The sequence below is a fragment of the Aplidium turbinatum genome, chromosome 15 (genome assembly GCF_918807975.1).
Source record: "Aplidium turbinatum chromosome 15, kaAplTurb1.1, whole genome shotgun sequence".
Lineage (NCBI taxonomy): Eukaryota > Metazoa > Chordata > Ascidiacea > Aplousobranchia > Polyclinidae > Aplidium > Aplidium turbinatum.
Genome location: NC_137486.1, coordinates 13,120,419 through 13,185,460, shown reverse-complemented (window position 1 = coordinate 13,185,460; position 65,042 = coordinate 13,120,419). Strand labels below are relative to the sequence as shown.

Genomic DNA, 65,042 nt, shown 5'->3' with positions numbered 1-65,042 from the left:
CAAAAATATTAAGGGGGGAAATGCCTCCCTTCCCTCTATTTATACACCCTTGTTTCCAACCGTTGCATCAAGATCGGACTCAAGTATTTAGAGAAGGTTATTTTTAGAGCACCTTTTCTAGCACTGTTTTCAAACCAATGATGTAACTAAAGAGAAAAATTTTGGAGGGCAAATGCAACTGTTGAATGCAAACACTTTAACATTTAAAACAAGAAGTTTGTTTAAAAATACAGCTATAGGCTATGCAGTGACGTACGCAAGAGGCCATTGGACCATGGCGCCTCCACTTCAAAAATTTTGATTTTTCAGCGTTGTTGTGATTGTGTATTGAAAACATATTATTTTTGAACAGTGGTCTTGGGTGGCAGGGCTGCATTAACCGCCCCTTGTACTCCCGGGAGGGTTACAGCTGTTTTATAACTCACTCATTTCAGCTTGTTAGCCTAATTTTTTGTGGCTATTTGAAATGAAAAAATTTCATAAATATTGCTATAGAAGCTCGATATTCACTAGTTTATTACACGCAAGACCTTATTTACTGGTTCCAAAACCTTAGTGGGCTCTGAATGGGCCCACATTTCTGTTTAGGGGTCCACCCATGTTCACCCTTAGTTGGTGCAGCGTTTTTTGTCGATTTTAAATAAAAAATGTGACAATAGGCCTACTGCCACAAAAATTCGAATTTCATAGCTTACTGCATCCATCGGGTTTGTAGTAAATTTAATGTTATTTTGTTGGAATTTACAGAACAAAATATAGCCTACTGCGCTCTTGCTTTCTTGAAAAATGTCTTTCAACGGTTGATATCATAAAACTTGTTCAAAGTTAAATGCTCGTGAAACGACGAAGATGTTTAATAATTGCATCCAGAAGCGTTGATAAGGATTGTCTAGTGCATACTTTTGCACTTAAAATTTTTTTGTTAATTGAAAAACAGGAGTTTTAGAAGGGGGAGGGAGCTTGCATACAGAAAGAAACTCCACGTCCGCCAATTTTTTTGGAACTACCTTGTTGAAATAGCCTGTTTTGCATTCAACTGAAGGTCTTTTTTTCAAGACAAACACTGCTTTATTCTTCCCTCGTTTTTGGCTTTTGTATTTCAAGAGTGATACAATTAAGTTACATGTAGGATAAGAGGCGTCCTTTTTCATTGCCAAATTATTCTCTAAAAATGGCTCTGTAAAATCATTTAGTTGTTTTAGCTAAACTCCGTAGCCTTTTGCATTGATATGTAGTCAAAGATAGAGTCCCAGCAGATTGTGGAGTCACTCTGATGTTTTTGATCCGAATTCACAACCATTAGCTTGAAATACATATTAGCAGGGCTGGATTTCAGCCGGAGCGCCGCTCCGGAAGCTCGATCAAAAAATTGACTTCTCCGGAACGGCGTTCCGGAAGCTCAAATATTTTATACTCTTATTATGCTTTGCCCTGTTCAGTAAAAGTATCTCCATAATTCTTGATGAGTCGAACACGTTAAATCGGGTATTCACTCTGATAATATATCTTCGTACCAGTCTTGACGTAAGCGAACCTGTGAATGTATTTGTCTTGTTGAGCTCGCTATTCTTACGGCGAATGGCATCTTACGGCGAATGGCAGCATCGGCAAATAAAACGTTTTAACGTTTTATTTTTTCTCTTGTAAGCTTATTTTAAATGGCAAAATCGTAATTTCCGTAGGGTGGCAATTGACAAGTAGACCGTATGGTCGTCTCGTTGTCTCCCTGTCGGTATGGGAACTTGTGTAAATTTTGTATTGTGTATATTGCATATTTCAAACATGTACCTATGTTCCTGTTACTGACAAATAAACCATTGATTGATTGATTGATTGATTGATTGATCTTTGATTCCCTGAGCTAGAGCTGCCTAAAATCACATGGCATGTCTACAACATTTTTATCTTCTTGTTTGATTGGTGTTGTATGTGATGGCGCGGCTGTGATGTTAGGTCGCAAAAATGGTGTACCAAAATGGCTTCGTGATTAATTTCCAGACATTGTGGTGTGGTATTGTGCAACCATAGATTGGAACTATCGGTTCGTCATGCTGTAAAATCAGTCAGTAATTTGAATCGATTTCGATCTTTTATGGACACACGCTATAGCCTTTACCACGCTTCTCCTAACAATAGCAGGGAATTGGGTGAATGTGCAGCGGCTGTTGAAGTGCAGTTGTTGAAAATCGGAAGGGTAGGCCTACTGGACACACGTTGGGTGGCCTCGAGTTTCCGCACAGTAGTGCCGTCTGGAATGATTTCCCTGCACTTTTCGAATTTTTCAAAAGGGGGGCTATTAGCGACACAAGAGATTCTCTGGAACGTGAGAAATATCAAGGACTCTTGTCGAAGATAACATTCACGGATTTCTTGTTGGACTTGGCTTTAATGTACGAATACTCGCAAGAATTATCCGAAATAGCCTAAGCCTTGAACTGTAAAACAGATCATGTAGGCTACTATTTGAGATACAGATAACAAAATAATTATTAATTATTAATAATCTTGCAAAATTATTTGAAACACGAAGAAACAAACCCGGACGACATTATGGCATTGCTAAGGATGCTGAATAAAACTTAGAGTTCAAAGGCGTAGAATTACATGTAAATAATTGCAGAAATAGCCCGCTAATCAATCCCCGCATCTTCTACACTGTAAATCAAAAATTGTAGTTTTAACCACTTCTAGGGGTGGTTTAAAAATTCCACTTCTACTTTTTCATTCCCACCACATAGCCTATTGGGAAAGATGGTCATTTCCACCCTACCAAAGGGTGGTATTTTCCACCCAACAGAGAAGGGTGTATAATCACTTAGGAAATTCCATCCAAGATCGCTTGTTGAATTCAATAGACTTGTCATTTATTAACAGCTGACAAATACTTGGTTCAACTATTTGGCCAGAGGACACAGTAATGACACACGGAGAAAACGAAATCATTGAAGTGGCAAAGAGATTGCGCTTAGATGAACGCGAAGCTGCTGTGAGAGGACTTCGTGAATATACAACTGCGAAAAGAAGATCCCAGAGTTTTCAAAATTTGATAACGTCACTATAATCCCTTCCAATTTCATCGAGCGAGTGAGCGAGCGCTTATAAGCTTAATCCCTTCCAATTTCATCGAGCGAGCGCGGATTTTCACAAATGAACCTCATACTGACATCTGACCGTGCTTCTCTACACACTGTAACTGTTTCAAGTTTACTCTTTATACGAATGATCCCTCTTCCACTGAGAAAGTTTTAACCAGCGAAGTATGTTGGATTCTGATTACGCCATGGACGTAACCCAGCAATTGAGACCCGAAGACGCCAGAGGCAGTGGCGTAGCCAGGAAAAAAATTTGGGGGGGGCCAAATATTTGATGATCTGAAGAGAACAACAAAGTGTTTGATTTAAGCCATCGCCACTTGATGTGCAGTGGCGTATCCTGGTGGGTTGAGCAAGGGAAGCAATGAAAGTGGTGGGGGTTAGAGCGTGCCGAAGGCACGCGTAATCTAGGGGGGTCCGGGGGCATGCTCCCCCGGAAAATTTTTGAAAAATTACACTCAAATAATGGATTATAGCGCTTTCTAGAAACACTTTTAGGGTAATATTTGTATGAAATTTATTAGCAGATAAACAGCTATTAACTTATTAAAGGTAGCTCTTACACACCAACGGGCAAACACTGCGGCTAAAATTAGAGAACACCAAAAACTCAGCTACACAAAAACTCAATAACTACACAAAAACCCAACAGAGTAAGCCTTTCTGAAATTGCTTTCACAAATTAGTACAAAGAAACGTAAATCGCGTAAATTTTGCGCGATTTACGATTTGCAAAATTTATTGGTGTCTTTCTGTGTGTCTAAAACAAGTCCTTGGAGGTGTTAATAGCCAGATGTCTTGGAAAACGTTACAAATTTCTACAAATTTTATTACATTTTCAACAAAGGGCTCAAGTTCAGAATCCAAACTTGGAAAATTTGGGGGGGCCATGGCCCCTTTCGCCCCCCCCTGGCTACGCCTATGGCCAGAGGTTTTATGATTTTGAATACGATAAGTGTCTTAAAAATTGTAGGCTATAACTTCAAAAATCAAAAGTGAAAAAAACTAAAAACAAATTTTTTTCTTTTTTTTTTCTAGGCTATAACTTGTATTTTTTTGTATTATTGTTTCACTAAAATATGAATATTTGCATTGAACAACGCTATACCATCTATAAACCATGATACTTACTTTAGCAACGTTTTAGGTACATCAAGTGTGTTGTTTCAAAGTCTTAGGCTATAAAGACATATTTCTGAACTTCTTCTACGGCACCTAGCGCATTTGGAAAGTAAAAAACTAGCGCTCCGGAAGCTAATCTTCTGGAAATCCACCACTGCATATTAGGCACCTTTACTAAAAAGTAGAGGCCCACTAATAAATTTCGCCGGGAAGAAAGGGCGAAATTTATTCTTTGATTTGTGGATAAACGAGGTCCTTAAAAAATTTTGACTTTATTGACTTTTGCGGGCCCTGCTTATTAGTTATTTCCTTGCAGAAAAACAAGCATTTCAAAACGTTTGTCTGACAATCTGCTGTGTTTGGGACGCATATTGTCCTTTCCAAGTGAAAACATGCGTTCCACAGCAGCGCTGGTTGGTATTGGTGTGTTGTATTTCAAAAACAAGTTGAAAACGTTTAGCCTACTCGGAAAGGTATCATTGTTCCAAGCGTGCTGTGATAGTTTAGCATGTATAAATCTTTTAACGAGGTCCACTGCACCAATATCGCTCTTGTCAGGGGCATAGAGCTCTTGAAATAAAGTATCTTCAACGTCCGCGATACCATTCATGGATTTTTCGCTTTCTGTCTCTGATCCCTCGTTCTCAATACATGGGTGATCACCATTTGGCGAACTTCTTCCGCGTGTATTCCAGGTAGCCATTCCAACCAACGCAAAAGCCGGTAATTCGGATGAGTCGCGTTGGCCAGAATACATTGTGAAACTCTTATTGTGTAACGAGATTTTCCATGAAAAAAAAATGACGCATAGCGCTTGACGCTTAAAATCAGCAAAATAGTTGACGGCGCTATCACTTCCGTCAACTGAAAAATAAATTGACGGCGCTAGCCTCAGCGTCAACAAAAAGTTGACGCCGTCAAATGACGCCGTCAACGTACAACACTGATAATAATGTTATGATTTTATTTATTGTCGCTCTACAACAGCTAAGGTCTTTTAGCGACAGGCTCATGTTTTAATTTTTGATATCAGGTTTACGATGTTATCACATTATTACTCGATTTATTCTCACTGCTTTATGCAAGAAAGAACACAATCGGTACCAGTGGCGCGGGAACTATTTTTCTCTAGAGGGTCTGAAGCTGCCGTAGTGTTATAAGCTTCTTCCTTTTATGCGAGAACATTAAAAACTGGTAGTAAGCATTCGGTCCTCTCCTGTGTAAAAAACGACGCCAAAACACACACTTTGCAAATTGTAACAAATGAAAAACGGTAACAACAACGCAGCTTCAGGAAATTAAAATGAAAACGTACAAATTAGAAAGTGATATGAAAACCACAGTTTGTGAAAATGAATTCTCACACGCTTCTGAAGATTTCTTTTCCCTCAGGTGTCTGTGTCTCGGCGAAGACACTTGACAAACCAAACTAAGGGGAGCAGCTAACTCGAAGACTATAATATGTCACTTCGCTGCTTCCTGTAGTCTGTTATAGCGCATCTGTGATCGCAGTGTAGGCTACTGCATGTTATCGCAATTGGCGCAAATAAAAACACGATTATTATTATTTTATCTATGAACTGTGTCATGAGTTCTTTGACATCGACAGTGTTTTGGTGGACATGCACCAACGCAACATGAGTAGGCTACTGTGAGTCTTTTTATGTCATGGAGCTATTCAACCACGTTTTCAGGCGTCTTAGAGCAGAAAAAGAACGTTCTGATGAAGCAGCTGAAACCGGGAGACAAAGGCAGAGCTCCACGAATTTTCGCGTTTCTTTGAAAAGATCTATTGTTTGAGGGTTTAGTTGCGATAGTATCTCAGCAACCTTTCGAAAGGAGTTTGCGGTTTTTCCACTTACAACATCGCTGAGCAAGGTAAGTTTCGTTTTTAGGCGATCTTTCTGATGGCATCGGGTAAGCTGATCTCAGTATCAGATCTTTCCTCACCGTTTGCGCAGCTCAGAAGGGCCATCTCTCTGTCGGCTGCTGTGAGAAGATCGGCCGGTTCGAATCTTCGATCAAGCTCAGCTTGAACCAAATCAAGGGCTTCAATGTAGCCGTTTTCACGTTCCTTCTCCGCAGACGATAAAGCATCCGATTCCTCTGTGTTTCGAAGTCTTGCAGGAGTTTTGCCCACTCGGGAATCCTTTGGCGTCTTTAGGTATTGGCAGACGTAAAGACGTTTGCTGCTTTCATAAGCTTGGAAACGGATTCATTTGTTCTGAGATTTTTGATCAGTTTGTGGAGAATGGTGATGGATTTCAAAGCTGTAGAAGCAAAGATCTTCTTGTTTTGGAGCTATCTTGCGACGGCTTCTACAGGCTGCAGGCTGTAGAAGCTAGTCGCAAGTCGCTGTAAAAAATAAACCCGCATCGTGCGTGCTTGTAGCCGAATATCTTTGCACGTGCGTCTCCTCTCATTATAAGGGAGATCCTCCAACAGTGCCCAGTGTCCTAGAGTGCCCAACCTCCGTTTTTGGCGGCAATGCATTCTGATTTAACGCTGTAACGAGTTTGAGGTATTGCCACGTGACCAACGATACCCCAGTCACAACTTGAAGGCTTAGCTAAAGACATTCAGTTAGCTGCAAAGGATGTCAAATTTGAAGGAAATTATTATTATTTTACGTAAAAAGGAAAACCGTGCTCATCAACTCTTCATTAACTATATCAGATATTTAGCAATGCCATTATAAATAGGTAGCCTATAGTCTTATATGTTGCGTTTTGGCTAGGCATAACTGCAGCAATTAGGAAGTTAGCCTACAACTTGTTTTGTTCAAAATGGTGTCGGTGGCAACAGTGCCAGGGGCGCCGGAACGATTTTTGACTGGGGGGGCAAGATTACGAAAAAAGGGCACTTTTGTTTACTAAAAGGCCAATTTTTTTTCAAGTTTTAAGATAAGATATAGCGACAATCCTAATCTATCAGCTCACTATGTAGTGAGTAATGATAGCCTACAAGTGTCCGGTATACAAAGAAGGGCATCATGCTATGTTGTAATGATGTAACCTACTGTCAAGCCTTAAAGCAGCCGGCGGCCATGGCCGCTAAGTAGTGCTTGAATGACCGCCGGTGCTACCTCCTCAATCGGCCAAGTTTGGCCGCCGGTCTCTTCTAGCCAATTATTTAATTTCGCAACAGAATGATCGTGGATTAACTGTCGAAAATATGTAGTATCAAAGAGTGACTCAAAATTAGGTCAGCGCGTCATAATCGCCACTGTTGCATTGTGCGGGAATTGTTATTGATGGAATATAGCCTATCCATCTGCGATCACCAGCGCTGTAAGTCTTGTTTGTAATTCCCGACGTTTATTTTAACAAAGTCTTAATCCGAACTGCTAATTACATCAGCTGACAATTTGTCGTTTTTATGTCGATTCGATGTTGTCGGACATTAAAAAGGAGAACTAGGTTAGTTGACATCCGAGGGGAAAACATTTTTTGATCATATTTTGTAAAAATTATGCTTCTTTTAGTAATGTCCTTCACATCATTGAAATACTTATTTTATTACCTTGCCGTCATCGTCAACACATGTCGAACGTTATTTTTCGTTGCTAAACAGAATTCTAGGGGAGTGGCTGGTCACAGCGGTAAACCATAATCTCTTCGTGGGAAAATTGTAACGTAAGATTCCCAAATCCGTTCGTCTGCATGCAATGACCCAAAAATAAACACACTTTCGAAACGTCTATTCAAAAGTGTATTCCAGTAAAATTAGCCCGAGGCTATCGAAAATAGGTGCAACGCCTACACCTCTAAAAAACTGTCACTACAATACAGATTAATTGGATAAAAGACGGAACTTTTGTCCAGCTAGCAAGCACTAAGCCAACAGTTAAATGTGCGGCCAACTTTCAAACAATCATTTTACGAATGAATCAGAAAAGATATCAATATCTCAAATTCACGTAGAAAGTAACTGTGACGCAATAGTGAAATCAATTGTCACGCAATTCAAAACAGGTGTCCAAAGCTAGTGAACCAATGCATTCATGTTTAAACAGGCCCAAACAGGTTTGAAACAAGTCTATGAACAATGGTGCAATTTTGGCACACTTTCCAGCAACTTCCATGACGTAATATTCAGTAGACTTGAACGGTTTTATATGACGTTTGATTTGTACAGAGATTGGCCGTAACAGTGGCGTACTTCTTTAAAATCACCCACATTGGAGACACTCGTGCGAGTGTCGTTAGATGGTCCCACAGTACTGGATTACAATCCCGATAAAGCAGTTATTGCGTGGTGCAACGATTCTATTGTAAGACGTCGCCCAGGCCCAGACTTCAACAACGCTAAGTGATCATTTTTGCATTGTTTCAAGTTTAATTTTATTTACTTGTGCTATCGTTATTTTGTATTTTGGCCTCCAAGCACGCAGATTTGGCCGCCGAGAAGCAGCTCCTGGTAGGCCACGATGGTTGCGGAAAAAAAACGAGTTTTAAGGCCTGTACTGTGTTGCAAAAATTTGTGCCGTAGGCCTAGCCGCCTATATACTGTATTATTTTGAGGCAAAAATGAAAGATTATAATTAGGCTAAAAGCGAATAGCAGAAATTGTTATATTGCAAAATGTGCAGTAGCTTACATAAATTTGGAAGGGCACCATTGCCCCCCCTGCCCCTCCATCTGCAGAAAAATTGAGGGCAGGGGGGGCGGCCGCCCCCCCCTGCCCCCCCGCTTCCGGCGCCCCTGAACAGTGCCCACCAACGATAGTTCCAACAGTGCTCAGGGTGGGCACCGTTGGATCTTGCAAAATAAATTTGTCAACTGACAACTCGTTATGATAGATGGTCCGTATTAGCTTGATCAAAACTACATCAGCAAACGTTTTTACGGTTCTCCATTTTCAGTTTTCTCCCTTGACTACATAAGTGCATGGCCTACGTGTCACTTATTAATTGCCTATTGTTGCAGAGTGATCTTAATTACAGAAATGGCTAAGAAAATGGTCAAACGTTCTCCGGAAATCATGAAAAGAGCTTGCAAAGAAGTCCGTAGCAATAGAAAGTCTATATCAATTGTGTTTCCAAAGAATTCGGCATTCCTCGTAAACACTGATGTGTTATTTAGAAAAGTACTCAAACAATGATTTAGAAACTTTAGCACCGAAAAACTTTCAACCTAATTAGGCCTATAGCCTACTATTAACAGAATATTCTCCAACGAAGAAGAGAGGGAGCTTTGTGAATATCTTCAAGATGCAGCAAAGCATCACTTTGGCTACGCGACCAAGACAGTTAGAATACTGACATTCGAACTTGCTGTAAAAAACAATAAAAAAGCCGAAATGTTGGAACGAAAATAAGACTTCTGGAAAGAAATGGTTCCGGCTTTTCTTGCTAGTTAGTAGGCTAGTTAGTAGACTACTCAGAAAAAGAAAGATCGGTTTCGACAATATTGGAATTCCTACAGTGTTCTTCAATGTGTTTACAGAAAGTGGGCACTGTGGGAACCCTACATGGGCAGTGTTAGGCATTCGTGTCCTACAGTGCCCACTTTTTTTAAGCATTTTTATATTGCCATTATGCTAATACTGCTTATTGTAGAATTTACACTAATTAAAACTATCAATAAATAGCAAAAAGATAGTAGCCTACTAAGACATAGCGTAGAAAAATCAATATTATTGACAAGCTTTTGAGGAAAAATTTCAAATATTCAGAAAAACTGGGCACTGTTGGGCTATCTCCCCTACTATCTTTTGTCACGTCGGTCAGATATTGCAACAGGGTAGGGTAGCACTAACAACACGAGCGAAGGCAGAAGCACAAGCGCACCGACTATAGTAGGACACAAACCAGCAATTTGCAGGCAACTTCATCGGAACCAAAAAGCGACATGAATAAAGATTTAGGTTTAGACGATTCACGAATTACAACTGCAACACTTTGAACGAAGTTTAAGGCGTCGGCAATAAGCCTCACCTCCTTTACGACGTTATGTAGGCTAGGCTACCTTAAATTGTCAGAATTTTCTAAGGGGGGGGGGAATGAAGCAATTATTAAAAATTCCAGGAGGAGCTGAATTAACTCTAGGGGGGCTGCAGCCCCTTGAGCAACCCTACTTCCCACGCCTCTGATCGGTACCGTTTTTAAAGTCTTCGGTTTGACCCGACCTGGAATCGATCTCAGATCTACCAGCACCAGAGGCGAAGGAAAAAGGAAAGAAACACTCGGCCACTGAGCTGGTGCTTGTGGAGCTAACGGGTTAAACTGCCGCGCTGGGTTTTATAAGAAACGACCGTAGCCTACGGCTCGATCCACACAACAGCAACTGGTTCACTGCGTTGAATTTCATTAGGCTACACTCAGTGTATCACTCACTGTAGTTATCACTCACTGTAGCCGCTACAGCCAAAACATTTTAATGCTGATTTTCTAGAAAGCATAAATGCAGCGGTTCTGGCAAGATTCCTCCATTGTTGGTCATCGGTTCGCCTAATCGAATATGAGAAGAATCACGCTACGGAGAAGCTCGGAAAGAAAGCATCAAAATTTATTGGATGGATGTTCATTTATTTTTGTTTAGATGCGAAACAAAACATACATAAAAACCAACAAAAATGTACAGTGTGCATCCAATGAGAGAGTGCGAAAGACCGTAGCCTTAAAATGGTGTAGGAGATCGCCGAGTCTGCTCTCTCTTATTCCAACAGTCATACGAAAGCAAGTATTGCGTTTTTAAATAACAAATTGCAGTTAGGAAAATGTACACGCTGAGCGGGTGAACGTCAGAGTAACTCTTGTTTTAGTTAATTCTCCAAGTCTAACTAACTCACAAGCATGATAGCTGTTGGTTAAGAACAAAAAACTCACCTATTGAAGAAAAAAGAATCTTGGCTGTCGCAGCAAGCTGCTTTAGAGAGAAATGTTTACGGCCCTTCTTAGAGCTATGGCCTACTGAATGTCAATTCTATGAAAGTGGAATTGCTGTATATTTACTTGCTTTAGGAATGCACATCGATATTGGGTAAAGGTGCATTAAATGATATATTGCAGTTCCTTATGAAACCTTAAGCTACCTTTGAGAATATACAGAGCGATGATGAACTGATAACTTATGTTTTACATAATTGTAGTGTGGTAAATAACTTAACAAAGGATTGTCTTCTTTATTTCAAATATTCTCCACTATAGTTGGCACGGCACTTTAACTAAATTGTGAGGTTACTGGTTAGATATAACAACGATTTTTACTACTTTATAGACTGCCAAAGAGCTGTAGGCTTAATTATTAGGAAGTGGCTAAAGTTAGAAAGGGTTAAGGTAAGGGTTAGAGTTAGGAATAAGATTAGGGTTTTGATCTTTTCCCAGGACTAAAAAAAATTTCCAAAATACAAGTTTTTGTTTTCAACAGCTTTAAACTTTTTTCAAATTAGGGCAAAATTCCTTATCTGGCAACACTATTGAGGCTATTATTACACTATATGGTGTAAATATAGCCACATCCTAATTATTATTCTGATAAAGGTATTAGACCCATCAACTTGGTTGTTCATTTCTGGTTAGTGGTGTTTGCAGACACAGTGTGATTATAATTTATGCATTTTATTCATTTTAAGACAAACCCAATAAAACATGAAGACCATCATATTTGTGGTCAGACTTTAACTCACAAATTTTGGGCAAACTTATCTCCCCAGGCAAACTTGTACTGTTTTACAGTAGGCTACAGTACTGCTGTTTGTTTATGAAAGCAGACATGCAATTGTGCAATAAAATTGCTTGATTCTACATATTGTAGAATATAACATATTGTTATATATAATATATTGTATACATATTGTATATATACTGTCATATATTGTCATACTGTCATATGTCATACTGTCATATATACATACTGTATTATACATATATTGTCTACATATTGTATAATATAACATATTGTAGAATATAACATATCACATATTGTTCAGTGCATTAACTTATTCAAAAAGGCAGTTTTAATTGAAAATTTATAGACACTTTTTAAAAAGTGGTCATAGTATATGTGCAGCTGAAAAGTTTAGAAGTTTTGATTTGTCATAGTCCTAAAAAGTTTGTGAACTACTGGACAAACAATACGTTTGTACAAACACTGTTCAAGACACCATAACCTTTTCCACAGCACATTACAATACCTTATTACTGTTTTAAAATAACATTAATGATACTTAGCCTACTTGTCATTGTGAACTACATTGAAATTATATTCTAACATAGGTTTTTGATTGACAATTTATAAATATATGTATGTTTAAAATGCATGTTTAATATTTTAAATGTATTGCATGATTTCTATGTATTTTTATATTGTATAATATATATACCGGTCCGGTATATGCTAAAATTGTGTAGCTTTCAGTTCAGAATTCACTGTGAAGTTTTAATGTTTTGGTTCCTAATTTTTTTTCCTATCAATGATTTTATTTTCTATATATATCATAAATTTAGTGATAAAATTTCATAAATTTGGAGATTTTTTAAATTGTTAATGCAAACAAATAAAATATATTCCTCTAGAAGATTTATCAACTGTTATGACTTTGTACATATTGTTGCAGACTGTACATTATGAATTTAGATGTAAATAATGTAAGTGAACTTTCACAGGAGCAAAATATGACAACTTTGTCCATCAATGTTGGTGCTGGTACATCCAGGCAACCAAATAGGCATTTACTATTTCACAGCTATGCCCAAACTGACTTGGTTGGTTCTATAGCTACTTTCAAGAAATTTACTAAATCAAATAAAAAATCAACTAATTTAAATGATGGACATGAGTCCAATGAATCATCATCACCACAATGTATCTCTATAGAATGCAAAGCTCCATGTATAAAGAAAATTATCAATGTTGAAAATGCATCTGATAGAATACCTTTGAACAATTTTGAGAAAAATGTTTGCAGTACCGGTAGTCCAGAATCTGGATTTGGAAGTGACCATCAGTGCATCCCAAGCCACATAGATGCTAACAACATAGCCAATGTAGCAGCTGAAGCAAAACTATTTGAAAACAAACTGTTTGCCAAAACCCATCAATCTTTTTTAAACAAAGATAGTGGGACAGATGAGGAGGTTATTCAAATTGTCAATATCTCAAGCTTAGCACAAGCTGTTTCTAAAGGTGATAAAAAGAAGAAAAAGTATCCGAGACAAACTCAAAGACAAGCATATGTCAAAGGTTCACAAATTGAACATATATCCACAGTTCCCACCACACGCTTATGTATTTTGCACTCTGGTAATAAACGGGCTCTGCATTTTGACCCTACTCTATCTAAAGACAGTAGCACTAATACAAACAGTGATGTTTGCATATCAGAAATGCCTATCTCATCATCTTTATCAACGCCATGCTACCATATTTCGTTTAGTGGACTTCCAGTTATTGCCAAACGCAAAAACTATGTTTTAAGTAAAGAAGGTATTGATGGCTTTGTTTCCAGTTTAACAAAGCACGCCCCAAGAACACTTTTTGATGACCAACCTTTGTTACACAGTAATACAGTTTCTTTGTCCAAAACCACATCTCAAAAATGTCATAACAGTTTTCATAAAATTATTGCAAATGAAACAAAAGTTTGTGTAAGTATGTCAGACTTGCCTCACAAAACTGAAGTCACAGGTAACAGTGATATTTCTAGTATTATTAAAGGTAATGATTTACATTCAAATAGCATGATTTCTGTAAAGAAAAACAAACAAAGTAAAAGAAGACACTCTGAGATATCTGTTAAAACTATCACCAACTTTCCCAGTTCAACATCTTTTGCCAGTGGGAACAGTAAAGCCGACAAAATAAAACGTTTAAAAGAAATTATTAAGAAAAGAGAGGAAGATTTAGAGAAAGTAAGAAAAAACTGTGGTTTTATCAGTTGAAATAGATGGTACAGTAGTATGTGCTTTATTTCAACAGTTAACTTCCCATCCCCGTGTGCATTCAACTTGTAGGGGTTGCATTCAGCTTAATTACACTTTCTTCGTGTATTCAATATTTATTGCATTGGTGAGTCTTAGAATTTTGTGATAAAGAAATGAATATCTTTTTTGTGTTTTTGAAAAGTTACCAACTGGGCCTACTGCTTTACATCTGTTACGGTAGTAATCTTGACCCTTTTTAAGAATTCTGCAATTGTTTTCCAGGATTACTGATATAATATTTCCAAGTGAGAATTATCACTGGTCAACACAACTTTTCTTGCATGGAGTTTTTCAATGGATTTGGGGTAATTTTGGGGTGCTGAATCCGAATCTGGCCTCAGATTTATCCTATCACGTCTGGTTTGTGAGATATGATAACAGCAAATTGTTACTTTTGTCAAAAGTGGAAGATTTGCTGTTGCGTTTATTGCACATACACATTGTGCTATATCCAGAAATCCAAGCCATGTAGTACATAAGTAGCAGAAACAGTGGCGTAGCCAAGGGGGGGTTTTGGGGGTTACAACCCCCCCTTTGGCACGCGTGTGACGTCACGATATTGAGAATGATGCTTTCAGGCTAAAAAAAAATTGCCTAATTTTAAACAAAATTGCATTAATAGAGCGAGTTTTGCCAATACCAAACATTCAAACATCTCAGCCAGGAATTAGCAACAAGAAAACACAGAGACTTAGCTTTATTTCAGAAAAATGCCGAAGAAAACATAATCTTATCCTTTTGCTATGCTACCGGACAGCACCATTTTACAGGAATATTCGTACCCACATTTTTGTTGAAAATGCTCTCAGAATGCACCAAATTCAAAGTAATTTTTCAAAATTTTCTGGGGGAGGCCCCCCAGACCCCCCGCCGCTGGGTGGTCAAAACCCCCCCTTTCAAAATTCCTGGCTACGCTACTGAGCAGAAATACACCCACCAAAACTATAATTTTCATACCAATTTGTTTTCTAAGCAACACTGTATTAACCATGCAGTAGTAACAAGCTAAAAGGGAGGCTAAAAGTATAACTGACCCCCACCCCCGTCAATGTTTTGCATGAAACCACAAAGATTTAAACAGGCCTATGGCAATGCTTGTTCAGTGACCTTATTTATGCTGTTTTGGCCTGACTAACACTAACCTTTCGTTATAGCACTGCTTATGTTGGCGGTAAACGCAACGCCAAATCTTCCACTTTTGACAAATGTAGCAATTTTCTGTTATCATATCTCACCAACCTGACGTGATAGGATAAATCTGAGGTCAGATTCGGATTCAGCACACCAAAGTTACCCTAAATCAGTTCTCAAAACCCATGCAAGAAAAAAAAAATGTTTTTTTTGTTGACCAGTAATTCTTAAAAACCTTCTGGTTTACTGTATTGTATAGATTTTGAAGCATAATGCAGTGTGGAATATACTAAGCTGCATTTTATTGCAATGCTCATTTATTTGCAAACAGATAATAACTGAATTTTCCCAAGTAAATGTATTCTTCTTATTCAAAGCTACATGTTCGACATGTTTTAAGTTTACATAATTTTTTCCATGCGGTTGTTCAAAATTAAACTTCGACATTTTTGTTCTTTATTTGATAGTGTACTTTTTTGGCTTAGACTTTTTATGTCTTGGACATTGTGAGCTACTTCTCGTTTTTTTCATGTTTTTATCTGCCAAGATTTTAAACCAATCTTCTTGTCAAAACAATAGCATTTTAACGCGAAATGAAGAGTATGCCACTATGCCAGTATTCTTTTTTTTTCTGCTGTGAAAACTGCAATACGGTATCTTTTTATTTAGCTTATTACTTGTGCTTTTCTTGTACAAGTATCCTCTCACATGAAGTAGTAGGCTAAAATATAGCAGCAAAATTAGACTGGTATCGCTATCTGCATTCAAACACTGCGATTAATACCATAGTATGTTACTATTTTCAATTAGAAGTATCATCGTTTCAGCAAAATCTGTCTACATCCCTTTCAATGTAACTTGGTGATCAGCAAATGCAAGTTTCTGCATTTTAAATGATTTCGAAAAACTGCTTCTCGTACTATTAAATCGTTTCTCCAGCACAGCAACTGCAAGAGTTGGGTACACGACATTCGGACGCGAGACAATTGACCGCAGCTGAACTATCGCGGAAAGTAGTATATCATCCAGTTTGATATTATGGGTGATGAAACCAAAAGTGAACATGACGTCTCTCTCATGTAAAAAATTTGTGACATTAAATTTTGGGCTGATAACCATAATCAGTCATAAGTACAAATGCAGGTCTACTGTATTCTAAATGTTTGTCTCATTGCCTGGTTTCATTTAAACGTGTCAGCATGCATGTGCTTTCAATGCATTACTTCGTTCGTTTTATATTTTGTACTTTTTATGTACAGTTCTGTATATGATTATTTGCTCTGTATTTCTACGTAACATGCGGACAAAGTCTTCAGCCTAACACACAGCCAAAGACGGTTAGTTTGTCATAAATCGATCAGCTAAAGTATAATTACCATGCCAATTGTACATGTTAATCATTAGCCTATTTACATTCTATTCGGTCGATTTTCCAGGACTTATGTGTCCATTGCAGATCTGACTGAATTTCATTCTCAAGATATTTTCCATCACACTAAACACCATTTGCCTTGCAAAGACTATTAAAATATTCTATGATGTCCTTGTCGAAGTCAGAACCTTCATGTTGCTTTATTTAGGTTTGCGTAAAAGAGTCTTGTGGAACAGGAGATGAACAAAAGCAGTAAAATATCGTGAGTGTTATGACATTTGAAAATTCCTTAAATTGATGGATGCTTAATCCAAAACTTTTTGAAATTGAGAAAAAGACAAGGAAGAGGTTTCAACGAATCAGGGCAGATCCAGTAGCCGAAATATCATGGCTGTAACCTTTTTTTGATTCTACCTTTACTGATCCTGATACCATCTTTACAAGACCTTGTGTGCATAGCAGCTACGTAAAGTACGTAGGCTATGCAACTGTAGGTGTTCACGACTTTCCAGAGTACAATTTAATATGGAAAGACCACGTATGAAAACAATATTTTGGCTGTAGTTTCGAAAACATTCCTTCTGAAAAAAGTTGTTTAACTTGTGGTTTACAGTTCTTTTTATACCTTCAAACGTTGCAATACATGGTGGGAATAGGGAGTGAAATAGCAATTTTGTAGGAGCCGGAGCTCTGCTGGGCACTTCCGTTTTAACGTGAAATGATAAACATTTTCACTAGCACCAGACTACCAGTTTTGCCGAATCTTCTTGAAATATTTAGCAATGTAGCAAAGTGCCGACAGCACTGCACAGTGCACAGTGAGCATGGCAAGGTGGAATCGTGGCTAAACAATTTGTGATATTCATAATGCGTGTTGCCTTTCCACGACTAGTGTCACACTGTAGTAAACTTCCTATTCCTATCAAGATTCTTGTTAGATAATAGTTTTGTATTTTATCAAGAAAAGCAGATGCCTCAGTTCTAGGCTACTGTTGAAATGACATATCTTCTACATTTGCTGTGGATTCAAGCTTACAACCAACTGAAATCAAACATTTCGGCCACTTCGCCTGCGTATTTGAAGTTTGGTTTTGCAAAAAAGCAGCTGAAATAGGCCACTCTTTTCAGTGAACAAGCTCGTAGCGTGGTTCATGGTTGCTGATCAAGATCATATTTACCATCACAAAGATGAAGTGGTCTATTTTGAGGCACAATTCATTGCTCTAACTACAATTAAAATGCAATAGCAAAAGTTATGCCGGAAGTATTTATTTCACGCATTCAGATGATATGTTTTTTAGTTTTGGTCAAAGCCAAGCTATCATTATAGACTAGGCTAATAATTCATCACTGGTGTCTTTGTTTTCAATGCTAACGGTTGCAACCTTTTCTGGCCCACTAACAAACGCAGTTAATCTTACTCTTCTGAGCCCGAAAAATGAGCGCTTGCCCGAATCTGGAAATCATCACACAAAAATAGCTTACATTCACTGTGAATAGCCTGCGTTAAAAAAGACATTCCGCATGAACTCATTTTCATCAATCAATCTAAACATTCTAGTTAGGCTGCTTTTACTGTGAAAATGGTGTTGTTTTTCCAGTGAAGAAAAAAAAAAGAATCTTCTTTTCAAGCACTGGTATTTAGATCATCTGAATAACACTGAAGCAATGTTGTAGCACTCTCTTCACTTTCATTATCAGACGTGGTTTCATTTGACCAGAAAATAAATTGTCTTTTAGTATCGGTCTTGGCTTTTGCTGTCTTTCGGAATTTAGATGACCAAAGAATTCGGTCCACTATCATCATTAAATATGAGTTTGCTCTGAATCCGCTCGATAGATCAAGGTGTCTTCAGGTCCACTTTCGCCATTCAATCCTACTTTTCTTCGTTTCTTAACTATTTTTTTTAACATAGTGATGACTTTTGCTCGCTAATAGGGGTCTCCTCTAGGTCCCGTTTTGACATTAGCCTCTCCAGTTGCATTTTCAGTTTTTTTTTACTTTGTTCTTTCCCAATTAGCACTTTGTTGCCGAAAGAATTTTCATTTCGAGTGGCTGATCACTGGATTTGATGGCATCGCGGCCTTACTTGCAAGCTGCTTCGCCTGCTTCCTGACCGACATATGGTTCATATGATTATGGAACTTGTCAGGAATCGAAGCTTCACCCTCACCACTGGTAGCTCACGGCAAAGCAGACTGAGACGCCTGAAAAACGGCGTCCCACAGGGATCGGTCCTGGCTCTACTTCTTTTCAACATCTACACCCACGACCTGCCAACTACGGTCTCCGCAAAATATGCTTATGCGGACGACCTGGCAATTCTTCACTCCACAACGTCGTGGGAAAATCTAGAAGACACCTTGAGCCAGGACATGAAAACTCTCTCAGCCTATATCCAGAACTGGCGACTGAAACTCAGCGAAACTACAACTGTGGCAGCAGCTTTCCACCTCTATAATCGGGAAGCTGTTCGTGAGCTACACGTCCAGAACAACGGAAAATCTCTGTCCTTCTGCCCCGAACCAAGATATCTTGGGGTGACACTGGACAGATCGCTCACATACCGCCACCATTTGGTGTCACTGCGCAAGAAACTCACATCCCGCGCTGCGCTACTCAAGCGCCAGGCAGGCTCTAACTGGGGGGCGAGGGCTGACATTTTGCGTATAGCAGCCTTAGCCCTTGTCTACTCTTCAGCAGAGTACGGTGCACCACTGCACCTGTTTGGTGCCGCAGTGCTCACTGCCATAAACAGCACCCTGCGCACAGTGACCGGATGCATGCGTCCCATACCATTGGACAATCTCCCCATTCTCGCTGGCATCCAACCCGCTGAGCTTCGTCGCGAAGAAGCCACTCGGTCGACGGGCACTGGAGCCTAACCACCTTCTCCACCACAAGATCTCTGCTCTCCCAAACGAGCACCCCCGTCGACTGAAATCAAGACACCCATTCGTGCCAGCCGCTCAACTTCTTATCAACGAAGCTGATGTACAAGACATCTCTGCGGCCGCTTGGGCGGACCATAAATGGAGTTCTGAATGGAAGTCAACCGCCACCAGACTCTATTCGTTCATCCCCGACGCCGACACACGCCCCATCGGTCTAACACTACCAAGACAGGCATGGGTGCGCCTCAACCGTCTTCGTACGGACGTCGGGCTTTTCCGCTCAACCATGCACCAATAGGGAATGGCCTCTTCCTCCTCCTGTGAATGTGGTGCCGAGGAACAGACCGCAGACCACATCATCAATGACTGCTCCATCTTCAAGTCACCTAACGGAATGAAAGGTCTGCGTGTCATGGATGATGAAACCAAAAACTGGCTGCTCTCTAGTAGCCTTCCAGTGTAGTCCGGGAACATCGTGAATCTGGGATGATAAAAGGATAGACCCTCGGCCCCAGACGCTCACACGACGACGACTGGATTTGGATAAATTTCCAGAATAAAAACTGCTAAAATCCCGGGCTTCCAGCCCAATAGTTTTTGCATGATGTCAGTTGCTCTCAGTGGGCTAAGATGTTTTTTTTTTATCAGTGGTCCAATTTTTTGATGGCTTTGGGCTGCAGCTTCTGCCTTAATCCAGCCCTGCGTATGACGTGGTGTAGGCGACACTGTCCTGACACTCTGGAAGCCTTTTGTGTTAGGTCTACTGTGAACAGCTCCTCAATTCTAAAGAAATTTGAAATGTGTGTGCAGCCAAATGGCAACGGCTTGTCAACAAAGCTGGGCTATGTCTCAGCTGACTATTCAGCGAACCTGTCATTCACTGAAGATAATCCAACGCAATGTGCAGAGACTCATAAAAGCGTTCCGGTACCTGGCAAGGTGTGCTGCAACATCACAAATGGATCAAATATCTGTTGACTCAGATAAGATTTCTTTTTCAGTGGATTGATTTAGGGGCGTGGTTAAAACATTGACAAAGGTAGGATTGTCCCATGCATGAAGAGTTCGTTTTATCCTAGGTGGCTTGATTTATAGTAGGCCTACCCAGTCATATTAGTTACAATAAGTTAGTTTTTATTCTGACCATTTTCACAAAGAAAACAATACGATGGACTTTGAAGCCCACCTAGCAAACTACAGATCTATTTTGTGTAGGCTACGGGAGGCTAATTTTCATTTTGATCGTTCCCAATTTCGGTGAAGGCTAGGCAATTAGGCTATCCATCGTAAAATCGGACGTAGCCTAAGTACAGTATAACCTAGCAATATTTTAGGCTAATTTAGCACAGACTAGAAACAGCTAAATGTTCCACTGTAGCGTAGCCTACTTCTTAATAGACGTCAGTCGTAGATCAAAAACAGCAATCAGTAGGTTATTTGAAGGTGCTAGCTTTTATAGAGAAACGGGAAAGGTAGACTACAGAATAGTCCGGTTTATAGCCTACGTTGCTCTTTGAAGCGGACGTGGTGTAGTAGGCTACTGCATGATGGTACGCCTGGTCATAGCCAACACAGCCGTCGTGAGCACGACGGTAGGCTAATCTTCAGTGTTACATTTATTCTAAATCCAGGTGTGGGAACGAAGTGTAACACAGCAATCATAACGGAATCCAAAAACCAGAACATTGAGCAGAAAACACCAGAACTAAAGGTTAACAGCCCAAAAACTAATAATAACAACGCTATGCTGCACTGCATTATTGCATTGAAATCAGAGGTCTAAAGTGATTTTTTTTTTGTTGACAGTTGCATCTGGAAACATGTTGACAGTTGCATCTGGAGGCATTGAAAAAACTAAACAGTTACGTTATTTTTAAATTAGAAGTGAAGTGCGTTTGATGTTTGACATAAATTGGCAGAACACAGATGACTGCCACTCCTACGCATTCTACATCGCTGCGTTCCCTGCATAAGTGTTGAAGACGAAGTTGCACAGAAACAAAATGTGGCACGAAACACCTAACTACGTTTTTGGGATTTTGCGCTACTTCGGTAAGGCCTACCACAAACGAAAGTTTCTTCTGATAGAACAGAAGGGTCGACTTTCCTTCATTGAGAAGCCCAATATCGGGAGTTCCTAAGTCCCACTCTCGCATGTAGGCAACGTCGACCAACGGGTAGCCTATGACTATATGAGCGTCACCTTCGAGATAACAAAGATGACGGTATGAGTACTTGAGTAGCCTAGTGAGTAGGCCTACTATAGTCACCATCCCCGCAAAGACCACTTTAAAGATCACAAATGTAGCCTAGATCTTTTAGTTTTAACTTCTTATGATTTATTTTTATAGCTTTCACTTCTAACTAGTTTTAATTTAAATTCTTATCTTATTACAGTTGGCTACGTTTTTCATAAAAAAACACTGCCGTTAAATTTAGCCTTCAATCTCTGAGCTTTAGCCTATATGCTTTCGGTCACCGAATTTAACAGAATGAAATTCCCCATAGCTGTTGTCTCTGAATTATTTCATCAACTAGGTGCCACTAAATAAAGAGAAAAGCTCGAAATGCCTTGCTGAAACTCATAACCCTAGAGTCGAACCATAGCTCTTTTTAATCTTTCGGTTTCTTTGTTCTGAGTCAGATGCTTAACCAACAGCTTATTGCGTCAGCTTCAGTTCACTCGTTTTTATTTCTGACCATCACAGCAAAAACAATGCACATACCGGTAACAAAAGTCTAGAAAAAAGAAGAAGTGACAAAACGCGAACGTTGAAACGTGTTTGAGATCAGTCATTAAATTAAAAAAAAAAGATTGAATCTTTATCCTCGGACTGGGAAAGCTTCTTGGAGAGCTTAATCCTGGCAGTTTCGCATACTTGTAGAGGCTTTGAATCACTGATGCAGGCCCGGTTACCAAGATTGACAGAGTGAAGTTTCCGATAGATTGAGTCTTTCCGATTGATTGAATCTTATTGCCCGGGAATTATTCCACTCATTAGATGCCTCTGAGTGGAGAGCAGTCCTGAACATGCGTTGCTCAAGCGCACACCCCGAGAGTCGAACCAGCGCCGCTTGATCCTGAAGCTTCTTCGTTCCAGAAGTCACGCGCTAACGAACTGAGCTATCGGTGCGGAAGGTTGCAACATCTTCATCGGCATGGCTGCAACACCTCAAAAGGGAAAATTATTAAGTTTTTTCTTTTTTTACATAGTGTAACATTTTTATTCTCATACTTTTCAACTTGTTTAAATATTGGCTTGGAATATTTGCAAGTATTTGGATTGTGATCAGAGATAATTTCATAATGGAAACTCTATTTTTATACAAACTTTGACATCCGGGATTGGAAGTTCTTTTTAGCACGTTACTGGTTGCAATTGGCATCTAGCATAAATTTCGCTGTTACAGCGAAACAATTTTTCGAAAATGGTATGTCGAAGTGATCTATTTTATTTAAGTTAGTTAGAGTAGTTTATTGAATTAGCACGGCTTTAACGATTTATTTTCGGCAGCTTTGCACACCTGTGGACACGGAGCTCGCTTGTTAGTTTTATATGGTTCTTCTTGCACTGAATTAAGAATTCAAAGCTTTGAGACATTGAGTTTTTTAACACTGGTATTAAGACTTCAAGCGGTTCTTTTTGCATTTGCCATTTTTGATCTAATAACTTTGCTTTGTATGTTTCACTAGGCCAGTAAATATTCTTGACTTCAATGGTTTTGATTGTTTGTTAATCAAATAGTCTACTTTACTAAAACAAGATGAAACAAAAACGCCACTTAAACGTGCCTGCAAATTTTTCAGAGAATAAAAATATATTGTTAGTAATCATGTAGCCTATTCTTATAGTTTAGTACAGAATGACATTGATATTCTTTTGACTACAAGTAGACAATATTTAACATTCCAAGATTCTAACAGTAACTACGTTTGTTTAGCCACCTAAGCAACAGCAAAAAGGTGGAAAGACTTCACAAAAGGCCAAGCCATCTGGAGGAGGAAAGGCCAAAAAGAAGAAGTGGTCGAAAGGAAAAGTTCGTGACAAGTTAAACAACTTGGTTTTATTTGACAAGCCAACATATGATAAACTTTATAAAGAGGTACGTTCAATATTTAAAGGCAGTGGCTATTTGACCGGCGCCGGTCTTTGAATCTGAAACACTATTTGACCGTCATTACGTCATTATACCATCACTTTTTTTCTTTTTCTCTTTCCAAGCAAAAGACGAGAAGCGCGCTGTATATAACTTCTAAATCCGACTATTTGATTCAACTCGTTACGTGGCGAGTGCGATACGTCGCTGCCTCCTATTCTAGAGGGACTGAGTTCGATACCACGCGCAAGCATTTTTTTTTTTTCAACTAAATTTTTACCCGAAGTGCATTTTTGTAGTCAATTTTTAATTTGAGTTGCATTACATTTACATACCATTAATCATTTTATTTTTCGTCATTAACGCGTCAGGGACGAAAAAGATACTAACTACAAAAATCGATATGGACCTCCCAGCACGTTAATGAACGGGAAAAAGTGGCAAAACCTTGAAGGTTTAAAACGTGCCTGAATGAAAAATTATGTAGTAGGCTATAGTTAGCACGGCCACAAACGGAAAATTACCCAGAGAAATTCTCAAGCTCCAGCAAATTAAAAAAACTCTAACTTTATTACTCACATTTGAAAAGACATAAAAAATTGGGCTGTAGACAACTCAAATTAAAAATTGACTACAAAAATGCACTTCGTGTCAAAATTTAGTTAAACAATAAATAAATAAGAAGAATGCGCCCGGGTAGTATCGAACTCAGTCCCTCTAGAATAGGAGGCGGCGACGTATCGCACTCGCCACGTGACGAGTTGAACATACTAGTCGGATTTAGAGTTTATATACGCGCTCTCGTCTTTTGCTTTGAAAGAAAAAAAGTGACTTGTATAGTGACGTCATGACCGGTCAAATAGTGTTTCAGATTCAAAGACCGGCGCCGGTCAAATAGCCAACTGCCATATTTAAAGGCAGTGGCTATTTGACCGGCGCTGGTCTTTGAATCTGAAACACTATTTGATCGGTCATGACGTCACCATATAGGCATTTTTTTCTCTTTCAAAGCAAAAAACGAGAAGAGTGCCTATATAACTTCTAAATTCAACACCTATGTTCAACTGATTCTGTGGCGCGTAGAATACGTATCGGCTGGTGCTCCAGAGGAAATGAGTTCGATACTACGCGGAGGCGTTTTTTTTTTTTTTTAAATTTTTAACTAAATTTTGACCCAAAGTGACTCAATCGTTAGGCTTCTGCATTTTTGTGGTCAATTTTTAATTTGAGTAACCTACAGCCCAATTTTTTATGTCTTTTCAAATATGAGTAATAAAGTTAGAGTTTTTTAATTGGAAGTGGCTACATTTACGGCGCCGTAAATACAGCCATTCCATCCCTTTTTTTTAATTTTTACGTCACTTTTACTGCGCATGCGCGCTGGTGACGTAACAGCCACAAAAATGCGTAGCCTTACGATTGAGTCACTTCGGGTTCGAATTTAGTTTAAAAAAAAAAACACCTATTGGTGTAGGCTATATGTGCAGTAAAAGCGACGTAAAGATTAAAAAAAAGGCATGGAACGGCTGTATTTACGGCACCGTAACTGTAGCCACTTTCTTTTTAATTTTCTTGAATTTAAGAATTTCTCTGGATAATATTCCGTTCGTCATAAGAGGATGTGACCGTGTTTGCCGAACGACGCAAAAATGTAATGACGAACGGAAAATTACCCAGAGAAATTCTCAAATTCCAGAAAATTAAAAACTCTTAACTTTATTACTCATAGTTGAAAAGACATAAAAAATTGGGCTGTAGGCTACTCAAATTAAAAATTAACCACAAAGATGCAGCAGCCTAACGATTGAGTGAATTCGGGTCAAAATTTAGTTAAAAATTAAAAATAAAAGAACGCTTCTGCGTAGTATCGAACTCATTCCCTATGGAGCACCAGCCGGAGACTTATTCTACGCACCACTGAATCAGTTGAGCATAACTGCCGAATTTAGAACTTATATAGGCATTCTTCTCGTCTTTTGCTTTGAAAGAAAAAGAAGAAAATGCCTATAAAGTGACGTAATGACCGGTCAAATAGTGTTTCAGATTCAAAGACCGGCGCCGGTCAAATAGCCACTGCCATATTTAAACTTCTATGTTAACATGCCAAATTAAAGTATACCGGTAATATCACAAAAATGCTTGTATGTTTCTGATTAACTTTTGTTAGAGGCTGTGGCTATATTTACACTATATTGTGTAAGAATAGCCTCAATGGTGTTGCCAGATAAGGAATTCTGATGAGATAAGGAATAACTTTAATTTTCCAAATATTGACATATAATCAAGTTTACCTAAGCAATTAATAGATAAACGTTAGGCTGATTTTTGTTACACAATGGCTCTAATAGCCATATGCAGCAGCTATAGTTTTTAAGGATATGCATCTATCATCATTTGAGCATGGAGCTTCTTATTGAGCCAATTCCTCAACTGTAAGGAAAAATTGGCTCAATGGTTTTATAGTTAGGCTGTGGCTATATTTACACTATACAGTGTAATAATAGCCACAATGGTTTTGCCAGATAAGAAATTCTGCCCTAATTTGAGAAAAGTTTAAAGCTGTTAAAAACAAAAACTTGTATTTTTGAAAAAAATTTTAGTCCTGGGCAAAGATCAAAACCCTAATCTTTTTTCTAACTCTAACCCTTACCTTAACCCATCCTAACTTTAATCCGAACTCTGGCAACACCTGATTGTAACCATGGCATTAAGTGTGGAAAAATAGCCACTTCCTTTATAATTTGTCTTCTGTGTCGACTAATAATCTGACTTTAAGAGTAATCTTGCCTCACTGTATTTTCAGTGTCAATAAGTAGGGTGGGGTGGGGTAATGTGGGGTCTAGGGAAAAGTGGGTATAATTTAAAAAAACTTAAATAGCCGTATACTTTGAAAATATATTTTTTAAAGTTTTGGTAAATATTTAAGTCATGTCCAAGACTATGTGTGACTGAAATCTCAGTGCATATTCTTGGGTGCTTCAGGGTGTTTTTAAGTTCACATTTTCTTGTGGTGAGAAAGTAAAAATAAGTGCATATTTTGAACTTCCTAAAACTTTAATGTTTTTGGAATATTTTGTGAAAGTTGTGATGTCAGGTTGTTGTCAATGACTGAAACCACTATTTACCATTGGTATCATTTATTTTAGTATTGTGTATATTTTTTTACAAGAAGTGAAAAAATTTGGGGTAAAGTGAGTAGAAGTGAATTTTGATATGGGGTAAATGGGGTATACATGATTTTAGTACTATGAATCGTGCTACATACAGAGTGACAAAGATATTTCACTCTCTGTCTCTGAGTGTACTCTTGTGATGAAGTGATAAGTTAGCTATTGCATTTAGAAGCATTTATATCTCTAACTTTTCTCAAACGAAGTGTGCAGGCTAAAGTTGGAGAAGTTTTAACGTCGCCTGAAAGTTTACACAGGTTAAAGACTGAAGAGTTTCGCAGAAAGGTGCAGAAATGAGTCAGGAATAAAAAGAGGTCAAAAGAAAGTCCAAAAGGTCAAAGGAAAGCCGTCAAAAGAAAGTGCTCCATAATCAAGAATAGATCTTTTTTTAAATGATGAGTCAGGTTTTGGGGAAAAAAACGACGAATGTGTAATGCATAATGAACAAAACAGAAATAAACTACGACTACAAACAAAAATCGAAGGTATCACACCAGTACCAAGTTGAAGATTCTGGACTGGGTGGTAGTTACTTATGGAGATCGAAAATTTTTAGGAGAAGTTGAGGAAGTTGCTGAGGAGGACTTGCTTAAGATCAACTTTCTTCGTCATAAGAAGACTGAAAAAACTCCCAGTGGTCTCTTCACATTTACACAGCACAAAGTTGTGGAAATTATAGACAAAATGTTTTTGGTGTTGTTCAGCCACCAACTCCAACTAGAAGGGGGAGAACTAAAATTTAATTTGAATGCTCACTTGTGGTGACTGGTGATTTACTTTAGACTGAATGAAAAAACTGTTCAATTTAAGCCTGCTTGCATTTCGTTGCTTCTCTTCGCCTGAAGAACATTTTTTGGTATGGGGATTATGTACTGTATTTTGGCAGTGGTTGTTTATTTTAAATGCACAAGTCATAAATTCAGATGGAGTTGCTGTTCCATGGTTTCAAAAGGATTTTTGAAAAATTCGCAAAATACAATTTGATAGACATATTTGATCAAACAAGAGCATGGTTCTGTGTTGTGTCACAGTTTGTTGATTTTTTTTTATACATTGTTATATACCCACTTTACCACATTGAAAGGCCAAATGGAGGATATGAGTTTATGTTGGTTATTTGGAAGGAAAAATAGTTGTTACACCCACATTACCCGACAAAGTGGGGTAAAATGGGTATACAAAAAAGGAAAAAAAAAATTGTCATTGTAACTTCTGTGAAACATTTTTTTTATAATTTTTTTGTGGGTTGTGTAGGTGAATGCCTTAATGTTATAATCTATAAAAAAAAAGAAAAAATATTGGTAGCAGAAATTTTTTATAGATCATTACATTGCAAATTCTACCCACTTTCCCCCACCCCACCCTACCAGTAGGTATCGTATCGTTGCTGTATAAAACAACATTACTAATTTCTAAGAAAGCATTTTTTCAATATGCAATAAATTTTGTTTTTGCAATATTATAGATGCCAATCTAAAATGTGTTGCACAAACTCACACTTTTCAAATGTTCCGGGCTGTAGACATGCAAATCTTTTGTTGTTCCCTGTTTATTTAGTCATTTTTAATCACAAGTCAAATTTGACTTATATTGTTTTTCCTATTGAAATAGTCCAACTGATAACTTTAATTGGCTTTTCTTTTGTCGTTATTTTTGTCACAATGCTTAGTCCGTGATTTTATTGCTTGTTTTCTTATTGGTAAATCGTGACAGTCTCACAATTTGTTTGGAGAGTTGTTGTTGACAGGAGCATCAGTTGGTCTTTTTTTTTTATAGTTTAACCCAAGGGTGGGCAAACTTTTTGTACTGAGGGCCACATTTGAAAAAAATGTTGCAGCCGAGGGGCCGCACACTCTCATTACGAAGTCGGAAAATTTACCCGGTGTGTAAATAAACGCATATTCATATTAAACACAATTTTTGTATTTCACACTCAGTTACGTTTAAAGCTATGCAATCATCATCACAAAAGTTAATGAGACTTGTGCAATTGTTCACAGTTTTTCACAATCTTCTTCAAATTGGGAGCAAGTTTGCTGGTAGATATCCTCATAACATCATGCAAGTTGGTGTCTGTCAGCAAAGACCTGTTCTTCGACTAGTTTATTTTTAAACAAGAAAATGCTTGTTTGCATATGTATGTGGTTCCAAACAGTGTCAAAAACTTAGCAGCAAAGTTTTTTTAAGTTTGGAAACAAATTGTCAGACAATGACTTGTAAAAGTCAGGCAGTGAATCTGACTTAAACTTATCTTTCAAGTCATTATTGGTAGGTAGGCCATTAGTGGTAGACCTACGGTAGCCGCTACCGTATTTGTGTTTTATGACCAAACAATGCGTGAGAGCATGTTGCAATACATGCGTGACTGACGTGTGTGTGTTTACGAACTGAAAGTGAAGAAAAAAAACACACTTGTAAAGGGAATAATATTTTGTCATGTAACCTGTTTAATTAAAACAATAAGTAATGAGTAGGAGTTTCTGCAAGTGCCGGCAGGCCGCATAAAATGGTCTCACGGGCCGTAGTTTGCCCACCCCTGGTTTAACCAATCATTTCATTTGTTGTTTTTTTCATGACCAGATATAGTGTACTCACTGGCGCCGATTTACGGGGTGGCCTTGCCACCCCGTTTAGGTTACATTACTTACTGCAAATAAATGTAATTTGAACGGACGTTTAAATCTTTTTTTTGATCATTGGTTTTTGCTTCAAGTCAACGTAAAGCAAGAGGTGAACCAATACAGCATTGCAAAGAAAATGATTGTTTTTGTCACAAGCATGATACTCGCATAACATCAAGCAAGCTACGTGAAGTCGTGAAGATTACGCAACACGTGGCTACGCGTTTTTTCCTTGTTGTTGCAATCGTTTTATTTGTTACTTGTCATAAGTCATTGTTACATTTGTTAGGTTTACAATGGGATTTGGTAATCAATAAAATACGATCTTTCTATTGCCTCCCCCAAAAATCTTTTTTGAAAAATTTTGAACTCATAATATCGCTATAAATTATGACAGCTATAAAATACTTGGAAATAAAATTATCTCGATGATTGATAGCTCCACCCCCTAAATGAATATCTATTTTGCAATTTTCAAAACTTTTTGAGTTTTATTTAAAAAGTGCACTTAGTAAAGTAGCAGTTTTAACGTTCTGCAAATTTACACGTTTACATGATTCTATACGAGGAAAGCTACACCCCCTGCTAATTATCAATAATAAAAGCAACCTTTTTCAATTACTCAAGATTTTGCATTTTGAATTATTTTCTGATTTCAATTGGAGTGTACTGTCATCTACTTCATGCTTTAATTTCTACTTTGTTATCTACTTCATGCAGTAATATTGCGTGTCAATGCATGACAAACTGTGAGGCGGGAATTTATTGGTCTGACATAGGAGTTGCTTGTTACATCATAGAAAAAATTACGAAAAGTCGTCCAGGAAAAGTTTTCGCCGACAATCCAGTTTTATTCAGCTTAAAGATGCCACCGAAAAAGCGTTCAAAATTGCAGCCCTCCATTGAGTCATTTTTTGTTGCGTCTAGTCAGGATTCAGCCAGCATGAAAGTGACCAAACGCCTGAACGAAACGAAAGTGTGCCACTGCCAAAAGGCATTAGCACGATCAGGGAGGTGGAAGAACCGAGCACGATAATCGCTGTTAAAGGGAAAAGCTATCAAAAATCGTGGAAGAGCGAATTCCCGTGACTAGAATACGATAGATGCAAAGATAGAGCATTCTGTCCGATTTGCAAATGGGCAATTTCGCACAACAAAATAAATGTGGCGTCGTTAACTCCATTAATTCAAAACTCTGTAAAAGTTTGGACAGAAACGGGGTATGGTAACTGGAAGAAAGGAAAACAAGGTATCAAAAAACAAAGGGATAGTGGTATTCAAAAATACTTTTGCCAAATGTTAATCCGCCACCCCGTGCAAAAGTAAAAGTCGGCGCCTATGAGTGTACTAGTGGTATTGTACCAATCCCACTACAAAGGCAACTATTGAGAGGGGACGTTTTTTGAATTAGTGATTTTTATTTTTTTCACTCCACCCTAGTGCACACCTCTGGTTGCGGCACAGGTATTGCCATAATTTTTTTAACAGTTTGACATTTTCTCAAATTTGAGCAGACTTTCTCATTACTAGTTCTGTAGATCTAGCCACGTCCTTTTAAAAAAAAAACAGCACACCCAGGTAGCTACCCACTACAACTATGCATTAATGTGATGCAAAGATTGCTTTACAGTTACGTATGTTTCGAGAATTAAACTACATTCATTTTAAATTTAAGGTATATTTTTTTGCAATTATTTTCATAATTTCTGGCAGTTATCCTGCATTGAAAGCTATCAGTTTTAATTGTATGTTTGCTCATGCTACTTGTTTGTTTTGTGGTTTTGCTATGAGCTGTGTGGGGCAAGAAGTATCAAAATTAAATAGGTTCAGACTTTCAGCTTAGATGACTCACACATTGTCATCAGAATCTGCAACATGTCTCATTGTTCTTGTAAGCTTTTGTTTTAAGCAAACACTTTTTTCTGAAGCTATCTAAAACGAGGCATTCCATTATAATTCAACAAATCCAAATAACCACTAAGTCTTCAATTTTGATGACTAAAGCATATGTCATAGTATGCGAAAAATGCATCTCGGCAAAAAAAAATTTTAAAAATCGAACAAGCAGTTTTTGTAATATTGCGTTTTGAAGTTTTGTGGCTGTCACTAGGTGGCGCTGTTGATGTTCCCAATGTTTTTTTATTTTAGGGTTATATTTGAGGTAGAAAGTCGGTTGAAGTGTCTATTCCACCATTTTTCATGAGGCAGAATTCAAACATTATGTCAATTTTAGTCTACAAGAATTAGCTAAGGAGTTGTGTGGCATTTAAAAAAAAATTGGGGTACCAAATGCCAACCCCCAAATTGTCATGTGGGTAACAAGATATCCCAAATTTTTTTTTTGTTTTTAAAGTTTCTTGCGTATACTTCATGATAGTATACTGTTTATTTATGAGACTTTTGTCCTTTTTGCACAATGCAACCTTTTATAAAAGACTGGCATGAGAAGTTATATGATCTATTAATGCAATATTTGAATGATGCGTGCTTATGATGTCACAATAACATATTACAGATTTTCCCAAAAAACTTTTAGTGAAAATTGCTCAGGAAAACCAGCCCTTGTTTCAAAATTGCAGTCAAATTTTGTTTCCCCGGGCAATTTTCACAAGGAAAAAGTGGTCTTTTCACACAAATTGAATGAATTGTCAAACAAGATAACAAACAACTTGTTAATGCTTTCTGTGTTTAATGTTTTGTGTTTCTGTGTTTAATGCTTTCTGTGTTCCTACATTCTGACCAGCACCAACAGTGTATGAACAAAAAAGTTGTTGAAAAAGGTTGTTACTGTCAAAGCACTCACAGATGACTGTAGGCTTGACGTTGCACATTACAAAAACAGTAGTTTGAAAGTCAGCTGTGTACAACTGCTTCCAAATCTAGTAAAGTACTAACAGTGTATTTTTGCTTGCAGGTTCCTAATTACAAACTGATCACACCTGCAGTTGTATCAGAGAGGTTGAAAATCAGAGGTTCTCTTGCGCGAAAAGCTTTATTAGAACTTTTGAGCAAAGGTAATAAAAAGCTGAAATTTTTTCTTGGCTAAATAGTGGCATTGTGTGCTTGAAATGCTGCCAAAATCCTAGTCTAAAGGTATTCGTAAAAACTGACAGAAAAAAAGGATTTTGTTCTATGAAGACAACATATGTTTATATACCTTCGTACAGACGATATTACTTTCATTTATGTGTTCTACGTCTTCTCTTTGTTATGTGTGACTGTGGTACTCTCTGATTAAAACAACTAAGTTTATATGACTTTTTGCAGGCATGATCAAGCAAGTGACCAAGCATAGCTCACAAGTATGTATTTTTATGAATGACTGGCTTTTCAATCTCAAGATTGACATCCTATACAGTAGGGTGTTTCATTTTTTCACCATTTTTGAATTTCAAAATGCCTAGGGTCCCATCTGGTGGTATTTGGGGAAAAAAGTTTTCACCCAAAATTTTTTTCAATTATGACGTCATATTGAGGTGGTCCACAAGGTTTGACATTTTTGGGCCTCAAAATCTCAAAATTTGGCCGTATCTCCGGAACCGCTCATCATAAATCGACAAAATTAGTATCAAAATGCGCAGAAGGGTCGGTTTCCTATACCTGATGTAGAGAATATTAAGCTCTATCTGCTTGAGAAAAAAAGTTATTTCAAAAAATTTGATTTTCGGTTTATTTTCTCCTGATGAACAGAGATGAGGTGATCAAGGTAAAAGTTTTTCTGTATTTTTCCACTCTTGGAAGCTGTTATTGCGTGAGAATAGTTGCTGTTAAGGTTTCTCAGTACTAGGCTTGTCTAGTTTTGCGATGCCCCTTCTTGCATTGCTCCGGGACCCTTCCTGACGCCGTCCACAAAAGAAATGACATGGGAAAGATATATTTCGTTTATGTAGAACATGCATTTGAGGGTATGAACATCATGACCAACTTCATCATTAATATAATAGACCGGTCGAGTATTGACTCCGGACTTTTTTCCTGTGTTGAGAGCAGTCATATCAGCCATGACTGAATATAGTTGGGATAGGTGAACTCTGCAAGCCTCCTGGATGATGGTGCCAAATATCAGTTCTGCAGTGACCGACACACTTTTGGGAAAAGATTTAACAGCAAGCACACTTTCGTGCTTCATACCACTATCATCAGCAAGTTGGCCAAAGAAAACGTATCGATCTATTTTATCGACAACGCGCCCATCATAATATAACTGCATGGCAGAAGCTGAGTTGAGAAGGTTCTCACTTTCCATCAGAGATTTTTCTTTTCTTTTTTGTCGTTGGCGGTATACTGTCGAAGGTGATGCAGCTACTTGATCTTTTCCAAGAACCGACCTCATAAGATCTGACTGCTGGCGTACCGAAGTCATCCTACGATCAGCAAGTACACAACTTAGCTATCATTTATAGAAAACGAATGTACTCTCTTGTACACTTTTCTCCAAACAGCTGGTTTCAGAGACTCGTATTCCTTATCATCTTCCCAATTCATATCCCCATCACAGTCGCTTTCGCTACTGTGTAGACATCTAACTGCTTCATTTCTTTTTCTCTGTTTCGAACAGTCTTTTACTGCCGAACTGCCGATGCTTTGGCAGATTGTATGCCAGAAGTGCTCGGTTGTTCACTTCCTTTTATGATTTTCAAGTTCCAAAGCCTTTTCTACATGGTTGAAATCTACGCCAACGATAAACATTTTTCAATTTTTTCGCTGATCTTTCAAGAAAGCGATTTCTTTCTCCTGGACTCGGTCTTCGAGTTCACAGCTGCAAGAGAGTTTTTTTTGCAAAACAACCGCATTTTCAGAGATTGAACACTTGCATGCACATAATAATATCGAACAAGTTCTGTAACCATTCTTGATTAACCTCATTACCTCTGCGTTTCATTTCCTTCTTTTTGCTGTATTGTACTTCTCTATCACGTCTTTTAACTTCGCTTCAATTCTCTGTTTGCTAAGCACTGGAAGACCATCTTTGTTCCACATGCCAACTACATCTTTCTGCAGTTCATCTTTCAAATCTTTGAAATAGGGAATTTTCTTCTAAAACTTAGGATTAGTTTCGGCTACTTTCTTCCTCAAGTAAAAATAGTGACTGACTACATCTGAATTAAGGGGAAGCACATTTCTCTCCAATTCCTTGAAGTTTTGCATCGACTTACTAATGCCTGACCTTAATGCCATAATGACACTTAATCTAGAGCAGGTGAGCACTGAGCAGCATAGGCCAACCTCATCCTCAGCGGTTACATTATAAATTATAATAGTTGGCCTAATACCTTCAATTATTACCATTTCATCTCTTGCAAAACGAACAAGGATTATTATTACGCAATAGCAGCTTCCAGAGTGGAAAAATACAGAAAAACTTATTATCTTGATCACCTCATCTCTGTTTATCAGGAGAAAATAGACCGAAAATCAGATTTTTTGAAATAACTTTTTTTCTGAAGCAGATAGAGCTTAATATTCTCTACATCAGGTATAGGAAACCGACCCTTCTGCGCATTTTGATACTAATTTTGTCGATTTATGATGAGCGGTTCCGGAGATACGGCCAAATTTCGAGATTTTGAGGCCCAAAAATGTCAAACCTCGTGGACCACCTCAATATGACGTCATAATTGAAAAAAAATTTGGGTGAAAACTTTTTTCCTCAAATACCACCAGATGGGACCCCAGGCATTTTGAAATTCAAAAATGGTGAAAAAATGAAACACCCTACTATACAGCCTAGAGCTGAGATTTTAGTATCATTTAATGAGTGATAGCCCCGTCATGAGCATATTGTAGTATTTATGCTGTAGGAAACAGTATTTCATTTTATTGTTATACGGTTGGTCACAGTGTCGATACTTTGCACTGATTACCACGTTGTAAACGAGTTGTATTTAAGCATTTTAGTTAGCTTGCTCTGAGAAAGCTTTGCATACAGCACTTCCATAATTTGGTACTGATAATTCTGTACTGGCAATGGTTTGTAGGAATAGTTTATCTGAATTAGTAATCCAATGAAAATTCTTCTGTCTACTTTGGCGTCATTTTTGTTGGCCTTTCCGCTTCTAAAGGCTTTCTTAATCCAAAGGAGGAAAGTTTCACATTTGTTTAATCAAACTTGTTCTCGTGGTATTTGCTTCACAATGTATACCTTTTTGCAGGTCATCTACACAAGGACGACGGTGGATGCATAAGTGCTCTTTAATAAAATCTTGAAATTAATAACTGTTGTTTATGGTTGTATTGCAAAGACGAGGTGGTCAGCGAGGTAAATACCGCACAGAAAAACATAAAATTTTGAGAAAGGTTCAGTTCTGACAATGTGATTTAACCCGTGCAGTTTTCCAAGGTTTTGTCTGCTTTAAGTTGCTGCGTAACCCATGAGTTTGCCTTCAAAGTCGTTATTTTCAAGATTGTATGGGATCTGGTATGAGACTGGGTATTTTACTTGTAAGATTTTTACGACCAATATTTGTAGGCTGTTGCAAATCGGCATTACCGCATCAGGCACTCAAACAACAAAATTTTCTGTCTAGGAAAAAGATTTAAGGGGCTGTCCGCAAAATACACGCAGTGTGTCAAAAAAAATTGTAACCCCTCACTTATGACTGCTGACGTCCTTTATAGACAACCCTTGGCCTAAACAGTACGACATATTTTCAAGTTTCAATGACATCGAACAGGCGGGTTCGGTTATTTTTGATTGCAAGTAGGGCGATTTTTTGTAACCTAAAAAATTCGAAAAAGTAACTTGATTCAACGAAAACAAGAAAGCGAAAGAAATGGCAGCAATTCAACATAAAGCTAAATGACTGTAGTTTCAATTTGTACTCAAATCATAATTTCCGCCCCGTTAACTCAGTGCTTACGTGCCCGCCTCAAGATCACGCAGCGCTGGTTCGACTCTCGAGGTGTGTGCTTGAGCAACGCATTTCAGGACTGCTCTCCATTCAGCGGCAACAATCGGAAAACTTCACTCTGTCAATCTGGGTATTAAATTGGTCTTGCGTCAAGAGCCTGTATAACAGTGTTTCTCGACCTTTTGTGGTTCATGTCCCCTTTTAGGTGTTTGATACAGCCTGCGACCCCCTTCCTGCTATGTTTTTTATAGATACACAAAAATACATTTTAATAACATTTAATTTCAAAGAACTGCTGAATGTCACAACTTTTAATGCGGCGGTTGACTCTGCAACTGCTTGGCCAACTTCGAAATTAGTGGTCGGGTGCTTGATAATGATAACGCCAATCTCACATCTTCAACTTTCCTTCGATTTCTTGCCTTCGTTTTAATGTGGACACTGGACAAGAGCTGAAAAAACACTTTCGCAATGATAGGCTATGTTGTGGCAAATGGAAATAATGGGCAATCAACTGGAGTAGGCAAATAAGCCCTGTTAAAGGGACATAACTTTAAAAAATGCCATTCATCAAGCCCGTTTACTTAGTAAAATTAAACCAACTTGGAATAACAATTTGACAATCGCTCATGCATTAAAGACATCTCAAACGCTTAGTCAAGCAAAAAAATTCAATGCTGCATTAGATACTAGCTTCAGCTGTATGATTCGCATGGGCTTTTGTTTGTTGTTTGAAAAAGAAATTTCATTAGGTCGAAACATTTAGTCAACTTGAGCAAAAAGGATAGAGCCAAAAAAAGAAGAATTCATATAAAAGCAAACGCTTCGAAAATTAAACTGTCTTCATTATCATAGCAAGTAGGCTAGGCTACTGTTGCTCTATCCTTTTTGCTCAAGTTGATTTGTTTTTATATTTTACTGTTGTATGTTTCGATACTGCGTAAGATAATTTCAACTGTGTGGATTTTATTACTTTTATCTGCCGTTTGTTACTTTTCATGAATAATATCTTAAGTCGCTTTTAAAAGATTTCATAGTAGGTTACCACGATTAAAAAGTTGTGTCGCTCGATAACTCATGTGTAATTGACAAAGTGGCCCACGACCGCAAAAAGGTTCGTCACCCTTGGCCTAGATAATGGATAGAAAATTACATTTGAGGTAGGTTATCACAGCTGTAGAGAAAGCGTTTTCGATGGTTTTATTGAGCTGGACTGCAATCAGGGCCGTAGCCTAACTTCATCAGTTGGGGCCCCGATGCAATTATGGAACCTTCGAGTTTGTTTGTGTGCTTATTATAGGACGTAGCCTATGTAGGGCTTGTAGGAGCTACAGACTACGAAACACTGTGTTTATCGCTGTCAATGCTTGCTACGATTGGTTGCCGATAAAGTTTGCTAATTACTTAGGTTTGAAATCGAAGCTATAGGCTACGTTTTATTTTTTTTACCACAAAAGATTTTAATAATTTGTTTGTTTACTGTTTAGCCCACCCAGTTTCATACAAGTTAGAAGCTACCCAGTAAAGTTGACATGGAGGTCCAGTAATAGGCTAACTTAGCCTAATCAAGTTTGTTTAGCTCCCATTGCGACAACATAGCAGCCTTCACTGCCATCACAAATGCAATACCTACAACAGGAAGTCGTGGAGTCACCTGCTACTCTTATTTTAGCATGCCATTAAGTGTCTTTGCCGAAAAACAACCGCAATCTCTGGAGCGGTGTCGAACCGACGTCCTTTGCGAACGTCGTGCCACTCAACCATGCAGTCGCTATATGACTAGGGCACTAGGTTACAGCCTAACTTGCTTGTAGTTAATCAGAGTTTTTTAATGTTAAACAGTTTATTAAAAATTTAGACAACAGTTCTTATAGTAGGTTAATAATTTAATAAAATTGTAGTGGCTTAGCCAAAGATATGGTACGGTAAGCTATTGGGTGATTTCGCTTGAGCGTACGGTAGTCCAATTAAAAATGAAAGCGTGTGTGTTGCAAACTTGTCATGTGAGTGTTCCTATTTCGACAGAAAGTTATAATTGCAAAAAATACAAATGGTGCTTGATTTTGTGTCAAATTAGTTCCATTAGAGCAAAAGAAGCCAACACAAACATTAGGTGGCTGGAAACCTGGAGTGACCCTAAGCAAATAAGCCAATTAAGCTAGGACAAAAACATCAAGTACAGTAACAAACGAAAATGCTGCTTAAAAAGATTATAAGTGTAGATTCTAAATGAAATAATAACAAGTTTAGGCTGCTTACTTTAGTTGTTAACTGAAATATTTCAAAATAAAATTGATCAATGCAAGGTCCTTTTGCTCAGTGGCCCTGTGAAGTAGGCTATAGCGCTATTTCGGCGGTAGCCTAGTTAGCTAGGACCATGCAGTTCTGAAAATAGATAACTTAATTGTAATATTCAATCAACAAAGTACTTTGCAGGATGCAGCCTACCACTAAAATAAGCGATTATTCGATCCACCGTGCCAAATTTTTTTCAACTCAATAACTTGGGCTACTTCGGTCACAAGCACGTTTTAACGTTCGCGTTTTGTCGCTTCTACCTTTTTCTCGACCTTTCTATGTTGCTTTTGATATGATGGTTAGAAATAAAAACAACTGAACTAAAAACAACAACCAAAACGTTCAAAAACTGTGCTTCACCAGTGGAACTCAGCTTGTGAAATGCTTTGTTTTCCAAGTCACGCTTCATTGGTTGGCTGCGGAAAGGTCTAACAGAGTTGCCAACTTGGCTTTTTTAAAGCCAGATTTTGAGAATCTGGCTGTTTTTCAACTCTCTTGGCTTCTTTTTTTTTTCAAATAAAAAAAGCCAGAAAAATTAGGCTTTTTCTGGCTTTTTTCATGTTTCATTGATTTTTTGGCTTAATTTTATCTTTTCCGATTTTTTTAGAAAATAGAGTACCAAAAAGTAAAAATTTTGGTACTATTTTAGTTGCATTGGTACCCTAAAAAATGATTTGGTATTCTGCAAAAATTTGGTACTATTTGGTACCATTTGTAATTTTTAGTTTTTATTATTCGTATTGTACTTTTTTTCAATATCAGAAAAGTTTGACAACCTGACAATTTGGGTCTTTTGTTTGTTTTTGGTCTTGTAAAAAATAGGCAGTGGCTATTTGACCGGCGCCGGTCTTTGAATCTGAAACACTATTTGACCGGTCATGACGTCACTATACAGTCACTTTTTTTCTTTTTCTCTTTCAAAGCAAAAGACAAGAAGCGCGTATATAGCTTCTAATTCGCCCATTTTATCCAACTCGTTACGTGGCGCGAGCGATACGTCGCAGGTTCCTATACTAGAGGGACTGAGTTCGATACTACCCGGAAGCGTTCCTTATTTTATTATTTTTTTTTAACTATTCAATTCAATTCAATTTATTTTTCTTTGTCAGAACGCAAAAAGAAACGATATTGTAAAAAAGAAATACAGTAACAAAACCAACAAAAGGAAAAGGTGGCAAAACCTTAATGGTTTAAGACTAAATTTTGACCCGAAGTGCATTTTTGTAGTTAATTTTTAATTTGAGTTGTCTACAGCCCAATTTTTTATGTCTTTTCAAATGTGAGTAATAAAGTTAGAGTTTTTTTAATTTGCTGAAATTTGAGAATTTCTCTGGGTAATTTTCCGTTTGGGGCCGTGCTAACTATAGCCAGTAGCCTACTACATAATTTTTCATTCAGGCACGTTTTAAACCTTTCAAGGTTTTGCCACCTTTTCCCGTTCATTAACGTGCTGGTAGGTCTATATCGATTTTTGTAGTTAGTATCTTTTTCGTCCCGGACGCGTTAATGACGAAAAATAAAATGTTTGATTGATTGATGATGTGACCGTGTTTTCCGAACGAAGCGCATTACATTTTTGCTCTCAACTCTCAACAACAAGTAGTTATATACAATGCTTCTTTTAAAAAAATGGTAATGGCATGTAAATGTAATGCAACTCAAATTAAAAATTGACTACAAAAGTGCACTTCGGGTCAAAATGTAGTTAAAAAAAATAAATAAATAAATAAAAAAAAAGGAATGCTTCCGGATGGTATCGAACTCAGTCCCTCTAGTATAGGAACCTGCGACGTATCGCTCGCGCCACGTAACGAGTTGAATAAAATGGTCGAATTAGAAGTTATATACGCGCTTCTCGTCTTTTGCTTTGAAAGAGAAAAAGAAAAAAAGTGACTATATAATGACGTAATGACGGTCAAATAGTGTTTCAGATTCAAAGACCGGCGCCGGTCAAATAGCCACTGCCTAAAAAATAGCTGCCAGATGAGGGTTTTGTAAAGGAAGGAATGGGTACTGATTGGTAATTTGACAGTGAAGTTTGCAGGGAAGTACGGATTTGCTGAAGAGAAGGTACATGGTAATATTGATGTTGGTGAGAGTGGAAGGTTTTTGCTGTGGAGAAGGTAAAAGGGGTAGCCTACCGGTACCTATTGACGTGTTGGTAGCCTGTTAAAGTAGGTGACTGGATTGGCTGTGACGGTTGAAGGTTTCCGCTGAAGAAGAGCTTTGCAGCAGATTAATAATATGAACTGCTGGTGAAGTTAGATTCAGTTGAATCAAAGAAAGCCGGCTGAAAGAACTGCACTTTAAAGTAGCCTAATTTTCTTTGTTCAATCAATCAGTTTAAGTTATTTATTTGTCACATTTTTGTCACATCACAAATTTGTTCTGATTATTAATCTATGATTTTAAATAAACTGTACGGTATGCCTACAAGTGTAAAACTTGGGCCATGGCAGTTGCAAACTTTAAAATTGACTGTTTTGAACCGATAACACCGATACTTGAGTATCGGTACACCACTAATTTGTTGACCTACTGTGCCAATATCTAAATAAATGGTGTGGCCAACTAGCTTAAAACAGAAATAATGTTAACGTAGTTGCAGTAATAGCCTTTTTCAGAAAACATTGACTATAGGCCTGCTATACTAACTGATTAATAGTCTAATTGTATTGTTAGTGCTTATTTTTGTGCACCAATGGGTGCAGTGGCGTAGCCAGAGGGGTTTGGGGGTTACAACCCCACCCTTTGGCACGCGTGTGATGTCACGATATTGAGAATGATGCTTTCAGTCTCTGTCTCTAAAACAAAGTTTGCCTAATTTTAAACGAAACTGCATGAAAAGAGCGAGTTTTGCCAATACCAAACATTCAAATATCTCAGCCAGGAATTAGCAACAAGAAAACTTAGAGCCTTAGCTTTGTTACCAAAAAATGCCCAAGAAAACATGATCTTATCCTTTTGCTATGTCACTGGACAACACCATTTTATAGGAATATTTATACCCACAATTTTGTTGAAAATGCTCTCAGAATGCACCAAATTCAAAGTAATTTTTTCAAATTTTCGGGAGGACCCCCCAGACCCCCCGCCGCTGGGTGTCTCCTTTCGTGAAGACGGCGTCGAGCTTCGCTCGCCGGCCGTCAAAACCCTCCTTTTTCAAAATTCTTGGCTACGCCACTGAATGGGTGACTCTGTGACCATTGCAGTGTTACTTCTAATTTGATTTGCTGTATGGCATATGGCGAAAGTAAAAGCAACCAAATGCTATTAGGCTACAAAAATAGTATGCATTTGAAACATGAGAAAGTTGAATTCACTTGGTCATGCAGCTCACCTGAATCCAGCCTGGTAAAAAACAAAGATAAAAAGATTTCAGCTACTATAAAGTTTGTAACTTTCTTGTCAATCCACATCGATCTAACTTGGCTCGACACGATAAAAGCAAATTGCACAAAAAAAAGACGTTGTCTGAAAGGAAAAAAAAACTCGATGAAAAGAATTATGATCATAATTTTGTTCTGCGCTAATAAAGTTGATAAAAGTTTTGCTATTTTTAAAATTGAAAAAATTTGGTACTCTGTTTATCAATTTGGTACCCATTTAGAAAAAAACTGGTACCCATTCATTAAGTGTGGTTGGCAACACTGTTTGGTTGTAGTGTCCGACCGAATGTCGTTTTGAAGCTAGCTATGAGGCTTTCTTAGCCTACATAAAATAGATAAGCTAGGCTGTATTGGTGATTGTAAAACTTTGTCACTTAAATGTAAAAGAAAACTTTTGACATGTTAAAATAGATCATTTACCAGTAGCCTAGTACATTGTATGCGATTAAGCACACTATCAACAATTGATTGGTGGTGAATTTAGATGATGCAATTTTTGTTAAAATAAAACAGATTATTATGCGATTAATCAGAATTTTTTTACGGTAACCATAGGTTAAGTGTCAAGTCGCCTGAGCTAAGGTTTAACGGATAACCTTAGCTTTATTATCTTTAATCTATAAAAATTCTATCTGCCCCAATAGGAGCCGTCTAAATCTAATTCTATAATCATAACTTCAGCCTACCCTACATCCACTGCAGCCTACAATCATAACTGTAACATCTGAATTCATCACCAATCAATTCTTGTACGAACAATCAATTCTTGTATGCCATGTACGAACTGGCGTCGACCGCTTTCGTTCGGACATGCACAAGTGGGGCCTGGCTCCTTCATCAGAATGCGAGTGTGGTGCCACGGAACAGACCGCAGACCATGTCATTCACCACTGCCTAACCCACCGGCTTCCACACGGTGCGCATGGTCTGAGGGTCCTGGACGACGAGACTGCTGAGTGGCTGAAGATTTCCTGCCCTCCAATCTAGCCTGGAAAGATCGCTCATACGCCATCATCATCTCCAGCTCATGTTCATCGTGTGCCCCAATGTTCATATTTTTTGTATTATTTTTTTTCAATGGTGAGGTTTCACTGAAACAACAATAATATGAAGTTTCAGCAAAAAATATTAATGTTTAGGTGCTCCACATTGCAGTTAAAAATACAGGAATTTCGACCCCCATACTCCATAAATACCTTGTTTTAACATAACACTGGTCTACACGATTTTTGCTCTATAAACTTTGAAAACTGATTTAGAGTAATTTTGGGGTGCTGAATCCGAATCTGCCCTCAGATTTATCCTATCACGTCAGGTATGTGAGATATGATGACAGCAAATTGTTACTTTTGTCAAAAGTGGAAGATTTGACGTTGCGTTTATTGCACATATATACATATTTTGCTATATGCAGAAATCCAGGCCATGTCGTGCATAAGTAGCTGAAATACACCAAATATAATTTTGATACCAATTTGTTTTCTAAGCAACATTATTAACCATGCAGTAATAACAATCTAAAAGGGAGGCTAAAAGTATAACTGACCCGGTGACCCCCCCCCCCCCCCCGTCAAAGGTTTGCATGAAACCACAAAGGATTAAGTAGGCCTGTGGCAATGCTTGTACAGTAACCTTACTTAGGCTGTTTTGGTCTGTCTAACACTAACCATTCGTTATAGCACTGCGTATGTTGGTGGTGACCGCAATGCCAAATCTTCCACTTTTGACAAAAGTAACCATTTGTTGTTATCATATCTCACAAACCTGACGTGATCTGAGGTTAGATTCGGATTCAGCACCGCAAAATTACTCTAAATCAGTCTTCAAAGTTCATGGAGCAAAAAATAATTCTTTTTTTGTTTACCAGTGTAATATATGGATTATGCCTGCATTGTGCTTGGGCATGTTGAATGTTGATGAAGACTTGCAGTTTTTGTCAGTCGGGAAATTATGTCATTCAAGGTGGCTAACACTTGCTTGTAGGCTACTTTGTAAATACACTCATGCAATCAACCCTTCCAAAAGTTTCATGAACTTGTCTGAGTAGGCTACTGCATCAAGGTTTGCTTCCCACCTTGGTTTGAAATAAAACACCACAATTCATTATCTGATGGGTCAAAAAACTTCTTCAACATGTTGCAAAGAAAGCTTCCCAAACCAAGAAGTAAAAGATTTCCAAGAAGGTTTTGGAATGCAATGCATTATTCGCTCACTCTGAAAATGTCATTGTTGGAATGCTAGGTGATGAAGACTGCCAAGTTAGAAGAGCAGCAGGCCAACAAATCTATTCCTTAGGTGCACAAGCACAGGAAAAGCAAAGCAAGAATCATGTTGGCTCCTCACAAAAAGCAGAAGATGAAAATCGAAAGCTAAGAAAGGAAATTTCACCAGCCGTGCCACCTGCAATATGCAGATTTCTTGTGCCACAGCTTAATACTAAAGCAAAATTATACCACCAACTTGTGAAGCTTGGCACAGTTCATAAGTCTGAGCCACCTATCATGAGATCGTTAGCAGATCAACACCTTGACAGTGTCATCGACGAACCTCTGCGGCTGGATTATCCTTGCCACAACCAAGCAGTGGAGTGTCACATTAAGCTAGTGACTGTTAAAGCAAGCTTATATGCTGTAGGTTTTGAAAGAAGGGATGGACTGATTCGTCAGAAGGTGCGATCTCGTAACTTATGAAAGAATTCAACAGCAAGAAGGAATTCCCACTAGATTGACATGTTCATCTTTTTGTGCTGGTTGCTAAAGTCTCAATGTAGTACAGGTAGTCTAGCACATGAAGCAGTATGGAGTATATCAATCTGTGTGCTGGTATTTCCTTGACAATGATTTCATGGCAGATCACAGTCTACCCATCACCAATTATGTCTACTAATTACAGTATTTGTTTTATGCACCTACACTTTGAACAGTCCAGTTAGTAACCCCCAGGTCGTGCAGTAAAGTTGTTACTTGCTACTGTGTGTGTACATGACACGAGCACTATATTGTATTTCCAGTCACACTACTGTACCGTTAGACCACTGCCTACATGCTCTCGATTAACCCTTGTATTCTCTACATCATGTGGAGTGTGTATCGTATATTATGCATACCATGCTGTATATTTATTGCAAATGCAATAAGCAAAAGTATCCAAGTCATCTGTGACCTGCATCAACATATGCAGTACAGCATGTGCATTTACCCATTACCTTGTGCCTGTGGTACCGTTTTGTCCAAAACATTGTCAAATATACGCTTTTTGTCATAACTTTTTTTCTAGTGAAATTAAGGCAAAAAATCCTCATAGAGCAGATAGAAACATTATGATTCTGCATCATTTGATACCAAACTCATGTTCTTAGCACCAGCAGTTCCAAAGTTACATCCGATTTGAGAATTTTGGGGGTATTCCCCCATAAAATGGGGGGTAGAACGGCCAATATGTGGTACAACTCCCTGAAACCAGTTTTGTTATTGTTTATAGCCAATTTGTCAGTGGTCTAGACCCCCCTTTTTGTTAATTAAAAAAAAAATTTTTTTCAATCCACCCTATTGTCAAGCCAACAAGGGGATACAGGCAATTGGGATGTGGAGCACCTAAACCTTGACCAAATTTTTTGAAATTTTGTAATTTTGCTTTTTTAGTCAAGCCTCACCCACAAAAAAAAATAATTGTGTTTTCAACCATTTTTTAAATTTTTGGGGGCACACGACACACCCTACATCAATTCTTGATAGTGTGCTAAATTGTGTTGCATAAAATATAAATGATTTATTTTAACATGTTAAAAATTTTCTTTTACACTTAAGTGACAAAGTTTTACTTCACTAATACAGCCGAGCTTATCTATTCTATTTAGGCTGAGAACACTTATGGCCATCAATTCAACTGCATAAGGTTTGTGAAATTTTAATGATGCCCAGTTCGTACTGCTTTATCTTAAATTTTTTCAAAAATGTAGTTAACTCAACTTGTATTTATTATGCATTAAGTTTTCATTACATTATTATTGCTTATTACTAAATACAATGAATAAAGCAAGTGGTGGAAATGTTCAAGCTCCTGTTCCTATGTATTTGTTTGCAACGTGGGATATTGATCGATCTGCATCACACTGCATTCCTCGGTATGACTAACTTATTAAAAAATAATCCAATTCTAGTGGATATCAATAAAAAGAATTGATCCTTTTTATATGTTGTGTCTGTAGTGGAGCAATAGCCTAAACATTTTATATTTTATTATATTGAATAAATCTAATTTTTCGACTAGGCCCAGGTGGTTAATTATTAAATTAGAACAGAAGTGAGAAATTGTTTTTATGACTAAAGTTATTCACTATTCAACAATTTTTCAAGCGTCTGCAACTAAAATCAAGGTTTTCTCTTGTGAATGATTAATCTAATAATGTAGTTTGAACAGTATAATGCAGAGGTTGTTAACATTTTTACTCTTGTTTAACTCTTTGCAGACTGTCTACAGTTAGATTTACATCCATCAACCTTTTGATGAGATTTTTGGCTATTTTTATATGTCGGTGATCTGTTTTCCCGTCTTCAGAAATTTAATTTTAGATCAATGAAATTTATCCCTAAGGGAAAGTTTATCTGCTTGAGAATCTTGTACTAAAGTATGCAGAACTTTGAAGGATAAAATGGTTTTGCTAAAAAACAGTTAGACAAAGATAGTTAGATTTCTTAACCAATCATATCATGTAGAGCTAAATATTTACTGGAAGTTCCTAAAATATAGCCTACAAACTCACACGTTTTAAAATTTTAAAAGCCTGTAAACATATTCTTCAGAATTTGCAACATGACGGTTTGTAAATTAATCGTGCTAAAGGAACTTGACAAAGATGTACAATCCATTTTTATCGCTGTGAAAATGCAGGTAGGTTTATCGTATATGTTATTAGTAAGGCCTTCAAATCTTTTGGACCATTGGCCAAGTTTTACATTAGAGTGGTTTCACCAGCTCTTACAAATATTGATTTAAGCCAAAATTAATGCCAAAATGTTTATAACTGCTTTCATAAGGACAGTAACCACAATAGTGACAATAGGTTACTTGCAACAGTTTGTATTTGTCTGTCCTAATAGCCCAGTTTGTGCTCAAATTTATTGCAACATCAAGCAGCTGTAGTTCTGCTCTTTAGGTTTGTGTTTTAGCCACTTTTCTTCAAGTGGCGCCTGGTTGGTGAAATAATTTTCAATCAACAAAAATTCAACAAGTCTGTCAACCTTTGTTGGTCCTGCGACAGTGGATCAAAGCCTTTACAAGCAAGCAAAACTCTCACAATTAAGCTCAACAAAATGCTTTTTCAGTCTTAAGGATGAAGACTTACCACAATTAATCAATGAAACATTTGAATTGAAAATTATGATGGTGTGCTGAAGTCTGATATCACCTGGAATTTTCACAGCTGAACTGTTTGGTTGCTTTTTCATACAGTTGTGGATCCCAGATTGTGTGCATCATATATATCTTATTAGATGTTTAGATGAGTTGAATGTCATGACATTTTCAACTTTTTGACTTTCTAAATAAGAAATTATGCTATAATGTCTTGTATTCCTTTTCAGCTACAGTTATGCACCTTGAAGCGTTTTGTATAGAATTGTACAGAAAAGTTGTCCTTATTGTGTATGCTTTGATTAATTTTATTAATGTATAATAACTAATTTATTTATTTCCTGCATGTAGGGATCAAAACGTGTGTTCCGTTCCAATGAAATTTTAATGTCAAGTAATGGACTCGTTGACACCAGGCTTGAACTGACATTTTCTCTTCAGGCAAGCTTTAAATTGTTTAATTCTGTGGTAAAACTATAATACCCAAGTTTAAATGTTGATTCAACAAATGTTTATAGCAATGAATTCATCTTCAGCACTCTTGCAGTGAATGCATTAATGAATGTACCGGTACAGTAGAATGAGATTGTACAGCAGACATGTAATTATGAAAGTCACGATTGATGTCTTGTGAAGCACCGCATTGTGAGTCAAGAAATAGCCTCTTTCTGTTTATCTTTTGTTGTTGTGGATAGTGACAATCGGAATTTATTTGTATATATTTAGTATCCTCACTTCGTCAAGCGTGACCAAAACAGGCTTCAGATAATGCTGCAGAGAAAGAAGCGTTACAAAAATCGTGCGATGCTTGGATACAAAACTTTAGCAATAGGCAGAGTGGATATGGCTCATGTGAGTGTTTTATTTAATGGAAATATTTTATCTTACCTAACATCCCAGTAATGAGCCTCCCATGAATTTTTGGTTGGTCGGGTATTTGTGTGAATTGTATTTTTTTTGTGGTGCTGAAAATGGGTGTTTACTGTTTATGTTTTGAGAGATTGCATTTATTTTCCATCACTGTCATTCTCAGATATAACAACAACCATCCTGAGGCCAAGAGTCACAACAAGAGTTCAAAAACTTAGTTTGCATTTGACCACTCAATTTTTTAGAACTCAAAAATGCAATATGTTAGTTTTGATTGAAGTAGAGTAGCACGCAAGCGTTTGCTGTTGTGTGAAATTTAACATTAACCTGAGTTTTCGGGTTGGGCGAGTGCTGTTAGCCAGGCGAAATCAATGACAGCACTTGGATAAAAAGTTTAATTTACTCTCATGGACTCAACATAAAGTAACCACACCATAACAACATACGTTTATCGATAAACAAAAACGTTGCCTCTATGGATGTTGTCTTTCGTGTACGTTTTGCTCTTGCCAAATGTTATGGATTTACAAGTTTTTTTTTGTTTTTTAAATCAGATTGAAATTGTCATTGATTTATTGTTTCTAAGCATTAATTTTTTTTTCAGCTCATTCAGTGTCCAATCCCCGATGAGTCTGTCCTTGATTTGCTTGCTGTGAGGAAGGATCAAGATGGCGAATTGAATGTTGTAGCACAGATTGTTGTTTCGAGTATGAGCAGTTTACCTATTGATGCTGATGCAGAAAGTGAGAGGGTTGGAAAACATACCGGTACAGGTGACTGCAAATTTTAAGCTATACCTCCGGTTTTTTTTGAAATCTTATTATGCTAGAAATACTACTGCACCGGTAGTTGTTTGTAAAATTAAATGTAGACCTCTTCTTCACTGCATTGCATTGCAAATCAATGTTAATTGAATTCATATTTAACTCAATATTAATAGATTGCAGCAGTTGCAATGCAAACAAAATTGGCCAATGCTTCTCAGCCGAACAACTGTCATAAAAACAATAATCTAAATTAACTTTAAGCATTACCTGAGGCTTAATAAACTTTCAAAACAGCAAGGGCAATGTTCATTGTTGTTTCAAGTATATATGCAGTCGCGCATTCACAAATATTTTGTAACAACTTTGTCAATATGCTGTTTTTTGCTCTGCGGAATTACTTATTAGTTACCACATAATAGAAAATTTAATAATTTATTGAATGTCAATTATTCATTCACTGCAACGTTTTTTGCCTTGTGAGTTGTGTCAGAAAACCAATCAAAACTGAAAACAAGTACAACCACAAACATTTTTCGAAGTTTGCAAACCAGACTATTGATTAAATCTCAAGGTAAAACACGGCTTTCAATCTTTAAATTTGCGATCTCATTCAGTAAGCCGCCGTCACACAAACTGATTTCTTTAGAGCGCTCGCCTGAGGTTGACAACTATTCTGAAGACGATGAAGAGACGTTTTCTTCAGATCCAGACCTAGCCAGTGACAACCCACAGGTAAGGTACAGGACTAGCTGCATGCAAATCTGAGACTTGACATAACTTACGAACGTCGTTTTAGCTATCCAGTTATTTGTCATGATTTTAGCCATCCCTACAGTTTTGAAGCGCCAGGTTTCTTATTTTAAATAAAAATGATGTTGTTTAGGCAGCTAAATATATGTCGATCATCGACCTTTTCCACAACATTGATAAAACTGATATTGCAATGTTGAAAAGTAGCTGTATATATATTTGTATTGACAAGCTTCACAATTTCATCTCATTCACTTTCACGCAACCGAGTGTACCTGCTAAAGTCTGAAGCAGATTTATAACAGTAATTTTGTCATTTTTGCATTAATTAACGCAAAAAAGAGACAAAACAAGATCATACAAAATTGCTGTTTCCGTACCACAAAGCAAAGGGTTAAGAAACTTTTGACACCAAGTTTTTTGTTAATACTTTTTGTACTGACAACCCCTTTCGTGTTTGAAGGAGTACGTCGACGATGAAGCACGCGGCGGGAAAATGAAAAACAGAAGGAAAGTGAGAATGTCGTCATCATCAAGACAGCAAAATTTTATTAAAACGAAAGTTGCTGCTCTTCTACGAAAATTTAAGCAAGCCTCAGACGAGGTAAGCACGTTAAGCAGCTAGGAAGGTAATCTCTCCTTTTTTATGTTATTTAAACGTCTGTAGAATCAAATACAACAATACGATTCTGCAACTTTTCAAATTTTATAGCATTTAAAAAAAGTAGTGCTACATCTCTCATTCGTAAACTACATCGTCAAATAATTTCCTTCATTTACGACGTATTCTATATAAGCGACGACGATTTCCATCAAACAGGATTTAGATCCCAATCTAGAGCAGGATGCCGAATGCAATCCTTCCGACCCGGTGGACTACGGATTTTTGTACGACGATTTGGAAGATTTTAATTTGAGTGACAGTTGCCCCGAGGTAGAAGACAACATTAGTATTGTGTCCACACCGAAGCCAAAACTCAGGTTATTTTCTGTTATTTTTTTTCTGTTTCGAAATAATATTTGTTGCATTACAAGTGCACGTAATTCGTCTCAGTCAGCAAGCCAGTCTTTTTACATTAATTCAACGTCTGCAGACGTTGAATCAATGTGAAAAAGCTCTGGTTTGCTGACTGGGACAGCTTCACATTGCTTTTCTCGAAAATATATGGAGCGTTCTTGCGATAAGTTGGAGCGGCATAACTCTATGATTCTTCAGCAAATGATATCATCTTCATTGCAGGCCATTCTTTGATCGAATATCTCACTCCAGCTCTCAGACAGAAATCAGCAGCTTGAGAGACCAATCTAGCCTGGAACGCGTACGTCCGTATGATATCTATTTGTTCTCGTTTTAACAATGGTTTATTAACTTAGCCACTGCTTCTGCATTTTTGTGAACCATGCGTACAAAACAATTCTTCTTGAGTATGACCCATGACGTGTTTTTGCAAATTCTTTTTTCGCACTTTTGTCGCTATGTCTCCAGCGACATTAAAAAAAACGTTGTAACACCTTGAAACAATATAAAAAGAGCAAATTTGTCTAGCTGGGATCATGCCGGAGGAATGTGTCGTTTTTATGTTTTTTATTCAATGTTTTGATGAACGTGACTCAACAAGTAAAGGGTTTTGTCACTTATTAGAGCAAATGCAGCCAGTTCGCAGTTCCCACTGCATTTTGTTCAATTTTTTTCAGCTACATAGTCAAACTATTGTGTGTGCACTTAACGCACACAATTTACATCTCTGCGGAGTTCTTGAGGAAAACATTAATGTTCTGCTAATGCAGTTGATTTTTGTTCATTTGATGGGTTCAGTGAAAAAATAATGGCGCGATCACATTGATTACCTTTCACATGCACCTTGTCACTGTTTTCTTTGGAGTGAAGTTATTTACATGCACCGAAGGAGTCCTTTGCTAATTGCTTTTACAAATACTTTTGCATGATTAACAAAAGTGTATGACTTTTTCCCTTTTGCCAAACTTGACACTATTTCTTACTTAACAAGTGTACTTACAGATATTTGTATAATACAAGCAACTAATTTATTAAACTACCAAACGTGACCTTTTTACGTTGCTTCAACGTAATTTAAACGTTGAACCGATGCAAAAACGAGCATGATTTATAAATATGTTTCAACGTCTTGCAGCATGAGTCCCATACTGGCCAGATAAAGTCACAGACTTCTTACCAAGCGTGTGATGAAGACAAGGTTAGAAGTTAAACCAATATGCATCTACAATTTACATGCAAAATTCGTTCTTTTTGCCTTGATTCAACTTCTTCAGACGTTAAATCAATGTCAAAAGAAAGGATTTTACGAGCTTTAGATGAATGACCAGTGCTTGGGCTTGACTTCTCACAGAATTTATGTTCAAATTAGTTGTAATAAAATATATGATCAATTATATATCTTTAATTGCATTTCTCCAAATACTATTTGTTGGTCCAAAATATAAATTTCTGCTAGCCCATACACAGTACGGCTTATTGAATTCAGTTAACGAAATTCTGCAAATTCGTTTTTATTGATTTACTCTAACAAAAACAGTTGTTTATTTTGTCTACGTTGTAAAAGTGCAATTTTGTTATGTATTTTGGTTAATCTTCTTGTAGTCTTTGCATTGGTATTTTGTCTGATATGTGGAGTATATCTTCACTAATGACCTATTAATGTCTTTATGCGACTTTTATAAATTAGTGTCAAATTTTTTATTTTTATGCTTGTGGTTTAAGGTTATTGTTGGTTATATTAACCGTCTACTAACTATTTCATCGTCTTGTGCATGAAAAGATAGATTGATAGCAATAACAATAACTAAAAAAAAAATCATATTTCTTTCTAGCTAATCTATTTAGCCATCAGCTTGTCATTGTAAAACGATCAATTTAAACCGATGTGAAAGTGACAGGTTTTACAGGCTGGTACCTCCAGTCAGCAAATTGGCCATTTTTGCATTTATTTAACGTTTTCACGCGTTGAATTAATGTGAACAGAGCGTATTTTGCTGCTTGGGATATTTTCCACTTGCTTTGATGTTGTATGCACTGAAAGCTTGACGTGTTACTTTCGAGGGCTGATAACATCAATGCGATGCATTCCCAGACAGCAAAATCCGTCATTCTTACATTGATTCATCGTCATTAGATTTGCATTAGATTTGCATTAGATTTATGTGATGTGCTCACAAACTTACAATGCAGGATACTTCTGATGCTTCTTATCCGGCCTTTGACAAAAGGGGATCCACGAAAGCCAGCACCACACTATCTGCTGTTTCCCAACCGAATTTAGACGACAAGCCCTCCATGCATTTTCATACCACGTCAGGTACCGCTTAATAAAAATATATTTTTGGTTGTTTGGTTTCAGTTTTAGAGACTGTTGAAATATTATATGATGCTCTTTTTGCTTTTTTCACTCAAATATGATATTTATGACGTCGAATATGACGTATATTTCACGAATTACGTGTCGAGCGCTGTTCTTGCAACATTATACACTCGGCTGTCAATCACTATTTAACTTTATACTCACGCAGTGACTCTCATGCTTGTTACTGACATGTGCGAGGCCTGCCCGGATCCACACAGCTTTTTCTACATCGATTAATCGCGTACTGACGTTGTCTTTTTTGCTCCTACTTCCTACGATAATGCCTACCCGATCAATGAACTCATAACTGGACATTTTTAGAACACCCGATATCTTTTGGCATTTTCTAACATTAACCTTGTACAGATGTACCTCGACTGCGCCACTACTGCAACTTCCTTCATATTGTTTTTGTTTATTTATTTCCAAAAATCTTTGTAATAAATTCTTGATATTGTCTTCGCTCATTTTGTTTTACAAGCATGTGTAGTGTAGTGTTGTGCGACATATAAAGTGGGTGATAAATTGTACAAATCGAAAAAAAAATTTACTGAAGTCTATAAACGATTCATTATTTTCAACTTTTTTCTTGCTAGAACAAAATTACTCTTCGTCTGCACCAGACTCTCCCGAGATCAAACCTGCCTTTGCCCACAATACAAAAGCCAGGTCTGCGTCATTGCACAGTACTCCCGCATATGATCAAGCCAAAGATTGTACGGTAAGAACACCTCTTGGAAGCGATTGCACCACCAAAAGTAGGCCCGCGACATGTTGGCGTTGCCACTTTGGCGTAGTCAAGATTCACTCGTCTTCTTTGTTGCCAGACCGTTTTGGTGTCAATGTTGTGTGTAATAACTACGTGATAAAGCAGTAATGATGCTTTTTGTACGAACACCACAATCTGCTGCTTCAATCATAATAATAATAATCGTGTATTTATTTGCGCCTATTGCGATAACATTCACTACACTGCGATCACAGATGCAATACAGCAGACTACAGGAAGCAGCGAAGTGGCATATAGTCCTCGAGTCAGCTGCTCCCCTTATTTTGGCTTGCTATTAAGTGTCTTTGCCGAGACACAACCGCGTGCTCTTAAGCGGTGTGGAACCCACGTCCTTTCGAACGTCGCGCAGACTTTCTCACCACTCGGCTACGCAGCCGACAATTTTCTACAGGAGGACTGTTGACATCCTTAAAATTTGTCCTGTTACTACCAACTAACTAACCCGTCAAACTAGGCACGAACTCGTCCAAGGACAAGAAACAACAGTGTCATGTTGTGTTAAAATCTACGGTGAAAGTTTTTCGTATAGTTTTTGTTTGAAAGTAATCGTTATTATGGCAATAGTGATTTAACAACGTATCCGATCCTGTTGTATGTGACAAGTGGTAAAAGTTTTTTACTGCGGCAATCTCAAGCCTGTGATTGTCTTCCTAAGTTCGAGAGAAGACTCTTAAATTCCAAAGTGGTTTGAAATTAACCACTTGAGTGGAAAGTTTGAAAATAATTGAAGATCTCACCATGATCTTTACTTCAAACTTTTTCTGATGATAATTAATGCGCTGCTGTTAATTTCATTCTTAAGACTTTTCGTGACTCTGAACTTGGAATGCTGATGTCACATTCAATTTATTTCATCATCATTATTAAACGTTCAGTTCCACCGTCATATATTTTACCCAGCAAGTACAAATTGAAGAAGAGTCGTTATAGCTTTTTCGGCTCACAAAATCCGTCTTTTTGCATTGTTTCAACGGCGCTATTTGCCTATTTTGTCATTTTACATTGTTTCAACGATTCCAGGCGTCGATTAGACAAGCAGACTCTGTGTCCGAGTATCTCACTGCTTTAGAGAATGAAGAAGGATTACCGGAGAGCATGTTTCTTATCGACGGCAAAGACAAACACGGGTGTTGCATCGCTAATGCGCTATCCCTGCCCTCCGTTGGCCTCACAAAACCGGTAGTGACGTACTCACATCATGACGTTCAAAGCATCTTCTCTGGTTTTCTTACAAGATTGCAAAAGTTGTGAGTGATGCATGCTTGTTACCCAGACAGCAAAAATCTGTCATTTTTACATTGATTCAACGTCTGCAATGTAAAAATGACAATTTTTTTGTTTGGGTTTGAGGCTTTTACCCCAGCTGGCTAATCAGTTCTTTTTACATTGAATCAATGTAAAAAAAAAGGCTGATTCGCTTGCTGGGTATCTTGTATCTTCCATTGCCTCACAGAAAATATCGTTGCTTCGCGTGAGCTTATTTTACTGCACACTGTTGACTGTCGTACTATAGAGCATGTCTTTTATTGTAAATATTCGATCCAAAAATTTTTACCAGGTTTTTGCGGCATGTGCGTCTTTGCACGTATCCAGTGACGTAACAGGGTGAAATTATTCCCGTGCAGCAAACTCTTTTTTTTTTATTATATTGATTCAAAGTCTGCTAGCGACCTTGCAGGTTTTACCGACCACTCACCATGACGCAGGTAGATTTCTTTTCAGCACGATAAACTATTCCGTGAAGGGCTCATTACAAGCTTGTGTAATCTTTGTCTATAGAGACACGAGCAGGTTTGGTTCAACCAACGCATTTGTTTTGATCAGCTTAAACCGCAACTCCAGCCCTCCCACACCCGTTAAAATAGTGGTGGTTGGTTCGGACATGTATCTCAACTCCGTGCTGAGGCAATTTGTTGATTCCCTATCAGCTCGATCCTCCGAGTGGCAATCTTTCTTTATATTTCATGCTGTTCCGATAGGTGAGTCTGTCTTTAGGTGAATAACCAGCACCGATGATGTAATTTTCTAATATTTTGATGAACTATCGGATTGCATTATCGTATTTTATATGATGATGAAAGTAACGAAAGGTTGCTTTAAGACCGAATGCAACGGTTTTTGTAATTTTACCCGTAGTTGTTATAGACTTACTTTATGGACTGAGTAGTGCATGGCTGTTGTTCAGCTATATTTACGACGTTGCATCTCAATGGTACTGTTAAAATACCACATTATGATAAAGCTTTGCAACATGCACTTCCTTGCTCATGCCATTAACTTTTCAATGGATTTGTTTTTAGTGTGGTAATAATTTCATTCTTCAACATTCTCTTTGTTGGCGGCAATGAATTTTCACTAAAAGATAATTTCTTGTTTAAAGTGATTGGATGTATGCCTCTGTATTTATTTTAATTGTCTTAAACGGCCCTGATTTTAACATTGAGCTTTGCTCAGTATGAAACGAAAGTTAATGGTGAAATCAATTGTTTTATTTACTTATTGACCTTGTTTCTTTACCTGTCAGAAGTGAAATTCTTCAGAAGGTAGTCGGTTCGACGCCCGTGGAACGGTGGAAGTCACTTGATTACGTCTACGCAACACCACTGATAACATGCTTAATTGCCTTCCTTCTCGTATTCTCAATCGAAATCGTAACCATTAGGCTATATTCGAAACGTATTTTACGTTTTGACACCATCATAGTAATTTCTTACTAAAGCCTTGTAGTTCAAGTGCTTGCAACAACAGCCTTTCGATGATGGATTTGAAAGTGTCTTGCTACACGCGTCATTGACGTCATAAAGTATTGTTAAATACTTCAATGTGCGATTACATTTTTACAGGCTCTACAAGGCTCTCCCGGTACTTGAGTTCCATAGATCCCAGGTATGGCTCGCTATTTGGTGAGTCGTCCTGGAAGGAAGGCGTTGAAAAGTTACCCGACAGTTCCTCGGCGCATGTTTCCTTTGAACAAAATAAAGAATATCTCACTCTTGCTTCCAAGTTGAGGGAATACACCAGCGAAGCTTCTGGCGTCATTTCTCTCGTCATTGCCGAAGCCATGCTCACTTTTCGCCAGACAAGGTTCTTCAACAATTTTCATTTCGTGTCACGAAAAGATCGAGGAAATCATCGTATTTTTGTTTTCTGAAACGTGTAATTTTGTACGGAATGGCCCGTTTCGGTGAGTCCGATTCGGTGAGTCCGATCCCTTAACGGGGGATTTTTTCAATTTTTTTTTAAATTATCGGGTACCGTAGCCTAATTATCATTGCCGTTTTAGGATTAGGGTTTAGAAGTTAGGAACTCACCGAATCGGACTCACCGAATAGTAGCAGACCCAATTTTGTAAGACCCTCGATTGGCCGGTCGTATCATGCCGTATGCTATTTCACTGTGGACAAAAATTAATTCGTTATTGTCAACGAAATTCCGATGTGTTTTTTGTAGATTACAACCTTGCTTCACTATCTCTACGTTGAACATTGAATGAGGCGGTTTACCCGGCATTTAGTTCAAGAACATGATTTGCTCTTCTGGTGTAAACTAAGCTAAGCTTATACTAATCGAAACCCAATGTATAAAATCTTTTTTTAGTGGTGACGAAGACTGCTCGCAGAAGTTTCTTCCATTCATAGCTGTAAGTTCCATTGTCTTTTAGTGATCTGTGATAAACCGTTTAAACTAAACATTGTCAGGTCTAATATCTACCTAAACTTTTATCACTAAATGGACTGTTTTTCAAGGACCTTTAACGTTGTTACGAAGCATTAAGTGTTCTGCTAGCGCCTCGTTGCTGGGTTAGTGGTGTACCGACAGCTTCTCAGTTGGCAGCATGCTTTGTGATCTATATCAGATATTTTACCAGCTGGAAGCTCCAGCTCCTGCCGGAATCGCAATTGCATACCGTGAGCAAACCAAAAATGTTGACTCAAGCACAGGGCCAGGTTAACCGTACCCCCAACCGGGGCCCCACAGCTGTTTTGGAGCCCACTCATTTTTGGCTGTTTAAAAAAACTGCTACATAAGCTCGATATAATTAAATAGCTTAAATCTTGCAAGGCCCTATTACTGCTTCGCAAATCCCCGGCTGGCCTATCTCTGCCAAGACGCCTACGCATAATAAGTTCGTGCAGCGTTTTTCGGCTTATAATTTTACAAGTAACATTTAAATGATTTAATAAAACAGTAAACGCTATTAATATTACAAAAAGTGCTCAACTCAATGGCCCAGCGAAAAGCCAAGCCGAGCGAATTACATCAAAATTAGTCATTAGTTTACTAAAATAAAAGCCTTAACAGCCTGTTTCACCTTAATAGGATCATCAGAAGGAACTTATTCAAATAGAATAGGTTAGATTGGTCGGTCCTTCCCCAATTTTTTTTAGATCCGCTACTGCATTGTGATCATAGTCTATTAACCTAACTACTTTTTATCTACAAAATATAATTATGAATCGTTAGACGTTATTCTTCACTGAAATGACAAATGTAAATTTCTTCCTACATTGAAGAGTTTCACCCCTAGCCCTTCTATTATTAAACGCCATCACTAAACATAGGGGTGAATAGTGGATTTCAGAAGGAAAAGGCAAAATGGTGCTCATACGGCCCTGCTCATACACATTAATAATGTCTTCGTTATGTGATGTTTGCTTGCGATGTTGGAACTCTGGTGTAGTTGTGTCATTACAAATTTGTACGGCACTAAAACAAACAAGAAACTTTATTCTTGTCCTAGTTGTTCACTTTAGTTTGCGTTTCACGGTGATTGCATTGTTACCGAGGGTCCGTGACTAATGCTGCAACAAAACTTTAAGACAAAAGGTTTCTCGATCAGTTTAGCCTAAAGTTTTGTATTCTGCAATTCTAGGAAGTTAAAGTTGGAGAAAATGACCTTCTCAACATCGACTCGGACAAGGAAGAGTCCTTCGCCGCCTCAGCAATCGGCTCCGGTAACGTCCCTCCTGCAACATCAGCATCTTCCTTTGTGACTCCTCCTGTTTCCCCGTCTGTTGCTGCCACCACTCTTGCCACGTAAGCTGAATGGGTTTTCTACATCATATCTATCGGTCATCTTGTTTCGTTTAGATCTCTCTCTCTCTCTCCATTTGCTTCAAAAGGTCTTCATCATTTTTTAAATCCTCATTTTGTTCCATCAGCACACAAAGCCAAGTAACGCAACAAGATTCGACATATTTCCGTTTATTTTTAACACTCCCAGGGTGGTAAAAGGATAAACCCTCGGCCCCGGTGTCCAACGAGAGAAATTCATTAACAATAATTCTCATTTCCATTACGACGTTTTTGCTGTTTCCAGAACCTCGACGCAGAATTCCACCAGCAACGTCACTACTCAGCTTGCGGAAGTAAAGCTCGGTTTACAGGTCGATTACTGGAAGGAGCGCGATGCGAGCAAATATACTTTGAAAACAAACTTCAAGTCGTTTCACGTCAGCCGGCTGCCCCAAGCTGGAGAGCGACAGTCGCTGCCTGGGCTTGCATTAGACGTTGTCACCAAGGGAAAAAAGAATTTGAGTCAGTGAAGTTGACTAAAATGCTATTTTCCTTGTGTTGAAAGCGAAATTTACTTGCTACTAACAGTTGTTGCTTCGTTGCAGTGCGGCTTCCTGGCAAGAAAGGTAAAGAAAAAGATGCTGAATCAAAGTCACAAGCCGTTGGAAACATCAACCGGTTGATTTGTGCCTCAAAACACCAACATGGCTTACTACAAGGTAAACTTTGCATTTTCCTTCTGTTTTTATGCGCTTTCTTAAAGGTGCGTCTACACGAGAAAGTGTTCTTGCTTAAAAATTCTTGCTTAAGCTAGTGATTAAGCTCGTTTCGTCTACACTGGCAATCTCGACGAAGATTTTGCTCGCTTGAATCGCGGTCACGTGAGTATCTAATCCCCAATGACGTCACGTTTTAAAAAGTTTGCGCCAAAGCATTGCAGTTCGCGCTAAAGTACAGCAGAGTAGACCAAGCAACTGACTGTTCTTTAATCATTTGAAGTTGTTGCAGTCTTTCAGTCATGGCTTCCCAGAAGTTGTGTAAAAAATGCTGCAAAAAGCGAAGGATGCAAACCCGCAATTTACTGCTTATTGAAGCATTCAGACACCTCAGTGAGGTTGAAATGTTGGAAACAGAATTTCGTGTCAGCGTGGGTGACTGGTAACAACCAGCAAGATCATTCCTCCGCTATTTTTATTACCCAGTGTACAATGGCAATGGTTTTCTGCTGAGATCCTGTTTTGGATTTGAAATTGAAAAATATTGTGCTTTCTATGGGCTATTTCGAGTACGGTCACCGCCAGTTCAGCCCGTAACATTAATAAGAACGGGTTGGGATCAAAACTTAACGAAATCCTTTAACGATACCGCCCTGCCCTGTCTGGATACTGAGCTGAGAGGAGACCTGAGATTTTGGCGGGAAAAACATTTCTAAGCAAGAGAACTCACTTAAGCGCCCAGTTTTTCACTCTGGAGCGTATTTTTTCTCGACGGCTCGCTTACTCGCCCATTTTCTTAAAAGTAAGCGGCACAAACTGCGATTAACTTAAAGAAACAAGAAGTTTGGCTAGCTTAAGCAAGAAAACAGTCGTCGTGTAGACGCACCTTTAGTCTAAGGCTCAAGGGTTCTGCCTTTTTCCGCCTACCAAACCTAACTTGCTTTCTGGTATACTTTTAGTGCAATCCGGGTAAACAGCGACACTCCACGGTGGTAAAATGACTCAAAAAATAAATTTTTAAATCTGTTGCTTTTTGTTGTGACAATTCACTGAATTTGTTGTTTTGTAGTGGGCTATTCAAGTTCCCTGCATGTTGGTCTAAAAAATAACATATTTGAACTTTGCAGTCAAGGTAGACGGCGTTGAATGGAAGGATGTAAAGTTTTTTCAGCTTTCTTCGCATTGGTCAAGTCATATCAAAGCATTTCCTGTGGCAGTGTTTGTGAATGTTTAATATTAAAGTAGCCTACTGTGCAATAAAAACTTTGTTCGTTCCTATATTGATGTCGTTTCTAAATTTATTTTTCGTTTACAGCAATAAACATATTAACAACAGTAGGCTACTATGGCCACATTGTGGTTGCGAGGGTATTGAAGGGAACGGAATCAAATCAAGGGACAGGGGTTTCCTCACAATTTGTTCGTGCCACTAGGCTAAGCCACCGAGTCATGTTGGTGACACGGCGCCCTCTGAATATTAAAAGGATGGCCTTGCGCCATGTTCAAAAAATCACAGTTTTTCAGGCTAACAAGTTTTTGAGAACAGCTCAATCGAACGTGAAAGATTACAGTAGGCCTATTTGGTGTTATGAAAAATGTCTTTTCCTATGTGACCAAGGGTGCAAACAGTAGGCTAGTGTACTCTTCAACTTAAACGTGAGCATAACACAACAAAACCATGAAAGAGGGCTTATAGATCAATTGCCGGTCGAGCTTCACTCCTAAACTGGGGCCTGGATAATGTGGTAGGGAGTTTCTATTACCGACAATTGGCGCGTGGGTTCCATGTTGCACAAGTAAAAAGGTGTGACGGTAGTCTGCCAGTCTCAATTTCAACCTCAGATAGTCTACGATTTGGGCGATGTCGTCTGTGAGGGCTTCCTCTAACACATGCCAGTACTTGTCAGAATTGAGTAGTGCTAGGTCATTAGCATAGCCGTACTGGCATTAAGTGTCTTTGCCGAGACACAGCCGCGTGCTCTGGAGCGGTGTCGAACCCACGCCCTTTCGAACGTCGCGCAGACGTTCTCACCACTCGGCTTGCCCGCTTTTGCATGAGCACATCTTTTCCAACAGAGAAAAGTCTCTCCACCGCAGCCCTGGAAGGAATGGGGGTGTTGTATTTAATGAACAGATGTTTTAACTCGGTATTCGAAAAGCTCAAAGACTTGCTCGTTGCTCCTGTTCAAAAAAAGGCGTCTACAACTGCTGCTTCCTTCTGCACCGACGTTTCACGGGATGGCGCCAACACACCAAAAAATTCATCATCGGAGTCGTGACTGGTGTTGGTGTCACTCTTCTCGGTATCAACCAGACTTGATCTCCCGCAACAGTTGAATTACATCTGTCTTGAATTTTTCTCGCAGTGCGTCAGCATCATCCGTGGAAACGTAGTGCAGAAATTGTAGCCGCGACGTCTTGAAGGAGGGATGAGGACATAATGCCATAACGCATTTCATGTTGAAGCACTTGTTGTGTCTTCTCGCGTCACCTGCGCATCCCAAGAATCTGGAGAAGAGCCCTAGTGGTTGCAGTCCCAAAGCCTCTGTATCCCCTTCAAGATACTCTGTCCTGCCCCCCTCCTCTTTAACACTTACATCTATAACCTGCCTGACACCATCTCCAGAAAGTATGCTTACGCAGACGACCTGGCTCTCCTACATCCAGCCGGAGATTGGCAGTCAATGGAGAGGAACCTAAGCCAGGACATGTCAACTATATTAACATATCTCTAGAAATGGAAGCTCAGCAAGGCAAAGACAGTGTCGGCGGCCTTCCATCTAAACAACAAGGAAGCAAATCGTGAGATCAACATTACCACCGATGACGAACGCCTGCCATACTGCGCCGAATCCACCTACCTTGGCGTAACCCTGGACAGGTCACTCACGTACCGACGACACCTGGAGTCACTGCGCAAAAAACTATCTGCGCGCGTTGCACTTTTGAGGCGGCTGGCGGGTTCCGGCTGGGGAGCTGACGCGAAAACCCTTCGCACAGCTACCTTGGCCCTCGTCCATTCTACCGCCGAGTAGCCTACTGCGCACCAGCGTGATGCCGCAGCTCTCACACCCGCCACATTGACACTGCCATCAACGACGCACTACGCACTGTGACTGGATGCCTGCATCCCACTCCAACGGAATGCCTTCCCATCCTTGCAGGCATCCAACTTGCTGAGCTTCGCCGAAAAGGAGCCATGATTTCCCTTGCTCGTCGCGCACTGGACCCCGACCACCTCCTCCACAATACATTCCAGCGCCTACCTGGAGAACAGCAGCGACTGAAATCAAGACGTCCATTTGCGCCCGCTGCACGACAGCTTCTGAACAACGTTGAAGATCTTGGAATAACTGCGGCACACTGGACGAACTACACATGGAACACGGAGTGCAGGGCCGTAGCCAGACCGCAGAGCTAGGGGGGCCAACTTTTTGTTAGGGGGGGCCAAAAAAATTTAAATGATTTTGGCATTTTAACCTCTTAAATACCGGTATCCACAAAAATTGCAATATATCAGATTAGTGTTAAGCCCAACACTGGTCTCTTATTTTATCCGCTAGTTAAATCACGGCAACCATATTACAATGACCAACATAACACAGCAATTGTTGACTTGTTGTATAAATAGCGTTAGGCTACTTGTTATGAGCAGTAGCGTAGCCAGGAATTTTGAAAGGGGGTGGGGTTGACGGCGAGTTTCGCTTATCGCGACACCTAGCGGCGGAGGGTCTGGGGGGCCTCCCCCAGAAAATTTTGAAAAATTCCTTTGAATTTGGTGCATTCTGAGAGTATTTTCAACAAAAATGTGGGTATGAATATTCCTGTAAAATGGTGCTGTCCGGTGGCATAGCAAAAGGATAAGATCATGTTTTCTTCGGCATTTTTCGGAAATAAAGCTACAAGTCTCTATGTTTTCTTGTTGCTAATTCCAGGCTAAGATATTTGAATGTTTGGTAATGGCAAAACTCGCTCTTTGCAGTTTCGTTTAAAGTTAGGCAAACTTTGTTTTAGAGACATAAAGAGACCCCCCCCCCCCCCCTTTGGCTACGCCACTGGTTATGAGCAAAAACTTTAACTGGCTCGAAGAAGCTAGTGCCAAGGATTTTGATAGATATGATTACATTCCGCCTATACACCCGTGAGCTAGTCTATTGCAGTCGCGGATGTTTGGATGCAAACCGTCTCACAAACAAGTCTAAATCGATAGATTTCGATACAGAATGTTCAAAGGCCATAAGCACCAAGTTTGCCTGTTTTGGTTGTAACATGCTCCGTCTAGTGGGAGCGTCAACCCTTGTTAACACTGAGAATCCACACTCACAAACGGCAGTGCTAGATCCAAATGTAGCAATATCTGCTGCAAGGTTGAACACTTTACAGATTAGAAAACTAGAAACAAAATTTATTTACACTGATTGAAGAGAAAAAATAAACACTGCTTAAAAGATTACGGTTTATATTTTGTATGCGTTGTCTTCAAAAACCACTTGCTTTACCACTGCACATTTTGCGATTTATCTCTGCACAAATTTGGTTTATCAGTGCACAAATTGGTTATCACTGACCCTTAGAATATGGTACCGAGAATAGCGACAGCTGATATCAAATAGCCTAATTTGTACCGGTTTGTAGGCCTGCTGGAAAACCATTCCCTCTTTGTTAGGTTATCATTCTTTCTCAAAACATTTTTATTTTGCACAGTTTCTGACAATTTTTCTACCAACCTAACACGTGTTGGCCTTGGTTGAATTGAACATGTTGAGGTTGCCAAAGGAGGGGGTGGGGGGGGGGGGCGAAATTGTTTAATCATCTTAGCTGTTAACTAAACAAAACAATTGTAGTTAATTGGGCCTAGGTTGGAGCTCTGCAACGGGAAAGATGGGCAAAATCATTACAATTGTAGCTGTTGCTCGAGAATGTTGGAATTTTGCCAGGGGGGGGCGAAATTTTTTTCAGGGGGGCGAGGCCCCCCTAGCCCCCGGCTGGCTACGGGCCTGACGGAGTGGCAAAACAACACCTCCCGACTTCGTGATTTCCTACCCGACGTCGATCCCCCCCTCCGGGAATGTCCCTCGCAAGACTTGCGTGGGTCCGGCTTGACCGCCTACGAACTGGCGTCGGTCGCTTTTGTTCAGACATGTGCAGATGGAGCCTGGCTCCCTCACCGGGATGCGAGTGTGGTGCCACAGACCAGACAGTAGACCATGTCGTCTATGACTGCCCAATCCATCAACCACCAAATGGAACGCTTGGACTGAAGGCCCTGGATGATACTGTCGAGTGGCTGATGACCTCATGCCCAAACATATAGTCCGTAAGAAAGCTCATACGACGAAGAATTGTTTCTTCACCCCTTCAAGGACTTTCACTCTCAACTCTTCACAGGTCACAAGATCACTGATTTCGGTCAACTTCTTCGCGCAAATTGTAACTA

General features: G+C 38.5%; 2 protein-coding genes across 2 annotated transcripts; both read left to right on the top strand.

The window, feature by feature from the left end:
• Positions 1-22,875: 22,875 nt before the first annotated feature.
• Positions 22,876-35,642, top strand: LOC145784469 (small ribosomal subunit protein eS25-like). Its single transcript, XM_082596290.1, has 5 exons — positions 22,876-22,969; positions 23,480-23,641; positions 32,341-32,440; positions 32,694-32,728; positions 35,579-35,642. Exons 1-5 carry the CDS (start codon positions 22,967-22,969, stop codon positions 35,609-35,611), a joined length of 333 nt encoding a protein of 110 aa, XP_082452416.1. The 5' UTR covers positions 22,876-22,966; the 3' UTR covers positions 35,612-35,642.
• Positions 35,643-45,958: 10,316 nt separating this feature from the next.
• Positions 45,959-60,940, top strand: LOC145784273 (phosphofurin acidic cluster sorting protein 2-like). The gene is made up of 20 exons (XM_082596063.1): positions 45,959-46,087; positions 46,767-46,854; positions 47,668-47,757; positions 48,043-48,168; positions 48,791-48,959; positions 49,600-49,685; positions 50,167-50,307; positions 50,524-50,684; positions 50,944-51,022; positions 51,857-51,919; positions 52,912-53,038; positions 53,680-53,804; positions 54,894-55,120; positions 55,698-55,852; positions 56,717-56,957; positions 57,471-57,513; positions 58,747-58,910; positions 59,194-59,411; positions 59,495-59,608; positions 60,733-60,940. Exons 1-20 carry the CDS (start codon positions 45,990-45,992, stop codon positions 60,837-60,839), a joined length of 2,622 nt encoding a protein of 873 aa, XP_082452189.1. The 5' UTR covers positions 45,959-45,989; the 3' UTR covers positions 60,840-60,940.
• Positions 60,941-65,042: the final 4,102 nt, after the last annotated feature.

Excerpts from the sequence above, each read along its gene's own strand:
- LOC145784469 (XM_082596290.1), top strand. Across the intron at positions 23,642-32,340 it reads ATGATAAACTTTATAAAGAG|GTTCCTAATTACAAACTGAT; the intron begins GTACGTTCAATA and ends TTTTGCTTGCAG. Across the intron at positions 32,441-32,693 it reads ATTAGAACTTTTGAGCAAAG|GCATGATCAAGCAAGTGACC; the intron begins GTAATAAAAAGC and ends GACTTTTTGCAG.
- LOC145784273 (XM_082596063.1), top strand. The coding sequence starts at position 45,990 with ATGAATAAAGCAAGTGGTGGAAATGTTCAAGCTCCTGTTCCTATGTAT. Across the intron at positions 49,686-50,166 it reads TAGCCAGTGACAACCCACAG|GAGTACGTCGACGATGAAGC; the intron begins GTAAGGTACAGG and ends TCGTGTTTGAAG. Across the intron at positions 57,514-58,746 it reads AGTTTCTTCCATTCATAGCT|GAAGTTAAAGTTGGAGAAAA; the intron begins GTAAGTTCCATT and ends CTGCAATTCTAG.